Source organism: Neolamprologus brichardi, chromosome 1 (genome assembly GCF_056152115.1).
Source record: "Neolamprologus brichardi isolate AB-2024 chromosome 1, ASM5615211v1, whole genome shotgun sequence".
In the NCBI taxonomy this organism is placed as follows: domain Eukaryota; kingdom Metazoa; phylum Chordata; class Actinopteri; order Cichliformes; family Cichlidae; genus Neolamprologus; species Neolamprologus brichardi.
In genome coordinates this window covers 44,878,442-44,950,530 of record NC_142104.1, presented here as the reverse complement: position 1 = coordinate 44,950,530, position 72,089 = coordinate 44,878,442, and the positions used below count along the sequence as shown (strand labels likewise).

Here is a 72,089-nt window from a genome sequence, read left to right as displayed (position 1 = left end):
TGACCTGCCTAGATGCTGTGATAATGTCTTCTTAATCGAGTTAAGAGTTTTGGTTCCATGTTTTTAAGACTGCTGACTCGGCCATTCCTTGGCCACGCCCCCTTTTACAGAGGTCTATTGATGGCTTTCAGCTGCAAATTCAGCAGTCAACTCCATCTATCTCCAGTCTGCTTGATTTGCCATGGAATACGCATGAAACAAAATTTTTAACTTAATTATTTTTACATAATTATTAACTTGGTATGTAATACTTTTTAGTATAACTATAGAATTTAAGCTCAATGTCTGCACTTCAAGCACAAGCTGACGCTTGGTTTAAAATCAACTGTGGTGGTGTCTGGTCTTTAAGTGATGACATATGAACCCTGCTTCCCAGTCCAAACCACTCTGCGTTTATTAAGGCTGTTGTGTTTTTAACGTGTTTTAATGTATCTTGTTCTATTTAATCTGAACAAGCCCCTAAAAACACAGTGATCACTGTCGGCCGATCTTGCTTTTTATTACCCATATTCATTTTAAAACTCAGTTTTTAAAACCTTACAATGTAACTACAGCCCAGCCCATGCAGCAGTATATGAATGACTAACCTCGTATTGTGGATGGATTATCTCAGTTGTTCTCCTGGCTGAAGTTTGGTCTGTTAACAGCATCCTGCCATACAATTGCATTTGTTCCTGACCATCGGGAACCCTCACGTTAACTTTTATCGAGTGGAAAAAAGTTGGCGTTCATCCTCCAGCTTCGCTGTGCTAATGTGTTTATATTATGCTAACATAGCTGTCATAGTTAGCCACCACGTAGCACATACCAGCTAGCCCAACTTCAGTAACCCTACAACCCTGTCACTGTTTTCTTCTTCATTCATGGAGGAAGTGATAGCAGGGTTGTATGTTTAAATTTTTTCAGAAATCCCTCAGTCTGAAAATGGTATATTATGTTTGGGTGAAGCTAGCGAGCTAACTTGCTTCTAACTCCGTTAAATTTCATAAATCCTGTTTTCAGGGATGCCTGGACGTTAAAGTTAAGTGTTACACCTGGTAGAGCAGCGACACTGATCATTTTATTAAAGATGAAAGAATTTAGACAGTTTGTAACTCTGTGATGTCGCAGAGTTCGATTGTTTTTGGGACGTGAAGCTTGGACCCGGAAACAGCTGATAACGTCAGACTTAAAGACTTGTAGAGAGGCAAAATTAAAAAACTGAACTTTTAAATGTGACAAATATGCAAAAAGCTAAGAAAAACAGCACTATTTGACATATTTGCATACATATTACTTGAACCCCTAGTAACTAGTAGACTTGCTGGATTGTTACTGCAGGACCTGCATGGTGAGCAGAGGGTGTGAAGTTTACAGTTGGTCAAGCTGGTTTATGCAACGATAATTGAATAGTAAGCCAAACAGAGCAGTGGTAGTGCTGCTGACTCAGACAAGATGACTTCATGATAAGAAATAACTGACATTCAAAACACTGAAGATAAAAGATATTTTTATTCCATCCCAGTAAGCTACATGTGTATTTTAATAACTGGAAAAGTGCTTAATCACAGACTGCTGCTGTGCCCTGCTACAGGTGGTAAGCTACCCCTGAGTGTCAGCAACAGACTTTGGATGTGTTCTGATGCGTTTGTCTCGCATTTCATTACCACGCCTCGGATCCAACTGTAGAAGTTGTGTGTTATCTGTGTTCGCTCCCACACATTGCCCCTGCCTCGCTGGATAAGACTCTTACTGATAAAAGACATTTCTGTGTAACTGAGGTGGGACAAAAACTAAAGCACGATAACACTAACTTGTAGGTCTGTGTTTGTGGGCTTGGACTTTGATGCATTTTGTTTTAAAAAATGCAGGTTTTACAGCTGTGTCATTTCCTAGAAGTGAAAGTTTGAGTCAAACTGTTTTGAGTTCAGAGACGTACTTTGTGTTTAGAGATGGCAGCTTGAAGGGTTCTAAGTGGTCGTTATATTTAATGTTGCAAAGTAAAAACAACATAGATGCTGATCATGCAGCATTTCAATGACTGTAGCATTTTAGTGACCGACGCCCACTTTAAATGGATCAGCTTCATTCTGCAGCTTACTCCTGTGTGTTGCACTCTAAAGAACTCTACCTCTTACAAAGCACCGTTTTTGCAAGTCCACCAGAAGTCCAGTATCTTCAGGTAATTCTGAAACTGACGTCAAAGCCCACACGTGTAGTCAGAAAGAGATTTTTGCTAATTTGTTCTGAATGGAAGGTGTTTAAGTGTCTCAGGGGCTCACACTGAAAATTACCTGTGAGTTCTGCATCATGTCGTGTTTCATTTGTCCATATGTAAGAATGCAGACATTTCATGAATCTATAATAAGCCCTGTTAAGTCCTAAACACATGAGCAACTCTCTTTTTTGTGATCTGCCTTGGTAGAATTTCAAACTTGCCTCATAAACAGAACATCCTGTTGTGCCTGTGTCTGTCCTGCCCAATAAGAGTGTTGTTATGGCATTGTGATGTGAATGAAGCCATTTACACCAGCTCTTAACATTTATCAAATTAATGTGGACATTAAGCTTAACTACAAACCTGACGGCCAAAAGTAAATGCACATTTACATGACAAACATAAAATATGCTGTAATTACAGGTGACACTGTGACAGAAAACACGAGACTTTGTGCTGAAAATGATTATTTTTTATCTCTATGGCTGAGAGAGAGCGAAAGACAAAGACTGAGTGAGGAACTTTGTGAATGGCCTTAAGGCCCAACCCAGGCCCTTCTCTGATTGGTCTGCTTTACAGCCAATGAGAAACTTTGATCCTTCAGCTTCATTCATGAAAAGGCAGCTTGGGAGGAGAGTAACATGGAGGAGGGAAAGGAGCATGTGTTTGTTCTGCTAAGTAGCAGTTTGTGTGCGTCTCACTCAGGAGACAGAGTCATCACTTCCTCTTTTCATCGTCACTTTGGACTTAACAAAAGAGTCTCGCCTTTTCAACCATTGTAACAGACTTTAGCTCAGAAACAGCCAGCTTGTGTTCTGTAAGTTAAACGCAGCAGAAAAGAGTGTGCTGTACAATATGGCCGAGGTAGAAGAGAAGAAGAGAAGAAGACAAAATGCAGCATGAATGAGGAAAACGAGTGCATTTTTTTTCTTTTAGCCTTTCTCTCTCTCTTTTTAAATTTTCAAACAAATTTTGATATGAACAAATATATACAACACTGACAGTGCTATTATTGACTATTATTATTGTAGGGTCTACCTTAGAATATAAAGCACCTTTATACAGGCGATAGCGCTGTGTAAGTAAAATTGATATGTCTTCCAGGAAAGTGAACAGTGTGCTCTAGAAGTCTAATTATCGTTCCTCACAGTTAAAAAACCTTCTGATATTACAATCACTGTTAAAATGAGTGACAGGCATAATGTGTACAATGTTCAAAATAAATAAGCATGTTATATTATAATAATAATATATAATAAATAGCATATTAGCATTTGGCATATTGTGAGTAAAGTAAACCTGAGGCTAATAAAATGACATTAGTTTTGTGTATTCAGAAAACAAAGTATAGAGAAATATAAAATTGTGACAGCATTAAATTAATAGATGAAGGGATAATAAATAGGCTACAAACATGATTTTTGGAACTGGTGACAAAAACAATATTCAGACCATGAATATTAGCATGCTAAGGGTAATCTGAGCTTCGAACGGAAATGTGACGCAACTGAAGCAAAACAAAAAAGAGCAAAGTTAAAATTCATGCTTGATATGATCAGGGTGCTTTATTATCCTGTAGGTGCCTGAGTTTAATAAATATCTTTTTTGTGTTGACCTGTCTGTACCAAAACTGGAATCAGTCGTAGAAATTCTTAAAATAAAGAGTAACAATAATGCTGCATAGTGTATCAGACCTTTGAATTATCACATTTGATTTAATTCAGTTCAGTTTAGTGGGCAGAGATGGGCTCAGTAGGTAGAGTGGTGGCCCCATGATCGGAAGGTCGGGGGTTCGATTCCCCTGAACAGCTGCCGTCCCTACACACTGCTCCCCGGGCGCCCAATGGCTGCCCACTGCTTCACTGGGTGAGTGGGTTAAATGCAGAGAGGAATTTCCCCACGGGGATCAATAAAGTACACTTTCTTTCTTTCTTCTTTCAATCATATGACCCACTATAAGCAAGCACTTTGGAGACAGTCAGTAGAGGAAGAGGAAGAAACCTCCAGCAGAACCAGCCTCAGAGAGTCAGAGCCAGAAGACTTTATTTATCCCCAAGAGAGCAGCATAACGTTGAAGAAGAGTGTCTCAAAGACATGCTGTGGCACAGAACCAGAGAATAATAATGATTAAATGTGTAAACATATAGTGAGTTAGTGGAAAAAGGGGAGTGAAGAAGAAACAGGGAGGCCTCCAGCCACATAAACCTGTAAACCTGTAACTAATGGAGCTTTCAGAGTTACTTGATCAAGTCCTAACTATATGCTTTATCAAGAAGAAAAGTTTTAAACCTAATCTAAACTTTAAACCTAAACTTTTAAATACACTAGAAAACAGAAGAAACCAGCAGTTTGAGAGTGTGGAGCTCTGTTGGGTGATATGGTATTTTAGGATAACATGGGGCCTGACTATTAGAAACAGCCTGTCACAGAGTAACACTGAAAAACTAGTTCATGCATTTATTACTTCTAGTCTGAACTGCTGTAATTTGTTATTATCAGGATGTCCTAACATCTCCTGACAGGGACTAGAAAGAGAGCATATTTCTGCTGCACTGGCTTTTCTTCACTTACTCACTGTTGGATCCAGGATCCCATTTAAAATCCTCCTCCTCAGGGAGGGGCAACCATATGCCATAGTAGTTTTTTGTGTTTTGGTTGTTGTTTGTTTTGGCCTCTCAGTTGTTCCAAAGGCTTTTCCAAGACCTGAAAGAATTAAATAAATTAAATAAATTGACATTTTTTATCATGTTGTTTCCATTCCACAGTTGCTGGGATGGAAAACACCGGTGTCTCTTTTCACATTCATGAGCCGCTCAAAATAAATCATGTCTAACGCTAAGTCCACACTAATGCATCTTTTTCTCTCCGTTTTGGCCTCCCGTCCACACTGAGTTGGCGTTTTCACTCATGGAAAACGCAGCGTTTTGAAAGCGCTCTCGAAAATGCATACATTTGAAAAAGGTGCTTTCGCGTCGCAGTGTGGACAGCGAAAACGGAAACTTTCTAAAACGATGACGCATGTGACCAATTAAACTAAGATAGCGGAGGGCATAATACAGCAGTTGTTTTGTTTGCGCTCAGTTTTGACAGCGCTATTAAAGATTAATATCAGTCTGTACATGCTCCAGGGAGCTTTTCTTCAAATTCTTTAACTCTCACTCGCTTTTGCAACTTTGTACTTTTGTGTTACTCACAGCAACGACTCCAGCTCGTTGTTAGTCCATTTAAAAAAGACTCGGTGCTTTTCCTCAACATTTTGCTGCGACATTTCAAAGAGCTGGAAAGTAAATAAGCAGCAGACAGAAATGAGGCAGCTGAATCTTCTTGCGCATGCGCAGTACAGGAACATAAGTGTTTGAGGCCGTTTCAATGTGGACGCACACCTCTGTGACAACGACTGAAAACCCTGGTGTGGACGCGGAGCGCTTTCAGATGAAAACGCCGTTGTCAAATCTATCCGGGCTACAATCCGGCCCGGATAGAGCCTAATAAGCTCTTTGCAGCACGATCCTTTTTACTGATTGCATGTTTATTATCCTCTGTGGTTGTTTCATTTATATACCACTCCTCTGGGTTTCAGGCTTGTCTATGCTGCTTTTTCTTTTTATGCAGGGCCTCTCTTATGAACATCCACTCCTCCCTATCAAGGCATACCAAATGTGTGTTTATGTGTGTCAGTTCCTACACCTTCAGAATACAACTACAATGCAGTATGTAGAGTGTAGTGGGCCAAAAATCACTCATTGTCTCTGTCTGCTGGAGGCAGAAAGCAGCGGCTGCTTTAAGCCAGTTTCCTGCTGATACACAGCGTAGAAAGTGCGATCTGTTCTGTCTGTCAAGATCTATTCTGTCTTTGGATTTTGCATCTCACTACCAAGATTTACAGCAGACACACATTAGTACATGTAGTACTGGATGGAAAGATGAACATTGCAGCTACCATGATGGTCTCTTAGTAGGTATGTTGCAGTAAGAAGCATTGGTAACAACTTTTTATTTCCCTCCTGGATCAGTTCGGCACATTGGTGACTTGCAGTGGGAGGATGTGTGCTACACAAACAAACAAAAGAAAGATGTAGGTACAGAAACTGCAAATATCCTGGACAAAAGACTTCATGAACACTGGAAACACGAACGTAACAGACTGGAAACATCAGATCAAAACCAACAGCATGGAAGAGATTAGCACATGCCATTCAATGCTCAGCATTGGCTTCCTGTTTTATCCCATTTCTATACATTTCTGAAATATACACTTCAACACTCAAACATTTTCAGGATATGACTGGTCTGTCTGTGAAGTTCTCAGTCATCGTCTGGAGTCCAGACGCTTTTCTTTCCAAGCTCCTTAGACATATGACTGGTCCACTGTACGTACATGCTGCTCTCCTTTTTCATCTGCCATTTATCACATGGAATAAAAATTCTCAAAATTATTCCAGTGTATCAATTTTTAAGTGATATCAAATCCTTTTCTTTGAGTTGTGCCCTTTAGAATAACTACATTTTCCATGCAAACCAGACTGAATAAAAAAGGCTCTTAACCAAAATGTAGCAAATAACCTAATATTGCAGCTTTGGAAAAGTAAAAAATAAATTTAAAAAAATTGTTTTTTTGTTTGTCTGTATATTCAGTTCCTCACATAAATAAATTTTCTAGGACTACGAGTGGACATGAACTGAGGCCACAGAGGTCGGTGTGGGAAGCTGTTAGGATTGAGGTGAACATTATGGTCAGACTTAGTATTTGGTTGTTTCAGGTCAAAGAGGATAGTAGTGCACCTCTGAAAGGATGAAGGGGTTAAGCTTCACCCCACCCATCTCCTCACCCATTCTGCACTGTCCAAGCCTGGATGACCTCCAAACAAAACCATCAGAATGTCCTGTCCAGGGGGGGCTATTGTTCTATAAAGTAGGTCAGAGCCCGCAGCTATCACAATCAATTTGGACTGATTGGAGACTATTGAGAATGAAGACAGCAACATATAGGCTGCACAGCCGATCACACTTGTTGATATAAGCTGAAGGAACAGGAATTAATTATAGTGTTCTTTCGATTTCATCGCCCTCTTTCTAATTTTCATGTGTCGGGCCTCCTTATCCTTCTAGTCATTGTTCTGTCCCACCCAACCTTTCTCCTCTACATTAATACTCCTTCTTTCCTCATCCTTTTGTATAGTGTAATTAGTCATGTGGAGCATATGGAGCATCACATTACATAAGCCAACAGCAGCTGCAGCAGGATTCAACATAATGCAAATCAGGGGCCACGTTTGTTTTGCACTTCTACAGCATTCATCTGCACTAATATTAAACTTTTTATTCTTTATGGATGTCACAGGAACAAGGAGCTCGAACAATAACTTGCTGGTGCTGGCCTCTTCCTTTTGCAAGACAATGAAATTACATTCATCAACTATTGCTTCCTAGCCTGTAGTATTAATGTTGCATTAGTGAAATATAAAGATTGGTGTTGATTAGATGCAAAAGGAGGTTTTGGTTTCAGAACTACTTGCAAACACTTTACATATAAATGATTCTTTGTTCATTTCTGGGCTAGACCTTTGTGTTTTCTTTGCCATTCTCATTATCAAACCACACTGCATAAAAAGTCATTAGTCAGTGTAATATAACCATATTTTAAATGCCTTTTTAGACACAATGAGGTCAATGGTAGTGGCTGAATGAATGGCTAGATGATAGACCACCACCACCACCTCGTTATATCCCAAAAAGGTTGATTCTGTTCATCTGGACGTTTTCAGTGTGAGAAACATTTCATCCAAGTGACTTCTAAATTCTCTGCTGACAGCAGGTTTCCCTTTTCACATAAATGGCCTCCTTGACTGCCTGCTCAAACCAGCATCCCTGTCCAGGATGTTACATGCTCATCATTGAAAGAGTGTCCACTGGTCTGTGGGTGTAAATAGTGGAGTCCTGGCCTGACGAGTTGTATTCCCTGATGTATAAATCACGGCAAACCTCTGGCACTTAACAGTGTACACTACGTTACGGTGTTTGTGTCAGGGGACCGGATCGTTGGGGTGGACCAATTTTTAGCCCAGTGTGTTTTGGGGTTTAAAAGCCACAGAGACTCAGTGTTTAGAAAAAAAAGTGTCTCAGCTGTTCTGATACTCCTGACACATATGGGATCTCTAAGGGTTTTTACTTAGGCAGCAGTTGTCCTTCTCTCCTGGATCGGCTGGAGCTGTCTTTAGGCACCTTCTCAGCTTTGACAAATGTCCAGCTGGGGTAACCACATTTACTCAGAGGGCCTTCTTGATGTGATGTTCTTCTGCTTCCCTGTGTGTCTGTGGGGACACAGCGGCCATACAATGCTAGGTATTCAATGCAAGAGCCCAACAAGCTCGGACCCAGTATCTTTCAGCCCAAACGTTTGGTAGTGAACACAAGTAAGACTGGCTCAAATGGAACGAGCTCTTTCACCTCTTCACCTCCCTTCAGTAAGAGCACAATCATAGACTAATGGGTTCATCAGCCAGGTGTTATTCTAAGGTTTGCATTAATCCTGGGTGCCTGTTTCCTAGCTTCTGCCACCATATGGACCAGACTGGAATATGCTGGCACAATGGTACATCTGATGAAAGAAGTGGACAGTTGGCTAAGGTATTATGTAATGTTCTTATATTTGCTGATTAAGTAGTTATCTGATAATGTTATTTTGGTCTTTTGATGGTAAGTGTAGCTTCTTGTCTGGAGAATGTTCCTCACTACTCCCCATTACATTACAGTTATGCCCAACATTATATCTTGGTTCCAAGTGAAAGAGTACAGTTCTGAAGTATGTAATGTGAAACCTAAATTATGCAGCTATCAGAAAATCCCACTGAGTGGGACTCAGCAGGAAACTGGCCTGAGTGGGACTTATGATGCATTATTTGACTAAAAACACTCTTGAAAATTGGGCCTGGCATTGTCCTGTAATTACCCTTTCTTCCACAGAGGCAGCCATTGGGCTGAGGGTGGTCCCAGCTTGATGTTTAGTAAGGTTTGGTATTTTGTTTGTCAAACACTGGGATGTCCCTTTCCTCTGAGTTTCTGTAGCTACTGTCCATGTTTGTTTCACTCCAAATATGCCAGATGCAGAGTTTTGATTAACATGACAACTATAACTGGTTCTGTCAGTCACACATCAGCCATGCTAATCTCATTTGAGGTTTACAAAAAGAATAAATACATTTTGTCTTTAAATCTAATTGGAAGCATATGCCTTCAGTCATCTTATAAAATAACCATTACTTTATTTTTGTTGCTTTGCTACTATGTGGTTGTTTTGCATATCAGTGCCACTCTTTGTTTGTGAGCCTTATGTCTCGTAATCCTCAATTGATAGATGTGTGATAATCAATACATTCAGCAGCTGTGGTAGCATGTTTGACCATAGGGGATTTACTTTAATAACTACACCACCCAAAGCCAGATCAGTCAGCCACATTTATCCCCTGATACTACTAATTAAAAAACTGTGCCTGTGTGCCCTTTGCGCTGTTCTTTAGATCAACAACTTTAATCCGTTGTAGTAAGGTATTAATTCCATTTGATAGATGTCAGCTTAGGTTTGTGACGATTAATGTGTGGCAGCATACTGTATTAGCGTGGGCCTCCCATTGTCAGCAGGGTGTGGATCATTAATTTTATGGGGGGCGACTGTTTCATGGCTGAAATTGACAACTGAGTCTATAGGTGCTGTAACATAGTAATGTCATGTGCAGCCATTAAGAGGTCTGTTTTCTCATAATTTACTGAAACTGATTATATTAGGCAGTATTTAAGCGTTACACAAATCTATGGAGCAACGTAAAAACATGTTTTGTTCCAGACTTCTTACAAATTACAAAGCTGTAAAGGACTCAGGGAGCAGCTTAATAAGAAATAATGAAAAACACTTACAGTGACAGCCTATCATATATAATATTGCTAGTCATTATTATAGCAGCTGCCTCTAAATGATAGACATTGTTTCCTGTGCTCATTGATGGTAAAAGGAAATGTGAAATATGCACATGATGAACTCAAAGACCAAAATGTTCTTAAAAACTTAATGAGTCACACAAAATATCCTTTCTGCTATGACAAAAATGTATTATACCTGTGTATACCATAATAGACCCATTTCTGTAATATACTTACATATCTATATTATTGCTAATATATATTGTAATATATCTATATCACGGCTAAAGCACTTCTGGATGGATGCATCCAGAATGTGCATGTGCAATGCCAATAAAGTTGAATTCTATTCTATTCTATTCTATTCTTTATTTAAAACTTATAAAAAACTGATAAAACTTATACGGGTTTTTAAAACTTAAAACTTATATAAAACTGATGAAAATCAGAGCCTCTGAGATGCAAGTCTAAATCGGGCCTTACTCAGCTAGCACAGCAATAGTAGTGAACCTTTTATTGAGCACTTTGTTGGGGGTAACAGAAAGTTTATTTTAAGCATGACCATCCATCCATACATTTTCTGAGAATTACCTGGGGCTGGGTCAGTGGGGGCAGCACCCTAAGTAGAAGCCCAGACTCTGCTTCCACTATGGAAGGCATGTCAGTGGGCCTGTGAAGATCTTCAGAGTATTCCTCCCACCTTCTGACTATATTCTCAGTGCATATTGAATAGGGCAACACCTCCCCTTCCCAAGTCACCTGATGATTTGCCAAAATAGTTTGGAGACCAACTAAACCTTTGTCTTAACTCCTCACATACCCAGGTATTTTGCCCTGGCTACTGCCAGAGCTGCATTCCACTTGGCCTGTTGGTACTTGTCAGCTGCCTCCGGAGTCCCACAAGCTAACGAAGCTCAATAGCACTCAATTCAGGTTGATGACTCCTTTCACCTCCGGTGTTTACCATCTGGTTTGGGGATTACGACCATGACAGGCAACAACCACCGTACAACCACAGTTCTGTGCAGCCACCTGAACAATGGCGTTGCATGCCATGATCCCTTCAGACGTAATGTCCCCAGTCTCCTTTCGAATACTTTTGAATTTCTGCTAAAGGTGTGAATTGAAGATTTTGTAGACCAGGGCCTCTTGCAGGTGCTCCCGGTGAACCTATTCTATACCTTTGAATGTTTTTTTGCCTCAAAACCCACCTCAGTAGTAGTGGTTAGCATGAATGTAAACACATGAATGGCTTGAGGGTTAGGGAAAATAAAAGACCTCATAGTACCGTATACTTCACTCTTCACTCTCAGACTGCTGGTTCTGATTTAAAAGTAGGATAGGAGGCAGCACCTTCAGCTTTCAGGACCATCTTCTATGGAACCAGAATAGGCTTAAAACTTTCCTTTTTGATCATGTTTACAGTTAGTGCTGGATCAGTGACCCTGAATCCTGTCTTGGTGGTGTTCCAATAGGCTCTAGGCTCCTTTTGGATTATCTATGTGCTCACACACCACTCTGCATTTAATCATTAGTTATTATTAATCTCTGACTCTCTTCTACAGAGTGTGTTTTTTGTCCTGTATCCCTCCCCTAACTACCAACCAATTGTGGCAGATGGCAGATTTTTTTAAACTCTTTATTTTCCAGACGCACAGCAAATTACAGTACAGGTACACACTGATCCCACAACATGTAAAAAGAGGGCTTGCATAAAAACAACTGTACCTAAAAGTGTACCTCAAAGTGACATTGTGGCTATACATTTAACACAAGCATGACAGGCCCTGGTTTCTGACCTGGTTCGGGAAATCACCCCGTTGACTGAAAACAGCTTAAAAGGAGGCACTCCAAAGGGGGGGGGGGGGGGGGGGTTGTTTTATAGCCGCATGAAATGGAACCTTGAAATGGTGCAAAAGGGTGTTAATAGGGGGGCTTAAAGGTTGAGAGGGAAAAAGGGGGGCATCCCTCAAATAAAACTAAGAACCTGCCTGAAAAGGTAGGTTTTGGGGATCACATCATATTTAGTCATTAGTTGTTCAAAGGCAGAGGAAACGCCCTCAGTATACAGATCATGAAAATATTTTATACACAAAGCAGACCACTGAAAGCAGCCTCCATCCCCTAGCATTAAAAACATGGTTGCTGCAGATGGGAGCTTGCAAGGAGAAAATCTGTGCGCCAAAACTGCACCTAAATTGACTGCAGATTTTAAGCGTTGTCGTCACTTATACAGTTTTACAGTATTCTGCACTGTCTCGACCTCTAGCCCAATGAACCAGAGCAGCCAGAGACGATGGTACATGGAGATCTCCATTCTCAGCCACTCTGGGATGTCATTCATGTGCAGTATATGTAGGGTAGCTGCCCAGTAATAGAAGATGAAATTCAACATCACCTTTTCTCCTAACCGCTTAGGCCTCTATAAAGAAATATTTAACTCATCCTTAGGGGCTTTTTATTCCAAACAAAGCCCAAGACAATGCCATCAAGTTTCCTGATAAAGGGTTTGAGGATACAATTGGGATAAAATTTTGGCAAAAATTCAATTTAACTAGGCTTATCCGACTAGCTATAGATAAGGGCACTAAGGACCAGAGATGGGCAATCGGATCATTACTAATCCGATTACTTTTTTAAAGTAACGAGTAAAGTAAGGGATTACTATTGCAAAAACGGTAATCAGATTACTGTTACTTTCCCGTAGGAACGCTGCGTTACTGCGTTACCAAAACCGTGATTTTTTTGCGAGAATGTCTCATGACAGTGACGTAAGCGAATGCGACGTTCGTGACAACAGCTGTGTGCAGATCAACAATGGATCATATATCGAGTGCAGAGAGAGTATGAGCGTGCAGCGTTTAAAGCGTGGAAGTACTGACCTTACTTTGAGTTTGATTCCATAAAAAGTGACAAAAACATTAGTGTCCGTTGTGCGTGGGAAGAAAACTTCTTTTTACAGCGAAAAAACCCCTAAACTTCCAAACAAGCACCGAGTAGCTGCGACGTAATGGGAAACTCACAGAGAAACTCGCGGATTCTTCCACTGACCGCTGCACACCTGCACCAGGGTAACCCTCCGCCTACCCCACTCCTGCTTTACAGGTGAAAATAGAGCAACAGGACCGCTAGTCTTTGACTTTATTTATTTTCTGCTGTGTTTTACTTGCATCTATTTGAAAGACTGAGTGTAAACACAAAATATATTTTATTTTATGTGCTGGAATGTGCAGAAAATAGGTTTAAATATTAAACTAATTTCTTCCAGTCAGAGAACAAAACAAGTTTTAAAAAGAGACTTTTCCATTTGATTACATTTTGTATGATGGATTATGCAGAAAAAGTAGAATTGGGCTGAAAGATCTATCACTTTGTCACCTATTCAGGTTTTAAATCGTGTTTTTAAAAAGTAACTAAGTAACTAAGTAATTAATTACTTTTGAAAATAAGTAATCAGTAAAGTAATGGGATTACTTTACTGATTACTTATTTTCAAGTAACTTGACCAACACTGCTAAGGACATTCTCTCAAAATCTTCGTGTATTCTCATAAGGACAACTGTGAAATTGTATTTAAACAAGTTTTTAAACCCACAGACTTATAAAATATATTCTAAATTGTTTTAAATTGGATCGTATAACAGGGAGTTACAGGGTGCAGCACTGATCAGGAAAAATTTGTTCTTATCAAGAATCAGCTTGTAGCCAGAGGCCATGTCCACACTAATATGTTTTCGTTTGAAAACACGTTTTTCTCTCCGTCCACACTGAGATGGCATTTTCGGTCAAAGGAAACGCAGGGTTTGAAAACGCTCTCCAAAGAGGATACATTTGAAAACGCCGTTTTCGCGTCCTGTGTGGACAGCGTAACTTTCGGCTTTCGGAATCTATGACACGTTTTAGTCATGTGATGCAGTCATGTGACCAATTAAACTAAGATAGCGGAGGGCATTATACAGCAGTTGTTTTGTTTGCTCTCAATTTTGACAAACCATTAAAGATTAATATCAGTTTGTACAAATTCCTTAATTCTCACTCGCTTTTGCAACTTTGTACTTTTGTGTTACTCACAGCAACAACTCCAGCTCATTGTCAGTCGATTGAAAACACTTTTCCTCGACATTTCACCGTGACGTTTCACCGTGACGTTTCACTGTGACGTTTCAAAGAGCTGGAAAGTAAATAAACGGCAGAACGAAATAACGCAGGTCGAATCGTCTTACGTTTCATGCATGTGCAATACAGGAATGTAAGCATTTCAGTTGTTTCAGTGTGGATGAACTACTGGTCAGAAACGATTGAAAATGACAGTGTGGACGCAGAGATTTTTAGATGAAAACGCAGTTTTCAAATTTATCCAGATTAGTGTAGACGTTTAGGCAGCACGGTGGTACGATGGTTAGCACTGTTGCTGCACAGCAAGAAGGTCCTGAGTTCAATTCCAACATCAGGCCGGGGTCTTTCTGTGTGGAGTTTGCATGTTCTCCCCGTGTTTGCGTGGGTTCCCTCCGGGTACTCCGGCTTCCTCCCACCGTCCAAAGACATGCAGCTTGTGGGGATAGGTTAATTGGAAAAATCCAAATTGTCACTAGGTGTGAATGTGCGAATGAATGTGAGTGCGAATGGTTGTCTGTCCCTGTGTGTTGGCCCTGCGACAGACTGGCGAACTGTCCAGGGTGTACCCCGCCTCTCGCCCTATGACAGCTGGGATAGGCTCCAGCGCCCCCCGCGACCCTGAAAAGGAGAAGCGGAAGCTGATGGATGGATGGATGGATAGTGTAGACGTAGCCAGAGATTGAACCACACCAGTTAAAGACAGAGAGGACTTACCTGGCAAAGAAACATTTAAAAGCAAACCATCACGCCACTCTTAATTGGTGATTTTAAATAGCCACAGGTGTGAATGAGAGTGTGAATGGTTGTCAGTCTCTGTCATAGACTGCTGACTTTCTCGGTGTGTGCTCTGCCTTTGAGGTGAGAATGGTTCAGGCATTATTAAAGATCAGAGAGGCTAAGGACAATTACAGGAAAAAGCTGGAGTGCAACTCCAGCAGAACAGCATGAGAGAGGTGTGGAGCAGCAAGAAGACAATCACTGGACTCAGGCCATCCAACAGCAAGGGAGCTGGGGGCAGTGGAGACAGAGCGAATGAGTTGAATGTTTTTTCAACAGATTTGACACGACCCTTACCCCACCCGTCACTTTCACTAATGACCAGGTTCAGAGAAAAATGAGAAGACTCCACTCAGCGAGTCTGCAGGACCAGATGGGGTGAGTCCCCGTGTCCTTACGGCCAGTTTCCCCCAGTTTTGTGGAGTCTTTCATAAACGTTCATGTTGAGTCTGAGTCTGCAGGGGGTCCCAATGAAGACGTCATGTCTTGTCCCTGTACCAAAGATCCAAGTCCCAGTGGCCTCCAGAATTACAGGCCTGTGGCACTAACATGTTATGACGGCCCTGGAAAGATTCATACGTGACCAGCCCCTTTCAGACCACATCAGGATCCCCTTCAGTTTGCTTACCAGCCCTGCCTCGGAGCTGAGTACGCCATCATCTACCTGCTCAGTTGTGTCTACGCCCCTGTGGACCAGCCAGCGACCACCATCAGGCCGACCCTCCTGGGTGATAAGCTGACAGCAATACAGGTGGATGGCTCTCTGGTGTCCTGGATTGTTGATTACCTCACAGGAAGACCACAATATGTGCTTCTTCAACGTTGTGAAGAGGCACATATTGAGATCAGCAACACAGGGGCAACACTGGGGCACCGCAAGGGACTGTCTTCTCCCCTTTCCTCTTCACCCTCTACACCAGAGACTTCAGCCGCTGCACAGAGACCTGCGTCAGAACGTTTTCTGATGACTGCGGTGGTTGGATGCATTGATGAGGGTGACGATTCAGAGTATTGGGCTGTGTCGATGTGGACATTGTGGAGGACTATAAATACCTCGGAGTACATATAGACAATAAACTGGACTGGGTTAAAAACGCCACTGCACTCTACAGGAAGGGCCCGAGTCATCTCTATTTTCTGAAGCGGCTGAGGTCCTTCAACATCTGTGCTCAGGATTTTTTACGAGTCTGTTGTGGCCACTACCATCCTCTATGCTATCACATGCTGGGACAGCAGGTTGACACAGGAAATCATTCCTGCCTGTTCAACTCCTCCATCTAATGCACAGTACACACTAGGACTGGGCGATATATCAAGATTTTAAATATATCGCTATATTTGTAAACGAGACATGAGATGTGACAAAATCGTTTATATCGATATAGTCTGTGTTACGTTATAATTATAAACCGCAAGTTTGCCTCTCTTTCGCCCACTTTTGTCTCTACGCTAAGTTACTCTGCCTCGCCTCTCTCCTTCCCTGAACACAACTCCCCTTCCCCCATCGCTTCACCTGCAGGCAACGACAAGATGGACAGGGCAGCTATCAAAGAGGAGCTGGTTGATAAAAGGAAAACATTTGGAGATTACTATTTTAGTGCTGCTGCATTACTCTCGTTAAAATGACATTAACGTGAACTATACACCTATAAACGTAACCCTTTGTTGTATGACTCGCTCAGAATCTGGGTGCAATGTAGGAAAAGGTTGGGGTTACACTTAATGTCAATTAAAGCACCTATCTGCTCAAATCATATGTTCCCACCCTCCATGATGGACTCTGCCTTTAAAATATGGGAAAATAATGGCCTTAGAAATATCAAAGACCTTTTTGTAGATGGGATTTTTGCCTCATTCACGCAGCTCCTGAAGCAGTTTAATGTTCCTCAGCAACATTTTTTCCGCTATCTACAAATTCGCCACTTTGTAAAGAGTCGATTTCCTTCATTTCCGGAACTACCTGAGGAAACTTCTTTGGATAAAATTATTAATATAAACGTTCATAAGAGAGGGGCGATTAAAGAAATCTATGCTATATTATTAGATCTTCAATCTCCTTCTCTCTCCATCCTTAAAGCACAGTGGGAGAAAGACCTTGGGATGACTATAACAGATGAACTCTGGCAATCTTTTCTCCGGAGGGTACACTCTTCTTCGATATGTGCCAGGCATGGGCTCCTTCAATTCAAGGTCCTGCACCGATTACATATCTCCAAGGAAAAGTTAGCCAAGTTCTATCCAGGAGCCGACCCTCTGTGTAACAGATGTAAAGCAGAAACAGGTTCGCTCCTTCATACCTTTTGGACATGCCCCAATCTTCATAACTATTGGGTGTCTATATTTAACACTCTGTCAGAGATGTATAACGTTAAATATGATCCCTCTGTTCTAACGGCTATCTTTGGGTTGATACCTCAAGACATCACTTTGCCAAAATACTATTCAAATTCTATTGCCTTTGCTTCACTTATCGCAAGGCGCCTTATACTTTTAAGATGGAAGCAGGAAGCTCCTCCCACACATGAACAGTGGCTTGCAGAGCTCATGAGGTTTTTACATTTAGAAAAGATGAGATATACACTGGCAGGTTCAACCACCAAATTTCTTAAGGCATGGCGGCCATTCCTGATGTACATGGAAACATTTAAAATGACCACCTTATCATGACCAGATGCCATATCTCTATATCACTATCATAGTTAACTGTACACTGAATGTCCCTTATACATTTTATTTTTATATTTGTTTGTTGTTGTTTGTTTTTTGTTGTTTTGTAGGGGTTTCTTTGGTTTGTTTGTTTGTTTTCCTTCTCTATTTCTGTTATCTTTTGGGGTATTGTAAATACTGAACAGCAAACTACTGTATGTTCAATGTTTTGTTATTAACATGCTGCTGTGACTGAAAATAAAATTTATAAAAAAAAAATGACATTAACGCCATAACTGCATCGACGCGGCAAATCTCCGTTAACGAGTTACTGCAGATCACCCCAACAGCGTCAACACGTTAGCGTTAGCATTTAGCTCGTTAACGTGTTGACGCCGTGCAGCTAGCACTACTAGAATTTTCACCATTTACAACAGCGCCATAAAGTGCAAAATAAAGAGTGTGTGAAACTGATTTTATGTGCTACACTCAGCAATCTGTCAAAAATGTTTTAGTTCGACTTTGGTAAGCTACGAAGCCGGATCATTGCGGCTGCTGTAGTCAGGAGCCTTGCGGAGTAATATTACCGTAATATTACCATATGGTGTGTGTATAAGGACCACAAATGCCACCTGTTAAGAGTCGTGGTTACAAAGCGGATTTCAAACTCCAGGCTGTCAGTCACGCAGTAGAACTTGTGAACAGAGCAGCTGCGAAATCTGTCTTTGTTATTATGCTCAGCGTCTGTTAGTTTACATTTTGACTGCACAATTGTGAGCTTTTTGTTACGCAAAAAAACAGCATTGTTTTCTTTTATTTATGGAGCATTATTATTTAATAAATGCTGATAATTTATTTATGAGTAATTTTTTTCATGTACATCCGCGCTGTATGTTAATAAAAGTGCCTGTGTGACATCTGGGACACAGCGTGACTAAGAACTCTCTTTTTGTTTTTTGTTTTTAAATATTGAGATGTATATCGTATATCACCATCCAGCTAAAGGATATCGAGATGAATTTTGGGCCATATCGCCCAGCCCTAGTACACACTGCGCTAGTTATACCTTTTTGCACATGCTCTACAGTAAAAAAAAACAAATGACAAAGTTTCACAGGTTACAGTTATCAATCATATATTTTTCATCTCTGTAATAGTGATGTGCGAATCACGAACGAATCGTTCAGTACTCGAGAATCACTTCACTGAATCGTGAATCATGATTCACAAGCCCAACTGACTCATCCCTGTTGCTGTTAGCAAACTAATTTCATTAGTAGAAATATATCTAGCTTATAATTAAAATTGTGGGGGGGGGACAACAGCCAGTTTCTTAACAAAAACATTTCTGCTCTGAACAGGAAGAAAAAACCATGAGTAGAAGCTCACATCAAGACAACAGCTCCTCAGTTCACAGTAGCATCGCTCTGCTAACATGCTAACAGCACATTTAAGTTACTCACCCCCTCCCTTCTTGTGCTGAATCATAGCATGAACGAATCACTCACTCACTCACCCCCTCCCTCACTCACCCCCTCCCTCCTGGCTCACAGCTTCTTCTTCTTCTTGGTTGGCAACCAATGTTAAGGTGCATTACCTCCCCCTGGCTCACAGTTCAGTGGACATTTAGATGAGAAAATATATATTTGACACATTTGAGGAAAATACTAATAAAAATAAATAAAATAAATGTTCCCTTTAGAAATCTTTTTTTTTTTTTGCTCTATAAAAATAGTTGTTTTTCTTTTTCAATCACTCACCTTAGCAGTAGGATTTACATGAAAAGAGAAACAAATCAAGTTTGAGTGAAAATGTAAATTTTTTGCACTCTCTGGTCAACTGACTCAGTGACTCAAATGACTCAAAAACCCGATTCACTTTGGTGAGTGACTCATTCAAACTCAATTCAGTAAAAAGAATCGAACTTACCATCACTACTCTGTAATATTCTTGATATCTAAATTGAGATATTCGTATATATATTAGATCTATTTCTTATATTTTTTTTAACTTAGTATTACAAAATTTGTATAGTTTCATTTGTTTAGCCTGTTACTGTTATTGTCTTGGAGCAACTGTAGCCTTAGGGTGTAGGGTCCTTAGGGTTTGTTAAAGTATTCTGATTCTGCAGCCCAAAACAGGCTTTTGTAACTTAATATTGCGGTGCTACATGTTTGGTTTATTTAAAGGAGGAGAACAAAGATGCTTCCACAACAGTGGACTTGAAGAGTGCAAGCGATAAGTGGTTACAATCTACATGGACGTGTCATTTTGAAAATGAGAAGAAATAATATAAATCTTATGATTGGCATACAATTCCTACCCATCATCCCCACACACAAACAAAGTCCTAATCCACAGAGATGGCTTCGACCGTCTATCTGGGGCAGATGGTACGCCCTGCTGGTTGCCAGGCCATGACCCTCCTGCTTTTGATCCTATTAGCAGGTGAATGAGGAGATGGACATTAAAATGACAGTCCGGGACTGGCTTCCATTTGGCCAGCCAACCTGAATACTCAGTAGCCCATATATTTCCCCCATTGAAGAATAGCACAAGGCTTCCACAAATTCTACAAAATTTTTAACATCAAAGTGTGTTCTCAGTGGTGTGGAGAAAGACAATAACGTGAGACAGACACTTCAGGATCAACCAATAATATGAGTATGAGTATGTTTTGTAGGCACTTTATATTCTGCCAGTATATAGTGGACCCAAAATGCAGGACGTCACAGACTGGAGCTGAAGCTAAAGCAAGCTACTGATGCTTATCAATCCAGTGAGTTAATAGAGTCCAGAAAAAAAACTAGAGAACAAATTCAGGGAATCTGGCATTTTTTTTTAAATTGCTTAAAAATGCACAATTTATTCATATCTTTCAGGGGGAAAGTCACACTGATGATGTAGCAGTCTCAAAAACTCACAAAAAACTGCATGTATCAAATATGATACATTAGGGGTTAAGGGATTAAACATAAATCATTCTCGCAACCAAAAAAAATCATAAATTCACAAAAACTCAAAAAACAGCATCCAAAACCCAGGATGATGACACACTTTAAGGTGAAAGGTTTCAAAGTTCAATCTTTCAGTTTCAAGTTCAGACTTTATCAAAGAAACATTAAAGCAATCTACTGTGTTTGTAGAAGGAAGTTTCCTAAGCTGATACTGCAGCCATCTTTCACTTAATTCAGTTTAATTCAATTTTATTTATATAGCGCCAAATCACAACAAAAGTCGCCTCAAGGCGCTTCATAGATACAGAGAAAAACCCAACAATCATATGACCCCCTATGAGCAGCACTTTGGCGACAGTGGGAAGGAAAAACTCCCTTTTAACAGGAAGAAACCTCCAGCAGAACCAGGCTCAGGGAGGGGCGGGGCCATCTGCTGTGATTGGTTGGGGTGAGAGAAGGAAGACAGGATAAAGACATGCTGTGGAAGAGAGACAGAGGTTAATAACAGATATGATTCAATACAGAGAGGTCTGTTAATACATAGTGAGTGAAAAAGGTGACTGGAAAGGAAAAACTCAATGCATCATGGGAATCCCCGGCAGCCTACGTCTATTGCAGCATAACTAAGTGTAGTGAAGTAGATTTTGGGTTAGGATTTTATGTGATGTCTGCAAATGCAGTACTAACATCCACACCTTCCCAGCTAATGATTAGCGGCCTTATAAGAAACAGCTGCGCTTCACATGGAGGCATTTGGCAGTCTTGTTCGTTTTATTCTGTCTTGTTGTGGCCTGTTATCTTACAAACGTTGATGGACTGGCCTCGACTGACTCCTGGTTTTATGGGCTTTTACTCAAAATTGTTTGCTATATTTTAATCTTGCTTTTATAAAGTACTGTAACTTAGGGTGTATTTGTTCTATTTATCTTTTACTATTTTGTTTAACGTTTTATGCTTTATTGCTTTAGTGGAGGTGCGGCCGCTTGTTGAGGGGCTAGGCACGTGAGGTGGAATCCGCTCCCCAACGCATGAGAGTGTACAGACCAGGCATAGGTAGATTGCACCATCTAGATTTCAGTGTGAGTGACAGTGAGGTTTGCAGTGGAACTACACGGGTGAGTAATTGGTTGCACCCTTGGGCACTCCTCTCTGTAGGTTGTCTCCACCATTTTGTTTAGTTATTTTATCAAGCTGTTATGGTTTTAGGGTAGCATCGTGGCAACGAGCCTGGTCGTTTTTATCATTGTTTGTTAATAATTAACTGTCTTGCAGTTTCAGCCCTGCTACCTTAAGAACTTTTCTGATTTTACAGCTCTATGCTTTTAGTAGTTTTTCTTAATAAATTTTGATTTGTAAAACTGATCTGCCTCACCTCTGCTGTTAATAACAAGCCTGTGGGCTTTGGTAGCTAGTGTAGCATCTACATTGGCTATAAAAATCTTTCCTGGGGTGTACCTCTTCCCCCAGTTGGCGTTGTCAACATCCCTTAGTCACCTTCCCTGGTTATCCCTCATTTGCGCCACCACATAAGGGAGGATTCAGGGTCACCTGGTCCAGCCCTAACTATATGCTTTACCAAAAAGGAAAGTTTGAAGCCTAATCTTGAAAGTAGAGATAGTGTCTGTGTCATGAAACGCTGTGTGGCAGACAGGAGTAGGACCCAAGATGCAGGCAGTCAGACTCGAGGGATGAACTCAAAAAACTGAGCTTTATTTGCTTACACAGAGTTTAGGTACACTGGGAAGTAACGAGGGGAATGAGACACAGAAGGAGAGCACAGCTGGGGGAAATCAGAACTGACGAGACAAGGAAGCGTAAACTGAACACACTGAGATCAGACACGGACTTTCTGAAGCAAAACAAAACAGGAGCACCAGGAGTCCAAAAACGACACGTGCACAAAAAACACTGGCGCACAAAGAACAGTTCAACAGTAAGTCAGGGGGTCGACCCGGAGGTCGCCGGCACAAAAGTTCATAAGCCAAACGGTTGGGGGGCTGACCAGGTGGGTGGCACAGGTGACAGAGCTGGTCTGGAGGCCGGCCGTGCGGACGGCAACGGTGGCGACTCAGGCGAAGGAGATCTTGGGGACGAGCCGGACGTGCAAGGTGTGGACGAGGAAGTGGCGAGTCAACCGCTGGACCAGGCGAGGCGGAAGACGAGGCGGCCCGACCAGACGAGGCGGCCGGACCAGACGAGGCGGCCGGACTAGGCGAGGATGAAGGCTCGGAGGCCGGACAAGGCGAGGATGAAGGCTCGGAGGCCGGACCAGGCAAGGATGAAGGTGAGGAGGCCGGACCAGGCGAGGATAAAGGCGAGGAGGCCGGACCAGGCGAGGATAAAGGCGAGGAGGCCGGACCAGGCGAGGATAAAGACGAGGAGGCCGGACCAGATGAGGATAAAGGCGATGAGGTCAAAGCTGGACCAGGCGAAGCTGAAGCCGAAGCTGGACCAGGTGGCGTGGATGAAGCTGCTGGCTGCTGGACGGGCTCCTCAGGCCCCCCAGCTGACGAGGCTGCTGCAGGCGTGGATGACAAAGCTGCTGCAGGCGTGGATGACGGTGATGGCTGGACGGGCCCCTCGGACCCTCCAGCGGACACAGGAGGCTGGACGGGCTCCTCGGGCCCCCCAGCTGACGAGGCTGCTGCAGGCGTGGATGACAAAGCTGCTGCAGGCGTGGATGACGGTGATGGCTGGACTGGCCCCTCGGACCCTCCAGCGGACACAGGAGGCTGGACGGGCCCCTCGGACCCTCCAGCGGACACAGGTGGCTGGACGGGCTCCTCGGGCCCCCCAGCTGACGAGGCTGCTGCAGGCATGGATGACAAAGCTGCTGCAGGCGTGGATGACGGTGATGGCTGGACGGGCCCCTCGGACCCTCCAGCGGACACAGGTGGCTGGATGGGCCCCTCGGACCCTCCATCTGACGAGGCTGCTGCAGGCGTGGATGACAAAGCTGCTGCAGGCGTGGATGACGGTGATGGCTGGACGGGCCCCTCGGACCCTCCAGCGGACACAGGAGGCTGGACGGGCCCCTCGGACCCTCCAGCGGACACAGGTGGCTGGACGGGCTCCTCGGGCCCCCCAGCTGACGAGGCTGCTGCAGGCATGGATGACAAAGCTGCTGCAGGCGTGGATGACGGTGATGGCTGGACGGGCCCCTCGGACCCTCCAGCGGACACAGGAGGCTGGACGGGCCCCTCGGACCCTTCAGAGGACACAGGTGGCTGGACGGGCCCCTCGGACCCTCCAGCTGACGAGGCTGCTGCAGGCGTGGATGACAAAGCTGCTGCAGGCGTGGATGACAAAGCTGCTGCAGGCGTGGATGACGGTGATGGCTGGATGGGCCCCTCGGACCCTCCAGCAGACACAGGTGGCTGGACGGGCCCCTCGGACCCTCCAGCTGACGAGGCTGCTGCAGGCGTGGATGACAAAGCTGCTGCAGGCGTGGATGACGGTGATGGCTGGACGGGCCCCTTGGACCCTCCAGCGGACACAGGAGGCTGGACGGGCCCCTCGGACCCTCCAGCTGACGAGGCTGCTGCAGGCGTGGATGACAAAGCTGCTGCAGGCGTGGATGACAAAGCTGCTGCAGGCGTGGATGACGGTGATGGCTGGACGGGCCCCTCGGACCCTCCAGCGGACACAGGAGGCTGGACGGGCCCCTCGGACCCTCCAGCTGACGAGGCTGCTGCAGGTGTGGATGACTAAGCTGCTGCAGGCGTGGATGACGGTGATGGCTGGACGGGCCCCTCGGACCCTCCAGCGGACACAGGTGGCTGGACGGGCTCCTCGGCCCCCCAGCTGACGAGGCTGCTGCAGGCGTGGATGACAAAGCTGCTGCAGGCGTGGATGACGGTGATGGCTGGACGGGCCCCTCGGACCCTCCAGCGGACACAGGAGGCTGGACGGGCCCCTCGGACCCTCCAGCTGACGAGGCTGCTGCAGGCGTGGATGACAAAGCTGCTGCAGGCGTGGATGACAAAGCTGCTGCAGGCGTGGATGACAAAGCTGCTGCAGGCGTGGATGACGGTGATGGCTGGACGGGCCCCTCGGACCCTCCAGCGGACACAGGAGGCTGGACAGGCCCCTCGGACCCTCCAGCTGACGAGGCTGCTGCAGGCGTGGATGACAAAGCTGCTGCAGGCGTGGATGACGGTAATGGCTGGACGGGCCCCTCAGACCCTCCAGCGGAGACGAGGGAATGCTGGCCGGGCTCTCCTGAGCTTCCAGCAGGAGCAGATGCAGAGCCAGAGGGTGTGGGGACCCCTGGCTGTACATTAGGCTGACTAGGTGGGTGAGTGTGTGGCTGACCAGGGAACTGAATTGCTACAAGGGACTGAACTGAAGTCTGAACTGGCACAGGGGACTGAACTGAAGTCGACAGAGCTAATGGTTCAGGTGCCATAGGTGACGGGGCTAATGACTGCGTTACAGGGGGCAGAGCAGGAGACGGAGCTACAGACTGCAAAAGAGGTGGTGAAGATGGTTGTGGCGAAAGTGAAACCGGTGGTTGAGTGGATGACAGAGCTTAGGGCGACTGAACAGGAGACACTAGAGACTGAACTGAGACAGCTGAGCTGCAGGAAACTGAACTGGGGACTGCAGTGACGGTTGTGGTGAGAGTGGAGTAGGTGGTTGAGTCGATGACTGAGCTAAGGGCGACTGAGGAGGAAACTGAGTGGCAGACTGAACTGAGGGAGACTGAACTAGTGGTGGCGCAGAAGTGATGGACTGAACAGGCAAATGAGCTATGGATTGCACAAGAGGCTGAACTAAAAGGTTGAACCGAGCACTGATTAGCAGACTGAGTTAATGGCTGGAGTGATAGCTGAGGTAGCCAAGGAAGACCGGAGATTAAACGCTGTAGTCTAGTTTCCACAGCAGCAAAATTCCCTCCCCTCATGTTCAAGCCAGAGATGCGGGAGTCTTTCCACGGAGTAAATAATGTCCAGATGCAGTTTTTCTGGTGGGTTGAGTGCCGCTGGGTCCATGTCTGGTCGCGTCATTCTGTCATGAAACGCTGTGTGGCAGGCAGGAGTAGGACCCAAGATGCAGGCACTCAGACTCGAGGGATGAACTCAAAACTGATCTTTATTTGCTGACAGGGGAAAAGCATACAAAACTAAACTGGGGAAATATAAACTTACACTTGACAGAGAGGCACATGAGGAAACACACAGCTTGAGAGACGACGCAACACTGACTCAGAGAAACACGGTTTAGATACACGGGGAAGTAACGAGGGGAATGAGACACAGGAGAGCACAGCTGGAGGAAATCAGAACTGATGAGACAAGGAAGCGTAAACTGAACACACTGAGATCAGACGCAAACTTTCAAGATAAAACAGGAAACACAAACACAAAGACAGACTAAGAGACACAGGCTTAACACAGAGACCTGACTACATTACAGACCGTCACCGACCCAGAACCATGACAGTCTGTCTCCTGAATCCAAACTGGAAGCTGGTTCCACAGAAGAGGGGCCTGAAAACTGAAGGCTCTGCCTCCCATTCTACTTTTAAATACTCTAGGAACAACAAGTAGGCCTGCAGAGCGAGAGCGAAGTGCTCTAATAGGGTAATATGGTACTACAAGGTCATTAAGATAAGATGGGGCCTGATTATTTAAGACCTTGTATGTGAGGAGCAGGATTTTGAATTCTGGATTTAACAGGAAGCCAAAACAGGAGAAATATGCTCTCTCTTTCTAGTCCCTGTCAGGACTCTTGCTGCAGCATTTTGGATTAACTGAAGGCTTTTCAGTGAGTTTTTAGGACTTCCTGATAATAATGAATTACAGTCGTCCAGCCTGGAAGTAATAAATGCATGAACTAGTTTTTCAGCGTCACTCTGAGACAGGATATTTCTAATTTTAGAGATGTTGCACAAATGGAAGAAAGCAGTCTTACATATTTGTTTAATATGTGCGTTGAAGGACATATCCTGGTCAAAAATGACTCCAAGGTTCCTCACAGTGTTACTGGAGGCCAAGGTAATGCCATCCAGAGTAAGAATCTGGTTAGATACCATATTTCTAAGCTTTTCAGCGCCGAGTACAATGACCTCAGTTTTATCTGAGTTAAGAAGCAGAAAGTTAGCGGCCATCCAAGTCTTTATGTCTTTAAGACATTCCTGCAGTTTAACTAATTGGTGTGTGTTATCTGGCTTCATGGACAGATAGAGCTGGGTGTCATCTGCATAGCAGTGAAAATGTATGCTATGTCTTCTAATGATGCTGCCTAGGGGAAGCATGTATAATGTAAACAGAATTGGTCCTAGCACTGAACCCTGTGGAACTCCATAATTAACCTCAGTGGGTGAAGAGGACTCTCCATTTACATGCACAAACTGGAGTCTATTAGATAGATATGATACAAACCACTGCAGTGCAATACCTGTAATACCTACAGCATGTTCTAATCGCTCTAACAGGATATTATGGTCGACAGTATCGAATGCTGCACCGAGGTCTAGCAGGACAAGCACAGAGATGAGTCCACTGTCAGAGGCCATAAGAAGATCATTTGTAACCTTCACTAAAGCTGTTTCTGTGCTGTGATGAACTCTGAAACCTGGCTGAAACTCTTCAAATATTGTATTTTTCGGACCATAAGGCACACCGGATTATAAGGCGCACTATCGATGAACGGGTCTGTTTTCATACATAAGGCTCATTAAGCAAAACAAAACAGTCACTTAAGTCAAATTTTACTCAACTCATTCTTCTTGCTTCCTCCACTTCTGTAACATTGATTCATTAATGTTGAATTCTCTCTGCAGCTGCTCTATTCCCATGTTGTTGCAGTATATTAATGACTAACCTCGTATTGTGGATGGATTATCTCAGTTGTTCTCCTGACTGAAGTTTGGTCCGTTTACAGCATCCTGCCATGCGACTGCATTTGTCCCTGACCATCGGGAACCCTCACGCTAACTTTTATAGAGTGAAAGAAGCACAGCATTTATCCTCCAGCTTCACTGTGTTTATGTTATGCTAACACAGCTGTGTCGCTAGCGATCACGTAGCACATCATTGTATACCAGCTAGCCCAACTTCAGTAACCCTAGAAACAGCACTGCTGTTTAGTTTTCTGTCAAAACAACACAAAATATTCACACAAAGATGGCACAGCCATTTGTTTTAAAATCAGCTCATTGTTATTGCCATACTGTCAGTTATTATTATTAATATCATCAGCATCATCATTTACAGACAGTAAAACTACAGGAAATTTGAGAAATCTGTGGGGATTTTTTTTAACAGCAATTCTAGCAAGGCTCCTACTTACCACACATATCAGGAAGTTGCCAACCACTCAGCAAGAACTACAACAAATTACAGATGCTTTCTCTAACCAACCAATAGGAGTCCTCTCTTTTTGAATAGGCAGAAGTCTTCTAGCACAGATTTTTTTCTTTAAAACCTGAAAAGCCAAATTTGTAGGCGTGTGTGTTTGCTGGTTGATGGCAATTCTATCATTCAACTACTGCAAAGCTGAAAGAATACATACATGCAAAGAGTTAGTTACCCCAAGACCTTTTGACTGGAGAAAAGATTCTGATTATTTCACCATCTGCATCTGTTAAGTGCAGGTGGCGAAATAATCAGACAAATTCAAGGAATAGTAAGAAACTTGGTTATTCATGAACAAATTCCAAATAAGCTGAGTGACAAGTTGTCCTGCATGCTCTCACCCGACACCTTTTTCTCCTGTAAGAGGATATCTGGCACAAACCAGTCTCTTTCAGTCTGACAGTGCATGTAGATGATGGAGAAGTACTCTGAACACTGTGTTTGCTATGTTGGTATATTGAAATAGCGGGGTTACATTGCCGCTCTTGCAACTTTAGAAAGAGAGAAATCTGTGTGCGTATTTGAAAATGATCTGGAAACTGAACTGTCTCAAAAAAACGAATCTTTGCAGGAAAAGTGAATGTTCTGTGGATTTGAAGAAAATTAGGATTCATTTGAATCAAGTGTGGGATGTGGCAAAAGATGGGGACATCTTGACTACTTTTTCTGCTGGATCCATCAGTTCATCTGGGAAACTGGGAGAGAAATTAGGGGTGTTCTTCACAAAACAAATACAACCAATACAATAGATTTCAGAGTTTTACCTGAAAGGTGTGTAATAATATACAAATGATATACAAACCTATTGGGCTGGAATGTTAACTATTATAAAATCTCATTCCAAAAAGCTTTTTTCCCATGTGAGCTGCACAAACAACACAGTGGTGTGTGAGGGCATGTTGTCAAATTAGAGGGAGATAAAGCTCCTTCTCTTTCCTACCCCAGCCCACCAATCATTTAAAAGATAAGCAAGTACACCTTTCTTTGTCACAGAAAGACTCCCATCATTCCTCTCTACCTATTTGCCCTGTGGTTATTTTTCTGTGACACAATTACACACTGTGTTTTGACTGTGTGTGGTGGGGAAGAATTGAGCAACAGTGGAAGATGTTTGCAAGCTGAGTCCTGATTTGTGTGCTGATCAGAGCTTGAAACTTGATCGACCAAGCCAACAACTTTATACGGTGCCTGCAGTTGGACAGCAGCATACTTTGGAGCAGCAGTGACAATATGTCTTCAGTTTACAAACGGACAGCTTTCATCCCAATGAAGATCCAGCTAAGCACTCAGAGGCATGTGTAGACTATTGTACCATCGCTATTAATCCAGTAGAGTAATATCTAAATTACAACAGGGAAGTATGCAGCTGAGTGTGGCAGGGATGAGAATTAGCACCTCCACGTTTGAGGCCATGGTTGTTAGCCTGAAAAAGGTGGATCACACACTCTCTGCTTGAAACCAACGTCTGCCTCAATTGGATGATTTTAGGTTTGTCAGAAATTTAGTCGTGAGTGAGTTAAGAGTGCAGCAGGAGACTCGCAGACAGATTGTAGCATCTGCAGCGATGAGGACATATTGCTGGTCTGCTGTGGTGAAGAAACACCGAAAGAAGCCAAGTAAATGTGTTTGTGCATCTCAGCAGGATGCCTCTAACCCCTCCTAGATGAGGTGTTGTTGGTTTGTCCAGCTGAGAGGACTTCACGGGGCAGGCTGAGGACTTACTGGAGAGATTAGACTGTTCGTCTAGAGTTGGTGGTTCTGTTTAGATTTGTTTATGGGATCTCGTGTCTCTGCCCTCTGTGTCTCCCTTAGTGCGTCTGTGTTTATATTGTGGTGTGAGTTCTTGTGCTGTGTTGTGTTTTATTCCATTGTGTTTACCTATGTTCCCCAGCCCGTCACACCTCTCTCTCGCTCGTGTTCCCTCGGTCCCTCTAGTCTGCCGCTCCTCCATTCCTGTTTCCTGTTTTATTGTGAAGGTCGTGTTCCCATGTTGTCTTGTTTTGCTTCCCCTGTGTAGTCCAGGTAATTCGTGTCAGCTGTGTTCCCCATGTGTTCTCACGTCCCTCGTTATCTTGCATTTAGTGTCTTCCTGTGCTCGTTGTCGCAATCTTCCTCGTGATGTGTGCGTCTCCCAGTGTTTCCCTGTGTGTTACTATTTCTCAGTTTAGTTTTGTATGGTTTTGTCCCTGCCAGCCAATAAACTGTGGTTTTTTGAGTTATTCCTCACGTCAGTGAGTTTGTGTTTGGGTCCTATTCCTGTCAGGGGGCGGAGAAAGAGCGGACTCGACAGCGGAGCTCCTTGCAGGTAAACGGTGTGTTTTAAGTGGTGAAAACAGTGAACAGCTCCCATGTACAATGAAATGTGAGTGGGGGGTTTTCTCCTCTTCTTTTCGTCCGTGCCCGAGTAGAGAATAAACACCCCGTGTCCTCCAGTAACCCTTCGTCCCAGGTGGTGATGAGCCCTCGAAATTCCTCTCCTCTCGCGGTCCCTGTGACAAATAAACAGAGCACAACGATGACGAGGCAGTTCCTGATGGAGAGGTTTAATCCACACATCAGCCGCTACACTACCGAGCTTTGCTAATACTCCAGCGCTGACTGAAGGTCGATCGCTCTGTTAAATAGTCCAGCTAAGACGGCGGATGATTAGCAGCAGGTGCGAAGGCTTCAGCACAGGGACGCGTCCAGGAGAGCGCGTCCAGGAGAGCGCGTCCAGGAGAGCGCGTCCAGGAGAGCGCGTCCAGGAGAGCGCGTCCAGGAGAGCGCGTCCAGGAGAGCGCGTCCAGGAGAGCGCGTCCAGGAGAGCGCGCCCAGGAGAGCGCGCCCAGGAGAGCGCGCCCAGGAGAGCGCGCCCAGGAGAGCGCGCCCAGGAGAGCGCGCCCAGGAGAGCGCGCCCAGGAGAGCGCGCCCAGGAGAGCGCGCCCAGGAGAGCGCGCCCAGGAGAGCGCGCCCAGGAGAGCGCGCCCAGGAGAGCGCCCCCGACAGACGTAAACAAACAGAGAGGGGAGAGGGAGCGAGAACACAACATCACGGGCAGGCCGACTGGTGAGGACAATTCTTGCCTGCCTGCAGCCGCTGTGTGACAGATCCTGAGTCTCAAGATACTCGCAGTTCATCCATCGGGTTGTAAATGTTAAATAGGAAGGACTTTGATGTAGAAAGTAGTGCTTGTATGAATATGTGTGTTAATGGGTGAATGAGACACGTTGTAAAAACTGTCTAAGGAGTTGGGGAAGTAAAAAGCGTCTGGACTTCTTTAAGTTTCCTTGAAGACGTTTCACCTCCATCTGAGAAGCTCCAGACGAGTTCCTCAGACTACAATGACCTGGATGGCTGAACCTTCACAGACATGTTGTAAAAAGTGCTTTGAGTGCTCAAGTAGAAAAGCGTCTTGGAGCAAAGACATATGAATCTTAAGAAATAAATCTAATCAATTCTCTTACAGGAAGTCAGTGTAGTGGACCAATAATGGAAATTAGGGATGCACCGATACCGATACTGGTATCGGGTATCGGCCTCGATACCACATTTTCTAAAGTACTCGTTAAAAGTCCCCCGATACCGGGGACCAATACCACGGTCTGAGACCTGTCTATGTTTGAGCGGCATGTAAAGGGTTAATCACAGGCCCCGAGTGCCCGCCCCCAGGCCCCGGCTGCAGCTCAGAGCGGGGAGAAGGGCAGGCGAGACAAGTCAGCCGTGTGGAACTATTTTAAAGTGAACGAAGACGCGAAAACAAAGGCGGACTGCAAATTGTGCTCAGCGAAATTGTCCAGAGGAGGCTCTAAAGGTAGCGCATTTAACACAAGCAATTTAATCAAGCACCAAAATCCCAACACGACAGCGAGTACAAAGAGTTTACCCACGCTTATTTACCCACGCTTATTTACCCACGCTTATTAGCACAGAGGAGCATCGCTGATGCTATAGCAGTGGGACGGAACATAGTTGGGCATTTTAAACACTCCGCCTTAGCCTACTCCCGCCTCGAGGACATTCAGGGACAGCTCAACCAGCCAATAAAGAGACTGCAGCAGGACGTACAGACGCGCTGGAACAGCACGTATTACATGCTCCAGTCCCTCATTGAGCAAAAGCGAGTGCTGGGCGTGTCCGAGCACGAACTCCCTGACTCTCTCACCGCTCACCAACGGGCTCTTATGGAGGCGACTGTTGCCATCCTCGCCCCCTTTGAGGAACTAAAAACGTGAGCAGCTACGACGCACTAGCCTCTGATGTCATCCCAGCTGTGACTGTGCTAGTGAGACTTCTAAACAGAGAAACAGACGAACAAATTTAAAATTAAATTTTGTTTTTTTATAATTATTTATTCTGTAATATGTTGCATACAACATGCTTTTCATTTTAAATAAATGTTCTTAATTCCAAACCAGTCCCTTGTTTGTTTGTTTTTTGTTAAATTATAGGACTAAAGCTGTTACCTGTAAATTTAAATCATGTTTTTATTAAGTACTCGGTATCGGCGAGTACTGAAATGCAAGTACTCGTACTCGTTTCCAAAAAAGTGGTATCGGTGCATCCCTAATGGAAATCATATAATTTTGAATAAACTTGGGATATAGACTTTTGGTTGAGACATGAATAAAGCAAATTGCAATAAATTGAGAAACATTAGAATTTTGTAAATACACTTTTTAAAGATAAATAGTGCAAATTTCTACAATTTTTATCTGAGAAGAGTCATCTTAAAAAATTAGCTGAGACAAAAATGGACCAGTGCTGGTTTGTGTTGAAGCCAAACTACTGGAACAGACGGGGGGGGGGGGGTCTAAGGCAGACTCGTCCTGAATGCAGGAGTCCATCTCAGTGACGACCGAGCCAGCTAGTCTAATAAATCGAACTCTTCCCAGGTTCATATTCACACAAAACAATCGATTTGTACTTGATACAATCTGCAACTAACAATATATTATAACTGCAATACCATTTTTGTGCATTTTGTGAAAAGGTGAATCCATTAACTTTATATGTGAAAATACATGTTTAAATACACAAGAGTTTAATGTAAAATTATATGTAGAAACCTATATTACAGCTGATATCATCAAAAATGAGCAACGGGCTGTTGTAATTATAAACTCAGTTACTAAACTTAGCAGAAAATGTTCTGCATTTTTTAATGTATTAAAGTTTTATTAATTTCCTTTTAATAACAGATTTATGTATTTATTTATTTTTTACAGCGTATGAAAAGTGATTTTATCAACTATGTTGCTGTTCTGAGCTCTGGTGCTGTTTCTGTGCTGTGATGAAACTCTTCAAATAAACCATCTGATCCTTTTTAAATGATCATATCGGCTCCGTGCTTTACAGCAACTCGAGAGAACTGTTTAAGTAGCGGTTTAATTATAGCTACCTTAAACTTTGGTAAACAGCCTGTCAGTAAATACAAACTCATCATAACTATTATATATATATATATATATTCATTATTACTAAGAGCTGAAGCAAAATAAGTCTCAACAGAGCTCTGGCCTTTTCCAAGCGTAGCTACAGTGCTGAAAAAAGAGACGGTCATTCAACACTTTTCAGTTATTTTTCAAACGGAGCATCGCCAGAGAAGTACGGCAGTATCACTGTGTGAACTCATGTGTCTATCTGTAAGATAGATAAGATAGATAAGGCTCTTAAAAGCATAATTTAGAGTTTGGGTTAATGTATTTTGTAATATGGAGGTGTTGGGAGTTTTGAATAAGAGTTAAAAACAAATCCAAACAAATGCTTCTGAGCTCTTATTTTACAGGTTAAACTGAACACCAATATCTGGTTGTGCAGAGTGAACACAACACTGTGAACAATGTGTGGTTTTCCTGTATGGAACAACATGCTGTGTGGCACAGTGCAGTATAATACTGTTTAAAAATAGACTGACTTTATGTAAATAAAGTGTAAATGCAGGAGTCAAAGGATGGCCTTTACCAGCAACTGAAGTCCTGCCATTATTAAGTCCGAAAGCTATTTGTCTGAGATAGATCATTACTCTTTTTGATCTTTTTGATCATGTTTTCTTATCGTTGAACACTTGGAGCTAGAAATGGACTGAACCCTCTGGTCTGAATTTTATTAGAAGAAAAGACTGAAAACGTTAGCATGCTTTCAATGAACACAAATATCTCTGCTTTGAAGATTGAACAGATTTTTTTGTACACGTATAAAATCATGCATGTGTAGGAAATCACACTTGTATGATAAACTAGTTTGAGATGCTAAAACAACATTTCAACCACCATGAGGCAGAAAGTCACACAAGAGGCAGACTGAGGACCTTGTTTGAATGTTAACGCCGTTTGGATCGGCACAACTCCAAATACTCGACCAGCAGTTGTCAAAAAGATACTTTTGTTATGTTTGTGAGGCATCGGTGCACTTTTGAGCCTCTAGAGTGACTCCCAAGCATTTCCTCTGGGCAACATGTGAGAATCACTGATTATTCATTTCTAGATTGCACACGTTTACACAGTTTGAACAACAGTGAGCACAAACCCAGTAAACGCCTTGAGGCGACATTTGTTGTGATTTGGCGCTATATAAATAAAATTGAATTGAATTGAATAACTCGTATTTCTCTTTCACATGCGTACGCATACATGATCTCTGCAGCCATCCTGAAACACAGAGGAGGTCAATTGAGAGGCAAATGATCATCATTGTGACCCCTGGCATCTGAGAGAAAGCTGATTTACAGCTCACAATGGACTCAGCCACCAAAGAGCTCAGCGAGCACAATAGAAAAATGTATAGCTTTTAGTCAAGTGGGTACTTTTACTTTTAAAGAGATGTAAAATTCCACAGCAGCACCTGATGTTAGCTGTGAACTCTCAGCAAATACTTGCCGATTGTAACCTGCAAAACTTTGGTCTTCAAATAGCTTTGAGTGTTAATTGGGTTATACTTCAGGAAAACTACACGTGGGAGAGGGGGAGGCATCGAGTGCTGGCTCTCAATTTATTATTGTTTTTGTTATGAAAACACTTGTTTGAGCAGAATGGATGTTAGATACCACAGCCTGATTCACAGAAACTATTCAAAGCAGGACTATCTAGTGTGTGTGTGTGTGTGTGTGTGTGTGTGTGTGTGTGTGTGTGTGTGTGTGTGTGTGTGTGTGTGAGAGAGACGGGGGGGTATAGGTTGCATGCATTTCTCTTCACGTTTATGCCGTTCCCAAACACCTACCGATTCATCACCGGGGTTTTTTCCTGTTATCCTTGGTCCTAAATGTGTGCCACTCATCCAGCTAGAAACCGGTGCTGTTAGGTCAGTTATGGTGCAAACGGTGGACGCTCACAGACACAAACACACAGAGTGACCTCCGTCTGTCTGGTTTAACGGATCACTTCACAGGACAGTCTCCCTATCCATCTTTGCAGGGTCATTGTGGCCCTGCCCTCGGCTAAGAAAGGAATTTCATTCAGATGGAAAAAAACTCTCCTGCTTCTCTGTGTGAGGGAAGCCTTCTCACACAAACACACACTATCACTTCAAAGCTTCGATTCCTCGTCACAGACGGATGGATATTAACTTTGCTGTAAGTGAACCGACTGCACTACAGAAATGTTCAACATGCACCAGATCAAGATTTCTGAGTATGCCACAGTCATGCAAAAATTGCACAGAACAGGAAAGAAAATCAAGCACACACGAGTAAAAGAAAATCTCAGAAAAACACATCACAAAGTTTACCTCGATGTGGCACGTCTACGTATGCAATAATATGACTGTGTTATCTGTGAGCATGCATATTAATGTGAAGGAAACGGCCTGATACAGTTAATCTTAAAGGATTCAGCATTATGCTAAAAGTGCCCCACATGACAGAAAGCTGAGAAGTAACAAACGGCATGGGGGAGGGTTTGAAATGAGCACACACACACAGACACTCTGTAAATGCACCAACGTATCACCTTCAGCGTCTTTATCATTGATTAATATCTGCATACACTTTCAATTACAGGGTTCGTTGTGCATTTGTATACTTCTGGGAAACGAATAAATGCCAGTTTACTGCATCATTAGCTCAAAGAATATCCACATCTCACATTGCAAGTTTGAAGAACGTGATCAACATCATCATTTACTCACGCTTAACTTCTCCACTAATGATCATGAAAGGTCATTGTGTTTAATCTTGCTGATAAACAGCCAACAGATGAGTTTGGAGAGTTAAAGATGGATATCTTATGCCACAAGTCCTGCCAAAGATTACGTTCAAGACGATGGGTGGATGTCATTAATAATTTATTGCTATATGTTTGAATCCACATTATCAGGCCGTGATATGGTAAATTGCATGTAGCAATGGGCTGTATGCCATGGGCTGTGCAGTAGTGGGATAGTCTGAATCAGTACGTATGCCGGTGTCATGTCACCCTCCACTGTCCCTTTAAACACCCCTCCCTGTTACCATAAAGCTGCTAGAAGAGCCTCACAGCAAAAGTCACATGCTCCAGCTCTCTTTGTTTCCCTGAGAGTATCTGCCTGTGCACGAGGCTGAAGACACACATGCCACAGAGGAAAGCTGTCAGTGAAGCAGACTACAGTCATTCATCAGTTTTATTAGCATCTGTGTCTGCAGAATATACATAACAACGTGGACTTGAATGACATCATGGTAAAGATACTGTATAAAACAAAGATAAAGTTTTACAGGTGACATGCACACACTATAAATAAAACAGCTCAAGTTGGTAACCAGCAATCCAACACAGAAATGGATTACTAGCATGATTCAGTTACAAAGCAGCTACAATAAAACAACAACACAGAGTATATTAGATATTACAGTATTCAGCAAAGGCCAGTGTGTTTTCTACAGTGGAAGTAATACACAAGTGTTTGAAAAAAAAGAGCCAATCTGTGAAACATTTCTGAATAGATGGATGCAGGTTTTACACCACAGAATCATTCATTCATACATTTATACGCTCATCGAAGCCACAGCAGAGTGCAGATATGCTCCCAGTGTGACTTCTTGCTTTGTCCACAGAGGTGAAGCCTGCTTCAGGCATTACGGTACCCACTAGCTCAGACAGGAATTTCAGGAATGTGAAAAGCTCCAATGCATATTGAAAATAGATTCAAATGTGCAGAGTGCCCATTTAATTTTTAACTTAAGCAGCTAAATACACCTTCATAGTTTTCATCACACTGTAAAAATCTCTGCATGGCTTCATTAATAACTTGATCTGAACTGTTTCCTGGTGGTTCTGGTGAACAAAATACCGTCGGTTGTAAAGCTCCGTGTTGTTTATTTTAAAAGACTGTGTCAAAGGACTTTGATTGGATTATCAATAGCAATGTCAAGTTTTCCAGTGCACTGAACTTTTCCCTACATGAAAAGATACACCAACATCTGCCTAGTAACAGCAATTCCTCCCATTGGTTTAACGCCAGTCTCCTCCCGTTTGTGTGTGTGTGTGAGTGTGTGTGTGTGTGTGTGTGAGTCAGGAAAGTCTTTAATCTTGACTATTTCCTAACATTTTATTATATTGAGGTACACACACATATAAATATGTGATTACACTGTTCAGTGCTAACAGAATTGTACTGAAGCTATTCAGTTAAATTCATTTAAGCAGCCCTCATTCTCAACAACAGTCGGGCGCTTTATGTTGTAAAGACCCAACAATAATACAAAATATGTGCTGCTAAAGAAAAACGAAAACTGGCCTTTAAGTCAGTTGATAACAGAGCTGTGATTATTGTAGCCTGATATGGGAAACTTTCCAGTGCTCCCATGCTAGATGGAGTCAGAGACGTGAATGACTAAAGCAGCAACTCACTGTTGTCCCACGTGCTCACCTTATGTTTGCTCAGAGGTTCTGCTTTCATTCAGTCACAGACAGAGGAAGTACAATATGAAAAGAGAGGGCTGTGAGCCTCTATCGCCCCCTACTGATAACAAGCAACCACCCCCTGGCCATATCCTTTCCAAAAGGGACAGACGTCTCCCTGACCCCGGACCTCCCACCTCCTCTTTAGAAGGTACCAGGCTATAGGAGGAGGGGGGAGAGACGCGAGGAGGGAGGTCTTCCCCTCTCTTTCTCTTTTCTTATATATATGTATGGCGCTATAATAGAATCCCTTCCTCGCGCGCTCTTTTGCAGACTGCTTATCTCTTTGATCCGACCCCCTGCCGCCTCTGCCCACCCCCAACACTTAACAACAGCTGACGTCATCTCCTCCGCCGTGCGCGTTCGCTGATAAACTTTGTGTGTGTTCTCGTGCGTGTTTGGTGAGCGCGAGGCAGGGGTTTTTGTCTCGCGGTGCGGAGTGGTTTGTTCCAGAGGGCTGGCGCACACAGTCGGAGTAACAGCACGCAGCAGCGGCAGCCCAGTAAGAAGAAAGTGGCGAGAAAAGTAGCTGGCTGTGGGTTTCTCCGGCTTCTTCTTACTGTTACACGGTGACGTCTTAACCCGGAGATAGGGAAGTTTTATCGGCAGTGAGAATTATAGTCAAAGCAGAATTAGCCCACTATGGAGGACCAGCTGCTGTGCTGTGAGGTGGACTCAATCAGGAGAGCTTACCAGGACGTCAACCTGCTCAATGACCGAGTTCTCCACACCATGCTCAAGGCCGAAGAAAACTACTTGCCTTCGCCAAACTACTTCAAGTGTGTTCAGAAAGAAATTGTACCAAAAATGCGAAAAATAGTTGCCACCTGGATGTTGGAGGTTGGTTTATTTGACTTTAACTTTTTGCTTCCAACTCCCCGACGGCGTGTCGCTTGCTTAACCCCCAGTGTGTACACCAAAGGTGGCATATTGGTGGTTATGTGAAAGTTGTGCGGCTCCGTCTGCTATTTTACTGTGCATGTTACATAAAGGCTCCGAAAAGTCCCGATGAGTGCTGGGTGGTCCTTCACCTATAAGCGGCGATCGGCCACTCGGAGTCGGCTGCCTTTCTTAGTTATTATTTTGGATTCCGCGTGTTTTTGCTTCTTGCATTAAATGTTAACGAGATCGGAAAAAATATTCCGAAATAACAGCAATGTACACGTATGCAGTCTGGTCTGTGCCAGTATTATGCGCCATCTTTGTTGTCGTACAGGAGGAAGATTTTAATATCTTTAAAAATCAATAATGTCAACAGAAATGACAATAACTTTGTAATATCGGAAAGAAATGCGTGTATAAGATGAGACGGCCCCACGGTGCCTGCTGGCGCTCGTTTAGCTGCTGTCCGCTGCTAAACTTTGTTGTGCTTGCCGACAGTCCGCGCTGTGCGTGAAGGTCGCCACGAAAAATGGATATTCTCAGAAAGCGTAAAATGAAGAAATGACATTTTGAAGTCGGCTTTAATACTCGAGATGTTTTTAAACATTTACATGTAGTTTTGGAATGAATTCTGCGCTGTCTTGTATTTTTTATTAATTTTTGAAATTGTGCATCTGGGCGCCGGGGGAAGTGCTGCCTGCAGCACGTGAAAGCCCGTCGCAAAAAACATTTTCTTTTGAATTCATTTGGACTGCAGTCGGGTACGTTTGTGTCCCATCCGATTAGTCATTCGATAAGGATCATTTACATCCTATTTTAACACGGCCAGATAATTTTTAAATATTTCTAAATATTTTTTGAAAAGATGACGAAGTTGAAATTGGAGTGAGGAACTTGCATGGACGCCACCTTTGTGTCTCAGTCAGAACTGACTGCAAACTAATTCTCGGCTGCTTTCTGTGCTGAACACAAACTACTTAATAAATACATTGCGTGTGAACCATTGTTCCGGTGTGGTCTGAAATTACGTTTTGTTTTTTTAAACAGAGCGGTGAGGAAATGAAACAACTCAAACATATTTAATGTGCAGACTGTAATTTGTTCTAATGTCGTTTGTCGTCAGTGCGGCTCTTGAACGCAAACAGCTGTGCGCGGATTAAGACGCAGAGACAAAGACTCCGCAATGCACATGAGTTGGAAGTTCCTGGAAGCGAGCAAAAGCATTCTCTAATAGCTTTGTCTACCCTCGCAGGTCTGCGAGGAACAGAAATGTGAGGAGGAGGTTTTTCCGCTCGCTATGAACTACTTGGACAGATTTCTATCAGTTGAGGCCACCAGGAAAACAAGACTACAGCTGCTCGGAGCCACATGCATGTTTCTAGCATCAAAAATGAAGGAGACTGTGCCCTTAACGGCGGAGAAACTCTGTATTTACACGGACAACTCGGTCCTGCCCGGGGAACTGCTGGTAATTGACTTCTGCACACTTGGATGTTGCATAACACACACAGCACATAGGCAATATGCACTGAAGAGCACACGAGCAGTAAACCTAATGTTTGCATTTATCTGGTTAGTGTCACCATGGCGGGCGGGAGGGAGGAAACTGTATGGAAAGGACGCTGAACTAAGAGCAGAAATGTGCAGCAGTGTCTGAATGGCTGCGGATGACTTTCCCATGGTGGCTGCGAGGCCGCTCTGATTTCATGAATGGTTTCAGTGGCTGCCAAGAAAAAACTGGTTCACAGCGACACCTAGTGGTCGTAGGACAGACCTGCACATGCTTGCCAATAACCAACATTGGCTCCAGTCAGTCTTCTATTGTGTGCTCCCCTTCACAGGAGCATATCTCAATCATTCATGTTCCTACACTGCAGCATGTTTTTGTGGATGACTGTTTGTAGACATTTGGAAGGGATGGGGACAAATGTCATTGTAAGAAAAAGCAGATTAGATAAAACTTTAAAACCTAAAATAACTTCTAGAATAAATGCATGTCACCACTTGTACTGTATACGGATCAGTTTGAGTGACTCCCTCTGTTCTGCTCCGTCCACAGCAAATGGAGCTGCTGGTTCTCAACAAGCTCAAGTGGGATCTGGCTTCAGTAACTCCTCATGACTTCATCGAGCACTTCCTGTCCAAGCTGAAGATCTATCCCTCCACCAAGCAGATCCTCAGGAAACATGCCCAGACCTTTGTGGCACTGTGTGCTACAGGTGTGACATGAACTTTGTCCTTAATGCAAGCCTGTGTGTGTGTGAGCAGAAAACAGAGTTCTGAGTTTCTTAGGTTAGCAATGAGCGTGCAGTTTTTTCATCTCTGGAAAACTTTGTGCTGTTTTAACAGATGTCAACTTCATTGCCAGCCCTCCCTCAATGGTGGCAGCAGGGAGTGTAGCAGCAGCTGTTCAAGGGCTCTACCTGAAGAGCCAGGATGCGTCCTTGTCTTCCCAGAACCTCACTAACTTCCTGTCGCAGGTCATTCGTAGCGACCCGGTATGGAAACGTTTTGTCACTTATTTGATGTTTGCAGTGCAAATCGGTCTCGACTCAGTCTCAATTCTGTGCTTGCAGGACTGCCTGCGGTCATGTCAGGAGCAGATAGAGTCTCTGCTGGAGTCTAGCCTGCGACAGGCACAGCAGCACAATGGCACAACGGAAACGAAACGAGTTGACGAGGACGCGGACTTGTCCTGCACCCCAACAGACGTCAGAGACATCAACATCTGAGGCGACCCGGACCTGCGTCGCACAATGAGCGGTGATGGAGGGAAAGTTGTCAGAGGGTGGTAACGGGCGGACCAGGGATGGGGCACCCCACTTGAACTCCCTCCCTTCCTCCTCCAGCGTGTCACTCACATGCCTGCTGTCCACTACGGCTGCCAAGATAGGATGCTCACCATGCTCACCCCTGTCACATGTCCTGCCAGCGTCCCCCCCAGGCCAGGAAAAGAAATGAACTCTACAGAGATGTACCAGAGAGAACAGACACTGAATATCAATGAGCTCTGTGGGGCTGGAGCTGAAGCCACAGAGGCAAAATGTTTTTCTTATTCCCTCACACATTAATTAGGAATCTTTCAATTAAAGCAGACTGAGCATGCCTACTAAAACATCCCAAAGTGTCGTGTACAGTAGGTTCTCATAGTCTGTCGTCAGGGCTTCACGTGAAAGCAAGAGGCTCGTCTTTTACTTCGTTTTCTGTTATGTCGCGATGCTTTAGAGTTCCTGCCCAAGTTTCCATGTTTGTCTTGTAGTGCAGACACTCATATACCCCGCTTGCTTATATTTAGTCACTTTATTATGTATCATTTTAAACCTCTCAGTTAGTTAGTTTTATGCTTCTGTTCTTCAAAGCTTTTTGTTTGTTTGTCTTAAAGCAAACGTCGGGTGAGATGCTCACATCCTATCACCCTTAAAGACTTTGGACTGCTATTGTAAGGTCTGGACTAGGGAAATTCTTTGGTCAATCTTTGATTTTTGCTTTACCCATTTACCTGTTATTTGATAAAATCAAATATAAACAGAGCAGTCCACAGTCTGTTCTTTCTCTGTGTAGTTAGACGTAATATCATTCCAACTTTGTTTTCTAAAGAAAAGCACTTTTGGTCAGTGATGCTGGCTCAGCTAAAAGTCACAGTGATAGTTTGTAAAACAATATGAAAACAGAGTCTTTTGATGATGGAGAGTGTGGGGTTGCTGACAGTTACACCCAGTTATGCCTGGATCTGATTCATGGTGTGGGACACAGGATGGAGCACCGTGGCTCGCTGTAGCTGCCTTCCAGTTCTCAGTGTTTCCTACAGGTAGAGCTGCTCTGACGTCATGATTTTATAGGTTTAAATGTGTGCAAAGCCAAATGTTAAAGGCCCAGAGCTAAACGTAAAAAGTACTATTTTAATAGTTCAAATCATTTTTGTATAGTAAAACATATTATTTATCTTCATGCTGACCACGGCTTCATGAGCTGACGTTAAATTCAAGCTTATTTCTTACTCCAGAACAGGTCGAACTGCAACTAGTCTCTGTAATTCTTCTCCATTGCTGTAGCCCAGCTCACATACGTGTCATAGATTATGAGGGCAATGAAGCTTAAAAACGAGAGAGTGGTGAAAATATTAACTTGATTTTGCACAAACCTGAAAGACGTGGTCTGCGTTTTTTGGGACTTGCCTAGAGGAAAAAGGGAAGCGAAGCCAGCAAAAGAAGTGGCAAAAAGTTTGAGGGCTCACCAATGGGGTGCGTCTTACTGCTGTATATTTTATACAAGGGCTCCTACACAGCACGGGGATGTTGTCATGTTCAGGTTGATATATAGTTTATACATACGGACAGATTACCATGAGCGAGGAGAGCTCTCTACTACATGGAGTCAAAGTGGGAAACTTCTGTGAGCATGTCACACTGTGTAGGAACCTTGTGAAATAGGTTTCTGATTGTACATTAAGGATAGAGTAGGAGAGAAACACTCCTTGTATTCCGCTGCTATAGAAAATAAATTCCAGCTACATGTTTAAAAATTGATTAAAAACCATGCTTTTCTCCTGTTTGCTGCTACATTTTGGTTGTTTTATACATATGTCGATATAATGCCATTTTAGGATTGAACTTTCTCATAGAAATTGTTATTGACATCCTCATTTGTTTATTTTTCTTGTGTATTCTATGTGATCTTTTTTTTGTTCATAACTACATAAAAATTTTCCATAATATTCCAAAAACAAGGAAAAATGAGACAATGTACAGAAATGCTTTGATCCACAATACCTCATGTGACAGTCAACAACTATCTCTAATTTGTAGTCTTTTTTTCCGTTTAGTTATATTCTACTTGTTGGTTCAGTGCCTACTGGCTGCGTTAAACCTGTTGGAGGTGAAGCATCTGCAATGGAAACCAGCGAGTCCAGGGCATGCTTTGATACTGGTGCCATAACAGAAAATGGGATATGTATAACTCTGTTGAGTGCTAAGCTGTCTCGGTGAAAGAGACTTTATCTTTCCTTTTAGGCCCATAGTGGCCTTCCTTTCCCCTTTTTATATTTATATACAAGAAAAAGCTTTTCGCTCCAACTGTCAATGAGTTGATTTGAATTTGTATGTAGATTCAGTGTCATGCTCAGTAAGCCATAGACTGTTTAATGTTTTCACAGATCATTCCACACATTTGTGTCTGCTTCATGCCAGTTTTGTGCAACTGGAACGGTGTATTCATCCTTGTGTTGACAACACAATAAAAACATTAGATGGAATCTGGAAAACTGGTTGCCTGTTTTGGTCCAGAGGAGCTCAAACATGCTCACTATAGCTGAATGTGTTTTTGCAAGACTGAACAAGATATTAAATGGAGTGGTTCTTCTATAGCACTTTTCTACTCTACCTGAGTACTTGGCGCTTTATTCAGCATGCCTCATTCATAAAAGCACTATGCTTTTTCTACGGCGTGCTTTCTATCTAACATTTCTACTGTGATGGATGCATCTGATCATTTCCTGATAACATTTACATTTACAATAATTGATTACACAGCAGTGGAGAGTAGACATTATCACAGTAGACGTCTTTCTGAAAGCGCTGTAACTAAGTTTAAGAATATAATCCACCCACTGTTATCATCTTCAATGCCCTGTACCAACACAGAGCAGAGCAGCAATCTGAACGCTACCCCAACAGAGGTCGATTATCTTGTTAATAATTTCACCTCCTCACTACGTACGACTCTGGATACTGTAGCTCCTGTGAAAACTAAGGTCTCTAATCAGAAGTACCTGACCCCGTGGTATAATTCTCAAACACGTACCCTAAAGCAGATGACTCGTAATCTGGAGAGGAAATGGCGTGTCACAAATTTAGAGGATCATCATTTAGCCTGGAGAAATAGTTTGTTGCTTTATATGAAAGCCCTCCACAAAGCCAGAACAGCTTACTACTCATCACTGATTGAAGAAAATAAGAACAACCCCAGGTTTCTCTTCAGCACTGTAGCCAGGCTGACAAACAGTCAGAGCTCTGTTGAGCCAAACATCCCTTTAACGTTAACTAGTGATGACTTCATGAACTTCTTCACAAATAAAATTTTTATCATTAGAGAAAAATTACCAATAATCATCCCACAGATGTAATATTATCTACAGCTACTCTTAGTTCCATTGATGTTAAGTTAGACTCTTTTTCTCCAATCGATCTTTCTGAGTTAACTTCAATAATTACTTCCTCCAAACCATCAACGTGTCTTTTAGACCCCATTCCTACAAAACTGCTCAAAGAAGTCCTGCCATTAATTAATTCTTCGATCTTAAATATGATCAAACTATCTCTAATAATCAGCTATGTACCACAGACCTTCAAGCTGGCTGTAGTTAAACCTTTACTCAAAAAGCCATCTCTAGACCCAGCAGTCTTAGCTAATTATAGGCCAATCTCCAACCTTCCTTTCATATCAAAAATCCTTGAAAGAGTAGTTGTCAAACAGCTAACAGATCATCTGCAGAGGAATGGTTTATTTGAAGAGTTTCAGTCAGGTTTCAGAGCTCATCACAGCACAGAAACAGCTTTAGTGAAGGTTACAAATGATCTTCTTATGGCCTCTGACAGTGGACTCATCTCTGTGCTTGTCCTGCTAGACCTCAGTGCAGCATTCGATACTGTCGACCATAATATCCTATTAGAGCAATTAGAACATGCTGTAGGTATTACAGGTACTGTGCTGCAGTGGTTTGTATCATATCTATCTAATAGACTCCAATTTGTGCATGTAAATGGAGAGTCCTCTTCACACACTGAGGTTAATTATGGAGTTCCACAGGGTTCAGTGCTAGGACCAATTCTGTTTACATTATACATGCTTCCCTTAGGCAGCATCATTAGAAGACATAGCATACATTTACACTGTTATGCAGATGACACCCAGCTCTATCTGTCCATGAAGCCAGATAACACACACCAATTAGTTAAACTGCAGGAATGTCTTAAAGACATAAAGACCTGGATGGCCGCTAACTTTCTGCTTCTTAATTCAGATCAAACTGAGGTTATTGTACTCGGTCAAAAATCACTTCCACTACCATTCCTGAAAGATCCCTTGGACTTTGGTGCGTAGACAATAAGAGTCTAACCATGAACAATAAGTTGGAAGATGGAAGTTGAGATTTCAGTTCCGGAAAAGGTAATCAAAGTAGGTTCAACCGGGACTGAATGTATACACCCACTATTGACAAATGCGATTGCAATGAATATATTATTTCCAAGGCCTGACATGGCTCATGAGTGAGTGAGTCACCCAGGAAGCCCTGGGGACAACTTTAGTTTTAAACTGCCAAACAATAACACCAGTTGTCTTAAGAGGCTTTATATTGTAAGGTAAAGACCCCACAATAATCATCATGATATGATCCTTAAGAGGGAAAGCAATCTGAAATCTGTATAATTGTGTTGTTTACAAACTCGGCCATCTCCAAACGTAGGACCAACAGGATCCTATGATTGGAGGGGAATTCTGAAGTTGGATGAAGTGGTACCCAGTGTTCCCAGCGGGGAGAGGGTAGTGATTGACATAGACCTAAAAAGAACATAAAAGTGAAGGTAACAGGTGAAACATCACACCTGTTCAAACTGAGGTGTTGAGCAGATATGATGTTAAGGGGAGAACTATAGATGGGATAGAAATGGCTGTGGTGAACATGTACTTCAAGAAGAGGGAGGAACATAGTCTGACTTGTAAAAGTGGAGGATGATGCACACAGGTGAACTACATCTTGTACAGAAGGTGCAATCTGAAAGAGATGGGAGACTGCATGGGGCGGGGTGATGTCAGGGGAGACTGTAGGCAGCAGGAGATAGTAGCTGTAGGATGACTTTGGAAATAAAGAAGAGGAAGTGAGTGGAGGTAAAGATTAAATGGTGGACCAAGAGGCTGATGGCAAAGATGGAGAAACTCTGAAAGCCAACGACAGAGGAGACATGGCCAGTGACGGAGACTCTGGGCAGTGGGACACCTCAGGCGGTTTGCCGTGACGGAAGGGATGACCTTCTGGCACAGACAGAGCAGAACGAGGTGAAGCAGGACCAAACTGAATACATCCCTCGGGCTCTGGCAGCACGGATGGTGCTGGCTCAGAAACCCACAGCTCCGGGGGCATGGGCGAGCTCAGGACCCTTGGGCTCTGGCCCAAATGGCGATGGGGTTTGGACCCCATCGCTGCTGGGGGATTCCTACGATGGTCTGAGTGTTTCTTCTTCAGTCACCTTTTTAACTCACTGTGTGTTTATATACTTCTCTGCATGCAATTATTAGTTCTTATTAATCTCTGGCTCTCTTCTATTGCGTGTCTTTGTCCTGTCTTTCTCCCCTTACCTCAACCAGTCACAGCAGATGGGCACCTCTCCCTGAGCCTGGTTCTGCTGGAGGTTTCTTCCTGTTAAAAGGGAGTTTTTCTTTCCCACTGTTGCCCATGTGCTTGCTCACAGGGTGGGTCATATGATTGTTGGTGTTTCACTGTTTACTCTGTATTATTGTAGGGTCTTTATAATATAGAGGGTTAAAGGCCAGCACCAAACCACATGGTGAGTGTTTAAAACGAATAGGATCCCGTAAGCTGTATCTAGTGTTTAAAATTGTGCAGGAAAAATTGAGGCTGGTAGAAGAGTACTCACTGTAGGATTATTAATACAACATACTGAAAATTCTGTGGTACCACATTCGTTTAAAGCTGTTTCGATATCGTCAGTGTTGGGAAGGTTACTTTTAAAATGTATCCCACTACAGATTACAGAATACATGCCCCAAAATGTATTCTGTAACATATTCCGTTACGTTACTCAATGAGAGTAATGTATTCTGAATACTTTGGATTACTTAATATATTATCATGCTGTTTACAACTACATGAATGTACTATTCATGTGATTTGTTACTATTGCTGAAGGTTACTCTTCATACCAATACCAACTAGATTTTTATATTCTTAATATAAACGAGTAACAGTAAGGTAGATATTAGGTAAGGCTGCACTTTTTGTAGCAATGTCATATAGAAAATTATTCCGTGCATATACAGCTAAAAAAAATATAAAATATATAAATTAGTGCCAACTAGTGGTAGGATTAAGAATAAGTGATATCTGGCTAGGCATCCACTTGGATGAGTTCCTGCCCCAAGTGGAGGAGTTCAAGTATCTCGGGGTCTTGTTCGCGAGTGATGGGAGAAGGAAGCAGGAGATCGACAGACGGATTGGGGCTGCAGCTGCAGTGATGCGGACGCTGCACCGGTCCGTCGTGGTGAAGAGGGAGCTGAGTGTAAAAGCGAAGCTCTCAATTTACCGGTCGATCTACGTCCCTACCCTCACCTATGGCCACGAGCTGTGGGTAGTGACCGAAAGGACGAGATCGCGGATACAAGCGGCAGAAATGAGCTTCCTCCGAAGGGTGGCTGGCCTCTCCCTTAGAGATAGGGTGAGAAGTTCGGCCATCCGGGAGGGGCTCAGAGTAGAGCCGCTGCTGCTCCACATCGAAAGGAGCCAGCTGAGGTGGTTCGGGCATCTGACAAGGATGCCTCCTGGGTGAGGTGTTCCAGGCATGTCCCACCGGGAGGAGGCCCCGGGGCAGACCCAGGACACGCTGGAGAGATTATATCTCTCGGCTGGCCTGGGAACACCTTGGTGTTCCCCCGGATAAGCTGGAGGAGGTGGCTGGGGAGAGGGAGGTCTGGGGTTCTCTGCTTAGGCTGCTGCCCCCGCGACCCGGCCCCGGATAAAGCGGATGAAGATCGATGGATGGATGATATCTGGCTCCACCTGGTGGAAGGAGGGTGACACTGCAGATCACTCCCCAGCCCATGGTGGACGCAGATGGAACTGATAACAGATAATAGAAGGAATAAATAAAATAATATAAGAATAATTAATAAATAAATTAAAATAAATAAGAAATATAGTTTGAGGATTGAAAAAAAATACAAAAGAAAATCAATTGACTGATTAACATAAAGACCAGAGTAATAATAAATCATAAATAAAAACAAACAATTTTAAAAAAGAATATTTTTTGGGGGTAATAAAAGAAATTGAAAATAATAAGAACAATAAAATAACTGAAGCTGAAATAAGTAAGTAACTACAAACAAAATAAATACATAAACAACAAAATATACAGGGTATATTTAGATTGATTGTAACATCAAGACAAAACAAATTAAAAGTAAGCTGGGAATTTGAACCACAATAGTCAGACATAAATAAGAAAGTAAAATGGCATTTATGGTCCCAGAAATATGAGACCGCTCGAAGAGTTTTTCAAGTACCAGATGTTGAAAGAAGCGGAGATGCAGAATCATCCAACACAGAGTGTAAAAGAAACTTAGACTGGACCAGCAGCTGCAGAGGCCGCACCTCAGCTAAAGAGAAAAGATGAAGAAACTACATTAAAGCAACTCCAGGAGTTTTTAGTAGTTAAACAGAGGGAAACTGACCAATTGAAACAACTGTTGGTAGAAGCAATCCAAAGACTGTAGATGTGTCAAAGACAGGATCAACATTGCAAGGAAATCGAAAAATTGACAGAAGAGATGCTGAAACGTCAGGTTGCAGAGAAGAACATGGAAGCCGCCAACACAAAGGCAAGGTCTGGATAAATATTGGTAGCATCTAGGGATCTGAAGGCTGAAATACAGCAGGCAGTACAAGCAGCCAAACCAACCAGCAATGTGGGGGCTGCCTCCAAACGAGCGCATCGACAGCAAATATCATGACAAGGAATATGGACCCGAAAGAAATCAGGGAGCTCTCTAGCCTTAACGAAGATGTTTACTATCTATAATAATTGTGGAGAAGTAGGATATTGGTGGAGAGAGTGTCCAAAAGCATGAAGAGACACCCAGCACTGGACAGGACAACCTCAAGCGGGATCACAGTGGGAGGAAGCAATTCCCTGCAAGGAAGAAGATCTCTTCACAAGCCCCAACTCAAGTTGCAATTCTTTCCCCTTGTGATTTAGCTGAAATATATTAGTTGGATGTTTCTGAAAAAGGTGGCATTTTAAAGGCAGACCTGTTTCAGAAAAAGGAGGGAGAATGACAAGTACTGATGAACTACACTTAAAGACTGAACAACATGGGGAAAAAATCAGCAATATTCAAGAAAAAACAAAGACTCCAGCATTTTGATGCAGTCAAACATCAACTATGGCAGTGGTTCCCAAACTTTTTTTGCTGGGTCCCCCTTTGTTTTACAAGAAAAATATTCGCCCCCCCCTCGCACCACACACGCCCATATTTTGCTCCATTGCGTTTATTTCACACCTCAAACATTTACTAAACAATTAAACAAATACAAGTAATCTGCAATAAATTACAGGTAGTAATAAAACTCTTTTACGCTGCGTCCGCACCTACACGGGTATTTTTGAACACGCAGCTGTTTCGTCCACGTAAACGGCGTTTCGAATCACCGAAAACTGAGATTTTTAAAACTCCTTTTTTGCGTGTACGTGTGGACGAGGAATACAGAGTTCATCACACAACGTCAAAGGTATGTGCCTTTTTCACGTCACGCTGTGGCCACGTTATTGTTGACATGAGATGAATTGCAGAATGATAGAGACAAAGCACTGTTAATCTGACTGTCTGCAGGTTTTACACGCAGTTACTGTCCCTCCATTTACAAAGGCAGAGGCGTCACGCTGTGATTATTTTACATGTAGTTGTTTTCCTGTGTAATAATATTCAACATTGATATCAATACATTTTTCAAAAAATGTCTCTCTGTGCAAAATGGGTTTAAAAACATAAACAGCTGTGGATCCTGTTTGATTTAAACAGCCCAGCGCTGCTCCCGACGCAGGGAAAACCTGCAGGGAGACCTACCTCTGCACTTGTGCAGGTGAAGCCAAAGGGAAGATTTGCTTCACCATATTTTCTAGTCTTTGTCTTAAAATGAAGTTGGTTTGGAAACATATTCAGCGATGCTTCATCTCCTGCTTTGCGTTTGTGTGGGCGCCCCATGCTAGCAGTGTCCAAGCGTTGTTTTGTTTTTTCCCTTTTCATGCCGTGCCCCCCCTGCAATGGCTCAGCGCCCCCCCTAGGGAGCGGGCCCCACACTTTGGGAAGGTCTGAACTATGGGATTGAAAAGAGCAACATGGCAGCTGGAACAACCTTCAAAGAACATGTTTCTGATGTTTTGCTGCATTTGCAATTGAACAGCATGCAAATGTTAGAGGGTTAAATCCTAGGATAGTAACAGTGGACAGTGACTCGAGCAATACCCCTCTAACTGAACATTATTTTGCTTAAAATTGTGCCGTATTAGTGTAGGAAATGCATAAATCCTATTTTCATTTGTTTTTTCTTTTTGAAATGAAAGATCTATGATTTTATTTTAAAATAAGTGAATTTCAGTTTTGATAGTGTATTTTGATACAGATGACCTTTGGTACAGTGAATAAAGGGCATTTCTGTTCAACATTAGCCAATTTATTAGGTCTGATCTTGTTGTAATGCTCAGTCATTCATAGCTCCGTTTGTGCACATTATAGTAACAGGACTGTCTCACAGATGTTTCCAAACTGTTACTGAACATCACAGCATTTGCTATTGCTGTCTTACTGAGAGAGAACTTGATGGTTTAGGAATCAAAAGGGTCTACTCTGTATGATTACTTTGCATATGAACCATACCTATGCTAACTGTTATGTTCTAAGTTCTTTGTTTTCAGTGGGACCCACGATGACCACACTACCTGTCTATATGCCAAAGCAGGGTAATTGCACATGTCTAATTCATATAATGCCACCGAGGTGGGTGGTGTGGAGCTTAATGCTTCCACTGACTGTAACAGGGCACTAGTTGAACCTAACTCAGATACCAGTGTGGTTAATAATATAATATAAAAACAACAACAACAACAACAACAACAATAATATTATTATTAATAATAATAATAATAATAATAATAATAATAATAATAATAATAATAAACTTTATTTATAAAGCACACTTAAAACCAAGGGTATGCCAAGGTGCTTAACAAGTAACATAGAGAATAAAAGGAAGATAATAGAAATAGGACCAAAGCAAGTACTAAGTATGCAGGCAAATAGCTGTCACTGATACACAGGAAAGCAGCAGATACAGAACAAACAAGGAATTAAATGAGCATAAAAGTGCATGATATAAAATCATAAAAGAAATGTTAACTAGAGGGAAAGGCAAGACTGAATAAGTGGGTTTTTAGTTGTGATTTAAACAGTGCAATAGAATCAGATGGTCGAGAGGTCGAGAGGAAGGTTATTCCACAGTCCCGGGGCAGCCAGAGCAAACGCACGGTCACCCTGAGACTTCAGCCGAGATCTGGGTTGGGTCAGAAGTAGTTGAGTGGCAGATCTGAGTGTTCTAGCAGGAGTATGTGGCCTGAGAAGTTCACTAAGATAACTCAGCGTTAATTTATTAATAGTTTTGAACGTAAGGAGTAATCTTTTAAATTGAAGACGGTACTTTATGGGCAGCCAATGCAAGCTAGCTAGAACAGAAGTAATAGGGCAAAATTTCCTGGTACCAGTCAAGAGGCGGGCTGCTGCATTTTGGACTGTTTGCAGTGTAAGAAGAAGAGAAGAGGGGAGACCGTAGTACAAGGAGTTACAATAATCCAACCTGGAGGTCACAAAAGCGTGAAGAAGCTTCTCCAGGTCCTCATGTGGAACATAATGCCGGCCTTAGAGATAAGGCGCAGTTGGTGGAAGCTCGATCTCACTACAGCAGACCCTTGCTTATCGAGTTTGAGCGAGCTATCCAGCAGTTCATCTAAGTTACTGACATAGTCACAGGAAGAGCTAGCAAAGGAACCCAGGGCAGCACCGAGTTGGGCACGAGGGATTTTACTGTTGAACACAACAATCTCAGTCTTCTTATCATTCAAAATGAGGGAAATACTCAGGAACCATTCCTTGACCTCACACATGCATTCTTGAAAGTAGTGCAGGGACACAGTAAGGTCGTCAGTAAGGTCAAAATAGATCTGTATGTCATCGGCGTAACAGTGGAAGGCGATGTTGTATTTTTCAAAGATCGCGCCTAGAGGGAGCAAATACAACGAGAAGAGAACAGGGCCTAAAACTGATCCTTGAGGTACACCACAACAGACCGGAGGAAGAGGAGAAGGTGCCCAAGTTAACTGATAAGGATCTATCAGCGAGGTATGATTTAAACCAGTCGAGGGCAGTGCCTCTAATACCCACAGTGTGCTCAAGTCTTATAATAAAATGTTATGGTCCACCATATCAAAAATCAATAAAACTAGGACCATAGAGCGTCCAGTATCAGTGATTACAAGAATATCATCAAGAACTCTAACCAACGCTGTTTCCTGGCTATGCAATGGTTTAAAGGCAGATTGAAATTTCTCACCAATATTGTTTGTGTCCACGTACGCCTGGAGCTGGGAGAGAACTACTCTTACCAGGATCTTGGACAAGAACGAGAGCTTAGAGACCGGTCTGTAGTTTGAAAGGTCATAACAGTCAGAGTTTCTTTTTTTAAGGATCGGGTGGACTACAGCATGCTTAAAGGCCGAAGGAACACAGCCTGAGGGCAAGGAAAAGTTCATAAGAAATAGGATACTAGGTTCAGTTACATCAAAACAGTCCTTAGCTGTGCGAGATGGAAGAATGTCAAGCACAGTATTGGTGTTATTCATTTGGTGTTATTCATGGTTAAGGTGATTTCTGAGTTTTGATCTTGATTTAATAAAGATTTTGATACAAATTTGTGTTATTGAAGTTCTAATTAAAATGTGAATCTGTTGGGTCCATCTCGGGTTGCATTGTTTTGTCAGGTTTTGCAGGCAAGGCAGGACCCAATTCCCGACTTTGGAGACTAAGGGATAAATTAGTAAATTAGTATCTTTGCTGTTCCTAGGACTGCCCTATTCTGGACAGAGATCTCAGATGTTGTTCCTGGGATGTGCTGGAGCCACTCACCCAGTTGGGGGTCACTGCCCCGAGGGCTCTGATTACCACGAGGACAACTGTTGCCTTTACCCTGCACATCTTCTCAAGTTCCTCTCTCGCCCCTTGGTATTTCTTAAGCTCCTTGCATTCCTTCTTCCTTATGTTGCTATCATTTGGTATGGCTACATCTATCACTACAGCCGACTTCCTCTGCTTGTCCATCAAAACTATGTCTACTGATTGAGACATGAGACAAATTGAGACATGGAGACAGACTAGGGAACCAGAAACACGGAGACAAGAGTAACTAACCATGGAACAAAGGGAAGGCACAGTGACAGAAAACAAAAGAGTAGGAACTATAAGTATAACACAGGCACTCAACAATAAAGAGAACCAAAATCAACAAATCCAAGAATATGACATTAGCTAGAATTACACCTACCGTGACTACTTTATAAAGTGACTACTTTATAAAGTGAAATATATATTATAATATATATTATAAAGTGAAAAGAGGCAATAATTGTTGACTGTTAACTGGTGCTATATGAATGGTAAATGGACTGGTTCTTATATAGCGCTTTTCTACTCTTCTGAGCACTCAAAGCGCTGTACACAACTTGTACATTAACCCATTCACACCCATTCACACAAGCACATTTTTCTAAGTGCTTTCTAAGCAACATTCACACACACATTCATACTCCGATGGATGCATCGGAGAGCAATTTGGGGTTAGTATCTTGCCCAAGGATATTTGGCATGCAGACTGGGGAAGCCAGGGATCGAACCACCAACCTTCCGATCAGTAGATGACCTGCTCTACCACCTGAGCTACAGCCACCCCTGTGGCTGAACTGAACAGAGCTAAAGGTGTTCTTGAAATTTGGGTTTATTAGAAAAGGACAGATGGATGATCACAGCGCCCTCAGCACAGGGCTGACAGGAATTTTCCCCATATAATAAATAAAACACAACATATATTAAGACACATAATATTCCAAACGTTTGACATATTTCATGACCATTAAATGTTAGAGAAGCCTCTAGGTCACGGTTACGTCCCAAGTAAAAGCCTCAGCTTGTGCTCACAGACCCTAAATTGCAACAAATAACGCAACAATAATAACACAAGTGACTACACATTGACACCAGTGAGACACTGCGTGACAAATGACGGCTCACTTGGGCTGGGGGCAGCATTAAGATAAGATAAGAGATAAGATAAAACTTTATTAATCCCTCGGGTGGGTTCCTCTGGGAAATTTGTTTTCCAAAAAGCACAGCACCGACAGAAGTTACAGAGTTAAGAATATTATATATATATATATATATACACACACACATATATAAATACAAAGACATATATAGATAAAATATACAAAGGGGATAAATAGAATAAATAGGAATAAAAATAAAAATAAAAATAAAAATACAAGTGAATTGCACATTTAAAGTATTGAGGTCTATTGCACCGCTGATTATTAACAAAAGTATTGCACAAAAGGTAATTGCACAGTGAAGAGAAGAGGCACTACAGCTTGGTTGTTCCCCCCTCCTTTGTCCTCCTGTCTCCCCTCCCTCTCCCCTCCAGTGAGGAGTTAAACAGTCTGATGGCGTGTGGGACAAAGGAGTTTTTAAGTCTGTTGGTTCTTGTCTTTGGGAGAAGCAACCTGTCACTGAACAGACTCTTCTGGTTGTTTATGGCCGTGTGCAGAGGATGCCCAGCATTGTCCATAATGTCCAGCAGTTTCTTTAGTGTCCTCTTCTCTGCCACTGACACCAGAGTGTCCAGCTTCATGCCGACCACAGAGCCAGCCTTCCTGATCAGTTTTTCCAGCCTGGATGAGTCCTTCTTTGCTGTGCTGCTCCCCCAGCACACCACAGCATAGAACAGTACTCCAGCATTCATGCAGCGTGAACATCACTCTGGGTGCTTGGCTAGCTTGGCGTTAGCATGTTCTGCTTGTGAAGTGTCGAAGTTGTGTAGCAGTATAATGCAGTTGTTTCTGTCCTGTAGCAGTCTCCCCATTAAAATTGTACTCTGCTCCTTTTATGCCAGACCTTCCCAAAGTGTGGGGCCCGCCCCCTGGGGGGGGCCAGAGCCATTGCAGGGGGCGCGGTATGAAAAGGGGGGGAAAACAACCGCTTGGACACTGCTAGCACGGGGCGCCCACAGAAACGCAAAGTAGGAGATGAAGCATCGCTGAATATGTTTCCAAACCAACTTCATTCTGAGACAAAGACTAGAAAATATGATGAAGCAAATCTTCTCTTTGGCTTCACCTGCACAAGTGCAGAGGTAGGTCTCCCTGCAGGATTGGTTTCCCTGCGTCAGGAGCAGCGCTGGGCTCTTCAAATCAAACAGGATCCCACATTCTTGATTTTTAGTTCACAAACACTTGTTGTAATGACTAACTACTCCTGACATTTTGGAGATGTTTGCTCTTTATACAGTAAAGTTACAGCGGGATGCAAATAACATCAGGCTGATCCTGCAGCGATTTGTCGGTTCAAATCACAGACAAACAGGATCCCACAGTTGTTTATGTTTTTGAACCCATTTTGCACAGAGAGGCATTTTTTGAAAAATGTATTGATAGCAATGTTGAAGATTATTACACAGGAAAAAAAACAACTACACGTAAAATAATTACACCGTGACGCCTCTGCCTTTGTAAATGGAGGAACAGTAACTGCGTGTGTATGTAAGCGTTTAAAAACTGAAGAAAAAAAAATTGCTCGTACTCATGCTGCCCCGACATCATGCCAGCGCATTTGGGCGATATCATAGGTACCGATCGGTTTTCTATCGCCCATTTGCTGGGAGTAAGGGCGCCTTCCGTTTGCGAGGTGCGCCTGCTGCTTGCGGCACAGGGAGGAGAGGGCAGGGTGACGGGGGATTCTCTGGTGGCTGAAGCACTGCTAATAGAATCACTATCATTTCTCCTGTAAACACAGACAATCCATTATTAATACTCTTCCCAATTTTTACCATAAAGTCCGGAATTACCACTGCCACCCCCACTTGACTAGCTGGATTCTTTGAAGCATCCGTATATACCTGCACATACCCATAATACTGATCTATGAAACCCTGAACTATATTAGAGTCTAGACTGCCTGCCCCGTCCTTACTCTTCTGGCGCAACAAAGAAAAATCTACAGCTGCTTCAGGAAGTATCCATGGAGGGATTGCAGGCCTCGGCACTCGCCGACATATGTCTAAGTGGTCCAATTTAAGTTCCCTAGCTCTTCCCCCCACCACCCATCCAAAGCTCTTTAACTCCCTCCTGCCCTTCTCCCAGCAAGGTCTAAGTACATCTAATGAAGGGTGATCCGTCCCCTGACCCTGTAAATTTGCCCAATATGTCAATGTAAGCTGTTCCCTCCTCAACCCTAGTAGCATTTCCCCCATCTCCACCTGAGAGGCTACAGTGGGAGTCGTCCTAAATGCCCCTGCACAAAGTCTCAACACCTGATACTGAATCAAATCTAGCTTGCTAAGAGAAGTGTCTGCTGCCGAATTATATGCCACACAACCATAATCTAACGTTGACCTTACCAATCCAGTGTATATGGCCCTCAGCGACTCCCTATCCGCTCCCCAATCCTTCCCAACCAAACACCTCAAAATGTTCAAAACTTTTTTACACTTATCCTGAACGCGTGCACCCCAAGTCAACCTCTCATCAAACCACAACCCCAGAAACTTAAATTTCCTCACTCTTTCTAATCCTATGCCATATAGCTTCAGCTTAATTTCCTCTATAACCTTCTTCCTTGTAAAAAACATTGTCTAACGGTGTGTTCACACCAAACGCGATAGACGCGAACGAAAACGCCCCTAATGTGACCCGTGCACATTCGCACCTCGATACGTGTCCAAGAAAAATCCATCGCGCCTCAAAATTGCATATTTTGAGGCGTGATGACGCTTTTCCATTGACTTTACATGTAAACCTGGCGCTCTGTTCGCGTCTATCGCGTTCGGTGTGAACACACCGTTAGTCTTCTCAACTGAAAACTTGAATCCCCATCTATACGACCATTCTTCCACTTTACCAACCGCTTCCTGTAACTTCTTTACAATAAAACCAACATTCCTCCCTCTCCTCCATGAGTGAACATCCCACCCCACCCTCTATGTCATTAAACACATCATTAATCATTATAGAAAATAACAAAGGACTCACTATGCTCCCCTGAGGAGTCCCGTTCTCTACAGAAAACCTCTCCGAAAAAGTCTTTCCAATCCTCACTTGTATCTGCCTACCCTTTAGAAATTCTAAAATCCACCTATACATCCGCCCCGTAATACCCAATTTACGGATTTTAATCAACAAACCTTTCCTCCACAACATATCGTAAGCCTTCTCTAAATCGAAAAACACTGCCACCACACACTCTTTATTAATTTGAGCCCTCCTAATTTCATGCTCGAAACACAATACTGGATCCATAGTACTTCGCCCCCTTCTAAATCCACTTTGATATTTAGATAGAAACCCTCTGCTTTCTACATAATACATTAATCTCTCATTAATCATACTCTCCATAAATTTACAAATATGTGATGTTAAAGCTATCGGTCTATAATTACCTGGCTTGGTACCTTCCCTCCCTGGCTTACATATAGGCACCACCACAGCCTCTTTCCAGCTTTGTGGCAGCTTCCCACCCTCGCAAACCCTATTATACAACCCCACTAACTTCTCTTTGGCTGACTCGCTCAGATGATCCAACATAATATAGCACACCTGATCTTTCCCAGGCTGTGTCAACTTCGGAGCACTCGATGTAACTCTGATTTATTAAAAGGTATATTCAAAAGATCATCCGTATCCTCCACCATATCCAACAAAGCTCTATTCTCCATAATTGTCCTTCTCGTTCCCTCTACGCCCTTCGTCACTAACATTCCCTGTGCTATGGATTTCAACGAACGCTTTTGCCAACATGTTAGCCTTTTCTTCATCCTTCACTGCTGTTACCTCGTCGTCCTTCAAGATTGGATAACCATAATCCCTTTTTAAACCATTCATCCTCCTAATCATTGCCCATACACTATGAATTTTTGTCTCCCTCCCCACTGACAATTACAAAACCCCCTCCAGAAGTCCCTCTTTGCACTTTTAATCGTTCTTCTTACCTTGGCTTGCAACTGCTTAAATTCAACAAGATTCTGATAGCTAAGATTACCCTTCAATTTCTTAAAAGCCTTATTACGACCTTTAATCACCTTATTACACTCCGTTGTCCACCATGGCACCATCTTCCTTTTCCCACTACCCCCTTTTCTCTTGATCACCCTGCCACTAATATGGCTTTACAAATTGAGTCATTTAAATCATCCACCCCTACATTCATATCAACCTTTTGAAATTCCTGTTCACTGAGTACTTTAAAGACATCCCACTTAGCCTCACTAAAACACCATCTCTTCACTCCCCCAGTAACCTGTCTCTCAACGCTCAGCCTCACTGCAATCTTTATAGGATAATGATCACTCCCTATTGTTGTAAGTTTCATTACCTCCCATGAACATAAGCCTGCCAATGAACCAGTTAGATCAATAGCCGATTCAATCCCTGTTCTAACATCAACCCTAGTACCACTCCCATCGTTCAAACACACATAATTCTTCAAATCCAACAACTCCTCAATCACTTCCCCATTCCGATCACAACTATAGCCCCATAAAGAACTGTGAGCATTAAAGTCCCCACACCAAATCACTTTCCCCCTTAAGTATCCAGTCCGCCACTTCCATTAGCTTGCCACCTGGATTATAAAGGTTTACCACTCTAATGCTCCCAAGTCCCCCCCAAATTTCCAATACTATATACTCTAACTGCTTACCAATAGCTACCACTCTATGTTGAACGCCTCGTTTCACAAAAGTTACACAACCTCCCCCATTACCCTCCTTCCTATCCCTCCGAACCCCATCATATCCTTTGATAACAAAATCCAAATTAGGCTTCAGCCATGACTCCTTTACACAGATTATATCTGGTTTCTCTTTGCATTTTTCAACAAATCCTTTAAACTCTTGACCATTAGCAATCAAACTTCTAGCATTCCACAGTAAAACAATCAAAATGTCCCCTCCCCTGATCCTTCCCCTCCAAGTCTTTTATTTATGTTCTCCCAGGATATGTCTTTAATCCCAGGATATGTCTTTAATCCCGAAAAACCTCTCTGCCCTTCACTATTATTTTGATTTTCTCTGTCTTATGCTTCACTTGGTCTGAACAGTTTATGACATACGCAATGAACAAAATCAACTTCTCCATGGTCAAACCTGGGTAAGTCCCATGCACACTAACAGCTTCCGGGGTTAACCCTGTCTGATCTTTTCCCGGACCATCTCCACCCCTCTGAACCCTCCTGACTGCCTCAGCATAACTTGTGTTGTGAGTAACCTTGACCTGCTCAACCTCCACGGCCTTCTTCCTTACCTCACAGCCCCCAAAACTCACCCTATGCTGCCCCCCACAGTTACATCAGATCTGATAAATAACCTTTATCAGATTTGATGGTTTTGTTACAGACTTTTAAAAAGTGTTTTGCTTTTCTTTCACAAATGTGGGGATTAAATTGTGTTAAAATGTACAGTGATGTCATGTTTTGTGACGAGGACCCAGGCACAGAGAGACTTGATGAATTTAAGAATCTTATGATTTAATAAAGAAATTTGCAGACTTGCACAGAGATGGTAAAATTATGATGACTGATAACGGAGACGAAGAAAATAGTGATGGGTCGTTCGTGAACGAAATGGCTCTTAGAGCCGGGTCTTTGACGTGAACGACGCGAGCCGTCACGTGGGGTTTTTTTTTCTTTCTCTCAGCCTCTCTCTCTCTCTCTCTCTCTCGCACTTTTTTTTCGCTTCACTCCGCACGTGAGCCATGTGCTTTACGCTGGGCAGAGGGGGGAGGGGCGGTAGTTACACTTAGTAGCACAGGAACAGAGCGGGGGGAGAGACAGAGAAAGAGAGCCAGGGACAGCAACGTCACATTAGAAAGGTATAGTAATCATCCACAACTATTTTCAGTTGATGATAAAGGATTCAGAAAGTTTATTCATGCGGGCCCATATGACAGAGAATATGCATCTTCTTTTTGTTTTCATATTTTAATTTATATTTAATTGTGTTGTGGTTTGCAGTGTTTTGTGTTGTTTCACTTTAAATTTGTTTAAAAGGAAAAAGCTGAAAATTTAAATAGTTAAAAGTTGAAATGTGAATAGTTGATTTTTGTATTATATGTTTTATTTATTACATTTTATGTGGAGTGAATAAATAAAAGTTTATTTACGGTGGCCCCTACAGACAAAGCACATACAAACTTCAAATCACGTACAAACCCTGAAGCACGTACAAACCCTGAAGCACGGAAAAACTCCAAAACACGTAAAAACTCAAAACACGTACAAAACACAACAGAAGTGCTCCAGGATGCTGGGCGCAGTGTTGAGCTTTTGTTACCTGGTGGCTACACAAGCCGGCAAGTACCAACGACCGGATTTGGTGTGTGGTAGTAACAGGTAAATGAACTTTTTTTTAAATTATTTGAATAAATATGAGTGCCTGTGTATAAATACACAAACAATACACACATGCTTTCAATTGTGTAATTTAAGTGATCTAGGTAGCTCTGTTTTGGAAGTTCAGTTAACGCTAGAAATGTGTTTTGGAGTTTGTACGTGTTTTGTCTCCAGGGGCCACCGCATATATTTATATATAAACATATATAAATAAAACCACTTTATTTACGTTAGTAATTCCTTTTGTGCATCATTTTATATTATTGTTAATAATAAATTAATTAAAGCAACAAAACAACCTGAAGAGCCGGTTCGGAGCCGAAAGAGCTGGCTCTCTAAAAAGAGCCAGAAATCCCATCACTAGAAGACAACAGACGATGAGGACAGGGAGGAACAGGGATTTAAATGCACCAAGGAGACAGTCACAGGTAACTCGGGACAACTGGAGACATTTAAGGATGCAGGGACTGACAGAGACGGGGAAGACGTCTCATCGTGACGAGTACAGTTTATCTTGCCTGGCTGGGCAGCTCTCTGGGTGCTCAGCACCCCCAAAGCTCTGATCTTAGATTCGCCCCTGGTCCATATCAACGCTGCAGACTGTGCCACTATTTTCCTCCTCACAAAATGAAATCAGCTGATCGCGAGTGAGAGAACGAGAACCGATAGATAGATAGGCAGGCAGACTAATAATTCCAAGGAATTAGACTACTGGAAGCCAGCTCCATAGTCATATGGAATATATCGCATTGAATTTGACCTGACTTGTCCTTTAACTTATCAGGAACTTTGCAGCACATTGAGACAAAACTCAGCAGAGAGATAGTGTGGATGCAGGTCACACTTAAGATTTGAATGAATCATGAATGAAGAAGCAATTCCCAGCAAAACTGAGAAGAATAAAAGCTTTCTCTTAGTTTCCTAGGCCCCAGCATACACCTGGGACATGCGGGAGAGATTACATCTATTGGCTAGGTGGAAAAGGCGAGATACTTCTCCAGATGAGCTGAAGGATGTGGCGAGAGGGTTTTATTTTCCAGGACTGACTCTTTAGAGTTCTGTAGTTTTAGTGAGTTTGTTTCAAATATTTTATTTCAAAATTAATCTGAATTATTCTTAATGGGATATTCGTCACACATTTACATGTGCAGTACTCTGTACAGCTTTCTTCATTTGAAAGAAATGATGCGAAGCATTAATATATGTTGTCCAGAGCTCAGACAGCAGCACTGATAATGTCGCCATATGTTTGTCTCTGCCTGTAACCGTGATGCAGCAACACGACTGAACAGGAAACCTGCTCCATCTCATCTTTGCAGATCTTCATTTAAAAAGCACCAATGTCTCAAAGATCCTGTACAGATCCTAAAGTGTGTGAAGACACGTAAGGCTCAGACTTTCTTCATGCTTTGAGGGATAAACTTCACATTGATTCTTCTGTCTTTTTGATTACAGGAGCTGCCCTCAGCATCACCCAGTGACAACAGACAAATCTTCCTCTGTGTTCACTCTGCTGAATACATTTTAAAATATTGGAATAAATTTGCAGTAACTCCAAAATTAGCTGATGAAAAAAGTACAAAGGCTAAACTACTATATGGTGTGCTTCTAGCTGTCAAACAGTCAAAGCGATTACACGTCCATATAACTGGTGTCGGCTGCGTGAATATGACAGGATACGTAGATTTTTATGATAGCAGTAAATAAAACTAGATGGAAGAACTTGTGGAAGAACTTTCCACAAGACTGAATAACATCATTATCTTTAGCTTTATCTGAGACTGATGTGAGTCCTTCTGATGCCACAGTGTTCATAAAGTGCTGGGTTTGTCCAGCTTCTGCAGTGGGCTGTAGTGATGGACCTGAAGAAGAGCTGCTGGTGAAGATTGGGATTCCTTCTGGATTCCTGTGATGAGCTACAGTTTCCTGATGTTTCTAAAATAATGTCTCTCTCAGGGGGTCAGCAGGACATCTGGTCCAGGACAGCGGTGATGAAAGAAGTTTCTCAAAAGCCCAGCTTGGTCCTGACTTCACTCGTTTTCCCCCAGAGTGAACATATCTGTTGATAATAATGTGGACTCTGGGTCCTGTTATTACATGAAAGTAACCAATTACACGTCTATGAAACCGTCTGCTGCTGTTTTCTTAAATGTAACAATTTAAAGTCTCCATGTTACCAGGCTGTAGAGTGCGCTGAGTGTGTAATGATGTAAAACTAAAAATCAGTTTGTTTAGGTAGTCTTCAGTCTTATTTCCCAAAGAAAAACATTTCCAGATATTTTTGACATCTATAGGAACTCTGGGCCTCTGTGCAGTGTGCAGCTGATGTAATGAGGATAATGCCAAATCATTCAAGAGTAACTAGAGTAGGTGTGCAGGTGGGAGTTCAATGCAGCGACTCTACCTCGCGTCACTCCTGCAGACTCTGACTCATGGCAGCCTGTTTAGTGGAGATTGTGGCACTCTTCCTGTTGTCACTATTTAATGTGCACCAGCAGAAACGGGGTTTCACTAATTTAGAAGATCATCAATTAGCCTGGAGCTAAGTAGCTTACTACTTTATATTTTTTTTAAAAAGCCCTCCGTAAAGCTAGAAAATCTTAATATTCATCATTGATTGAAGAAAATAGGAACAACACCAGGTTTCTCTTCAGAACTGTAGCTCTGTTGAGCCAATCATTCCTTTAATGTTAGCTAGTAATCACTTCATTAACTTTTTACTTTAATACCACTGTTATTTATTTAGACTCTCTAATTGATGTTTCTGAGTTAACTTCAGTAATTTCAGTAAAATGTACCTTTTTGACCCCATTCCTACAAACTGTTCAAAGAACTCCTGCCATTAATTAATGCTTCAAGCTTAAATATGATCAACCTGTCTCAGTGTGCTACACAGCGCAGGCCTTCGAGCTGGCTGTAGTTAAACAATTACTTAAAAAGCCGTCACTTTAGACCATTAGAGCATACTATATGTATTAAAGGTACTGCACTGCATTGGTTTAAATCATACCTCCCAATAACAGACTCCAAGTTGTTCATCTTCACATAGGAAGGTTGATCCATGCTAGGACCAATTCTGTTTACATTATACATGCTTCCTTAGGCAGCATCATCAGAAGGCACAGCATACATTTACACTGCTATGCAGATGACACCCAACTTCTACCAATGAAGACAGGTAACACTTAGCAATTAGTTAAACTGCAGGAACGTCTTAAAGACATGAATGACTTCTAAATTCCTGCTTTAGAGGTCATCTAGGTCTGAGGTTATTGTACTCGGCGCTGAAAATGTTAGAAATATGGTGTCTAACCAGATTCTTCCTCTGGATGGCGTTACCTTGGCCTCCAGTAACACTGTGAGGAACCAATGAGAGCAGTGGGTTTTAGTGCATGAGGCACAGATAGACAGAGGACCGACGGGGGGAGAGTGTGAGCTGTGGTACTGCTCCTGAAATTCAGAATAATTATCACCACTTAAACAAGACTTACCACAAACAAACAGAAAGACACAGATATAGTGAGAATGTGCATTTATTTCAGTTACTGTTTTGGTGCATTTTGATGGAGCAGCCTCCTCACACTTACACAGCACTAATTCTCACACATCACACAGTTTTAAACCCCCCCACCCACACACACACGCCTGTCCTTAGGTTTTTAACCTAATTGTCATGTTTCTGTAAATGTCTAATCTGTTGCTTGCTGCTTTAACAAAAACATATCAGATTACTATTATAAGACAATGAAACACTAAATGTATAAAGGCTAATTTATACTATTGAGCCCGGCGCCATCCTGTCAACACAGAATGTCCCATACGAACAGAAAAGAGGCGCTAAACATGTTTTTAAAACTTGAAGCACTTATTTCTTAAATGCACAGACGGCGTTACATCTGTGTCAGCTTCTGAGAGCCATGATGCAAGTTAGGCTTCATGCATTTAGTGTTTCACTTTTAGTGACGGTAAAAAGGCAAATCAACTCACCTCAAGATTAATTTCAGTTCAAAAGTCATTCAGTCATAAACCACAGTCCAGTGGAACCCTGACTTACAAAACTAATTTGCTCCCGAGGCTCTTTCGTAATCGAAGATTTTCGTAGGTCGAAGCAGCCATTGCGCCTTTTGAGTTAACGACAGGCTAACTGCTAACTGCAACAATACGTCGTTCAAGTGGAACGGCGAAGAGCAAGTACGAAAGCCAAGGGGTTGTCACATGATTCGGAAGGCATTGTGGGAATTCTGGGCTCAGCCAATCAGAGCCAGCGGATTTCGTTACGCGGGTATTTTGCTGTAACACGGGCAGAAATATTGCCGTTAAGTGCCTTCGTAACGTGAATTTTTCGTTAAATGGGGTCTTCGTAAGTCGGGGTTCCACTGTATTTACTGCAGTAACAGACCCTCCATGTTCCTCTTTCTAAACCGCTGCAGCGTGCAGCTGCTGACAGCGACACGCTGCAGCGGGCGCTTTCATTCAGCCGTGGTCCAAAAACTGTAAGAACAGTTATTAAAACACACTGAAGGTCAAGCTGATCTTAACACTGATGTACAATTTATCTGTGAATTCATCCGATTTCCTCAACAGAATGTTGCATCCTCAAAACCTTAATGGACTTTATCACCTTCATCAACCATGCACGCACGAACACATCCTCCAACCACACAGCCATATTTTGCTCCATCGCTGTTTATTTCACACCTCAAACATTTAGTGAACAATTAAGCAAATACAAGTAATCTGCAATAAATTACAGGCAGTAATAAAATAAACTACTAACTCTTTTATGCTGCGTCCACACCTACACGGGTGTTTTTGAAAACGCAGCTGTTTCGTCCACGTAAACGGCGTTTGAATCACTGAAAACTGAGATTTTTTTAAACTCCTTTTTTGCGTTTACATGTGGACGAGGAATACAGAGTTCATCACAACGTCAAAGGTATGTGTCTTTATTCACGTCACGCTGTGGCCACGTTATTGTTTACATGAGATGAATTGCAGAATGATAGAGACAAAATCCTGTTAATCTGACTGTCTGCAGGTTTTAGACGCAGTTACTGTCCCTCCATTTACAAAGGCAGAGGCGTCAAGCTGTGATTATTTTACGTGTAGTTGTTTTTTCCTGTGTAATAATATTCAACATTGCATCAATACATTTTTCAAAAAATGCCTCTCTGTGCGAAATGGGTTCAAAAACATAAACGGCTGTGGGATCCTGTTTGATCTGAACAGCCCAGCGCTGCTCCCGACAGGGAAATCCTGCAGGGAGACCTACCTCAGCACGTGTGCAGGTGAAGCCAAAGGGAAGATTTGCTTCACCATATTTTCTAGTCTTTGGCTTAGAATGAAGTTGGTTTGGAAACATATTCAGCGATGCTTCATCTCCTGCTTTGCGATTCTGTGGGCGCCGTGCTAGCAGTGTCCAAGCGTTTTTTCCCCCCTTTTCATACCGCGTAAAAGGATCAGAGTACAATTTTAAAGGGGAGACTGCTACATGACAGAAACAACTGCATTATACTGCTACACAACTTCTTCACAAGCAGGACATGTCGCACACTTTGGGAAGGTCGGGCTTAGAGCAACCATTGAAAGAATCTTATTTATTTCATCAAATCTAATGTTACATGTTTAAGGACACAGCTTTCACTGCCTTACTGTCCTGATGTTTAGTTCTGTAGTCGACTAAAAAACTGCAATAAATCAATTTGTAGGAAATCACTCCATCAATCACTCAAACTCCTGTTTCTGGCTCTGTAGTGACAGCACATTTTCCTCAGACTTATCTAGATCATCAAAGATCACACAATTCTTGTCTGATTGTCGCCGTCTCACACTCCCAGCATATGAATCCACTGCACACCATATCTGCTGACATCAGATCAGCTTCCACCTTGTGTCTGGGCGCTGGGTCGGCTCTGGTTCAGCATCCAGACAGACTTAGAACGAAGTGCCTTCAGCCACGCTGATGTAATCCTTGAAGTCAGCTGGGACACTGAGCATAGAGCAGACCTGCACAGGAACGACAAAAAAGCAGTGAAGAAGAATGGAAAACACTGAATCGGTGACGCTGTAGCCTCATCTGCTGTACACACAGAGGGAGACGAGGAGACAGCCGGAGAAACTACAGCAGAGGTGTCTTTAATTAACCAAGACCTGTGCTGCACAGTGTAACTGCTCAGCAAACTGCAGCTAGCCAGGCTAGCTGCAAAAAAACTCTTTTTTTGTCCAAATACAGAACAACCAACATCTCAGACTCACGGCTTTAAAACGGTCGTCCACAGACCAGTGAGTGACAGTAGCTAAAGTCTGATTTCATTTCATGTCACTGGCTCCACAAAAACCTTTGTTCCGCTGCGATTAAAACAAGAAATCACGTACCTGTCTGAACTTAGCTCGCAGCTTCTCCATGTCATCCTGTAGCTTCTGAGACTGCGGATTATCAAGAGAACAGCTTTGGATCAATCCAAGGAGGGCGTCCAGTGCTTTCAAACGCTTCCTGATGGCACACAAGTTGGATTGACAGCTGTAACATTTCCATACACTCCAGCTAAGAGTGATGACAGGTAAACAAATAACTTCTTTCCTAAGGAGTGGAGCAGTAAATACTTAAAATAAATACAAAATGCAGTTTGTAAATGAGGATTCTGCCATGTCCATAGAACAACACTCTCGCCAGTTAATTAGGAACTGCCTTTTTCAGCTAAGAAACATCTCCAAACTGCGAACTTTGCTGTCTAAATCTGAGTTAGAAATGGTTATTCATGCTTTTATTTCTTCTCGCTTAGATTATTGTAACAGTCTTTTTCTTTGTTTGAGCAAAAGGAATCTTGACCGTCTCCAGTTAGTCCAGCATGCTGCTGCAAGGCTTTTAACTAAGACACGAAAAAGAGAGCACATTACACCAGTGTTACGCTCATTACACTGGCTTCCAGTACATTTTAGAATTCATTTTAAAATCTTGGTACTGACTTTTAAAGCTTTGTCTTGTGATGCCCCTGCTTACATTTCTGATCTTTTAGAACCCCACGCTCCCTCTCGCAGCCTGAGATCTTCTAATCAAAGGCTGTTGGTAGTCCCACGAACTCGTTTTAAGACCAGAGGAGATAGATCTTTTAGAGCGGTGGCCCCCAGGCTGTGGGATGCTCTCCCTCCATCATTACGTTGCCTTGATTGTATTTATTCTTTTAAAAAGCAGCTTAAGACTCATTTATTTAGATTGGCTTTTAATTAGATTTGTGCTGTGTTTTATTATTAATGTATTTTATGTATTTCTGTTTTATATTACTGTGAAGCACTTTGTGGTTTTTATCCTGTGAAAAGTGCTATATAAATAAATTGATTTCATTTCATTTCATTTCATAAAAAGAACACGAGTCAAACATGGTGTTGGTAGTGTGGCAGGCTGGGGCTGCTTTAGGACCTGGATAAAAATCGAGGCCTGAACTCTGTTCTCTACCAGAAAATCCTGAAGGACAACGCCAAATAATGCCAAACACAGCAGCACGTCCACCACTGGATGGTTCCAGGAAAAAACACAACTGTTTTGGAGTGGCCCAGTCAAAATGTGGACTTAGATTAAGATGCTTTGCCACGACTTTAAACAGGCTGTTCATTCTACAGCAGCGTGCCATACTCACTGCCAGTCATGCTGCAAATGATTCATTGCAAACTGGCAAAACCTGCTTTTAAGTTTAGGAGGAATCATTTTCCACATAGGGCCATGTAGGTTTGGCTTTTTCCTGTAACAACTGCATTTTGTATTTTCTAGGGATATTTGAGTCCAGCGTTGACATTTGCCACACTGCCTCTGGAACAAAACAGCATGAACACTCACAGCAGCATCACAGACAAACAATGCTGGGAGCCTGATACACTCTGTAACCTGCCCTTCATCACAGTGCTGTGTTATCCGGGATCAACATGGCGATCACAGAGCTTTCACAGATGGAGAGCCTGATACACGGAGCCTGTACTAGCTGAGCTGTGGTGAAGCTGTGGGGAACGACAGGAGAATCGTGTTTACGGTCCTACCTTGATTTGCCATCGACGTTGTTTCGGAGGACACATTTCCACGTGGTCGCAAAGCCGTAATAGAAGGACATCTGTCAGAGACAACAGACAGTAAAGCTCTCTGAGCACCCGGAGCTTCACGTTGAATCACGCAGTTACGGGTTGTGTCCTCACCTCGCAGGACAGCCGGGCCCCGTGAATCGCTCCGTGTCTGCGGCCGTCCTGAAGCCCTCGGCGGGTCCCCCTCTTAAAACCTTCCCGGTAGCCTTCATCTCGGAACCTGCGAAACAACGAGACTGAGCTTCGGACTGGTACAGGAAGCAACATCTATTCAGAAACCCACCTTTCTTCTGCAAACACAATGCTATCAAACAGGTCGTCGTCCATTCTCACGTCGGCCATTGCTCCAACTTCCGGCTAACTCGCCGGAAGTTGTTATCTGACTGAACTCTGAACCCGGCGGCAGTGCCACCGCCAGGGTAGGAGGGGAAGTGTTCTCAGACGGTATGATTTTATTTGATTAGATTTTTTGCTTCGACAAACGCATAGAAATCAATAAAGCAGTTTCTCAGCAGCCTGTTTTCGCTCCTTTCAAAGATTCAGCTCCCACAAAAGAGCCAAATCTTACATCTGAAAGCTCCCAAATGGCTGTTTTTAGTTTAATTCGCTGCTTCTAATTTAGCCTAATTTAGCAAAGATGTTTTGTGTGTTGGTGAGTAACCTTAAGTGTTTTTATAAAAGTTGTTCTTTTCATTTACTACTACTGGGGAGAACTTACATGTTCTTACATGGGGTTTAAGTCCTGTAATAAAGTTTGAATCCTTTTGTCTTTCACAATAGAAAATGACCAACAGTTACTGCCATCGTCTCACCCAGCTCCTAATCAACATCTGTAGCATCCCCGGTTGAAAAGAGGGTCTCTAAACCCGATGGTTCACATGGACCCTTTTATGAAACAGCCTTGTATGTGAACACACCGTGAGAGCTACAACATATACAGAATAAAAAAACCATTAGTAAATAGAAAACAGCATGTTACCTTTAACCTTTTGCCTTATTTATTAATCATAAATGAATTATGTTTACGTTAAATTAATGCACCTTTACATTGAGTGCTATTGCCATGTATATTTATCAAACCCTTCTAACATTAAGCCAGTACCGACCTTTTCTATACCATGAAATTAAAAACGACATATTACATCTGTCTTTGACCTTCACTGATAGACAGTGATGGTTCACTGTTATAGGCTCTGTAACCAATGCTTTGCTGACTAAGCATGACACATTTACCAATGTGCCCTCTAGTGGGTGAAAACACATCCGTTACACTTAGTAGTGGTCAGCAGCTTTATGCTTTGTGAAATAACAAAGGACACATTTAAACAACAAAACTTTGATGCCAACCTTGTTCCCCCATCAACGAGGTGCTAATGAACTGTTTGCACTTCATAGCGGTCCTTTTTAACCTTCTCTTTCTCATTGAAACTCGCGCTTCTGCTGTATAGTTTACATCAACTGATTTACAACACGTTGTTGTTCTTTACCTTTCAAAGTATAAGCATTAGCCGTGTCCAAGCTGCAACAGAATAATAAGCAATTATGAACCGATTTACAATAAGAAAATATCAATAATGTCATCTACACTGGGGGCATAAAAGCACTTATGTTGTTTGAGTTGCAGAAGGCCATGGTATACCTGCAGTTTTTAGTAAGACAGTGGATGCTGTCGTGGACGTACTTGTCTCAAAAAGACTCAGGCAATTTTCACCAGCAGACAAAGTGCTTGTACTACTTCCTCATTCAAGCTCTAAGTTACTTGCCAAGTGACAAGAAGCCTTTGTGGTCACATGGTGAGGGGCTGACATTGACTATAAATTGGTAAAGTTGGACAGAGGAGAGGAGCCTCAACCTCCTTAAGGAGAAAGGCTGAAACTGCTCCTCTGGTGAGCTTGGATAAAGAAAGAGACGAACTGGGGCCAGAGGTGCCAAATTCCACATTCGGGCCTACTTTGATAATGATAACTACCTCACACAGGCCCCCAGAGAACAGATGTTGCTGCATTGCAACAACGGTTTGCAGATGTGAAAATGGATGGCACACAGACCCAGGACACGCTGGAGAGATTATATCTCTTGGCTGGCCTGGGAACGCTTCAGTGTTCCCCTCGGAAAAGCTGGAGTAGGTGTCTAGGGAGAGGGAGGTGTAGGTTTCTCTGTTTAGGCAGCTACCCCCGCAACCCGGCTCTGGATAGGCAGAAGGAAATGGCTGGGCTCAGTCGAGCCCATCCAGCCTTGTTCTTCCTGCACTGCTCAGCCACCTGGTCAACTACCTGCAGCTTCCACGCCGCCATCTGCGCAGCTTCTGCTAGAGGTCATCACACCGTCTGGTCCTGCTTCATCTCAGCCAGAGGTCTGCACCACAGCATGTTGCAGCCAGCCACCTGTCCCGGCACCTGAGGTGTTCCATCACCAGGTGTTCATCCAGACCTGCTCCGTCGCCGCCGCTGGCCCACAGTTGGCTTCCAGACCTGCTCCGTCGCCGCCGCTGGCCCACAGTTGGCTTCCAGACCTGCTCCGTCGCCTCTGCTGGCCCACAGTTGGCTTCTAGACCTGCTCCGTCGCCGCCGCTGGCCCCAGAACTGTTTCCTCGAGCTTTGGACTCCTTTTCTTTGTTTTTGATTTTGGACTCTGTGTTTATTTATCCGTCGCTGCCACTGGCCCACAGTTGGCTTCCAGACCTGCTCCGTCGCTGCCGCTGGCCCACAGTTGGCTTCCAGACCTGCTCCGTCGCCGCCGCTGGCCCACAGTTGGCTTCCAGACCTGCTCCGTCGCCGCCGCTGGCCCACAGTTGGCTTCCAGACCTGCTCCGTCACCTCTGCTGGCCCACAGT

At 43.0% G+C, this 72,089-nt stretch overlaps 2 protein-coding genes across 2 annotated transcripts; one reads left to right on the top strand and one right to left on the bottom strand.

Moving 5' to 3' along the window:
* Window positions 1-38,155: 38,155 nt before the first annotated feature.
* Window positions 38,156-43,961, top strand: ccnd1 (cyclin D1). The gene is made up of 5 exons (XM_006804166.3): window positions 38,156-38,659; window positions 39,954-40,169; window positions 40,761-40,920; window positions 41,051-41,199; window positions 41,278-43,961. The coding sequence occupies exons 1-5, from the start codon at window positions 38,462-38,464 to the stop codon at window positions 41,431-41,433; spliced, it is 879 nt and encodes a 292-aa protein (XP_006804229.1). The 5' UTR covers window positions 38,156-38,461; the 3' UTR covers window positions 41,434-43,961.
* Window positions 43,962-64,706: 20,745 nt separating this feature from the next.
* On the bottom strand, window positions 64,707-69,622 carry lto1 (LTO1 maturation factor of ABCE1). Its single transcript, XM_006804167.2, has 5 exons — window positions 69,540-69,622; window positions 69,371-69,476; window positions 69,218-69,288; window positions 67,565-67,682; window positions 64,707-67,195 (listed from the first exon to the last, which is right to left on the bottom strand). Exons 1-5 carry the CDS (start codon window positions 69,596-69,598, stop codon window positions 67,124-67,126), a joined length of 426 nt encoding a protein of 141 aa, XP_006804230.2. The 5' UTR covers window positions 69,599-69,622; the 3' UTR covers window positions 64,707-67,123.
* Window positions 69,623-72,089: the final 2,467 nt, after the last annotated feature.

Coding starts and splice junctions, on each gene's coding strand:
- ccnd1 (XM_006804166.3), top strand. CDS start 38,462: ATGGAGGACCAGCTGCTGTGCTGTGAGGTGGACTCAATCAGGAGAGCT. Junction 38,660..39,953: donor TTGCCACCTGGATGTTGGAG/GTTGGTTTATTT, acceptor CTACCCTCGCAG/GTCTGCGAGGAACAGAAATG. Junction 41,200..41,277: donor AGGTCATTCGTAGCGACCCG/GTATGGAAACGT, acceptor CTGTGCTTGCAG/GACTGCCTGCGGTCATGTCA.
- lto1 (XM_006804167.2), bottom strand. CDS start 69,598: ATGGCCGACGTGAGAATGGACGACGACCTGTTTGATAGCATTGTGTTT. Junction 67,683..69,217: donor AACGTCGATGGCAAATCAAG/GTAGGACCGTAA, acceptor GTGTGCCATCAG/GAAGCGTTTGAAAGCACTGG. Junction 67,196..67,564: donor TGCGAGCTAAGTTCAGACAG/GTACGTGATTTC, acceptor GTTCCTGTGCAG/GTCTGCTCTATGCTCAGTGT.